This window comes from Akebia trifoliata, chromosome 10 (genome assembly GCF_017979445.1).
Source record: "Akebia trifoliata isolate Shusen 1 chromosome 10, ASM1797944v1, whole genome shotgun sequence".
NCBI classification, from domain to species: domain Eukaryota; kingdom Viridiplantae; phylum Streptophyta; class Magnoliopsida; order Ranunculales; family Lardizabalaceae; genus Akebia; species Akebia trifoliata.
The window spans coordinates 28,948,386-29,000,151 of record NC_141384.1 but is presented as its reverse complement, the minus strand read 5'-3'; the positions used below and the strand labels follow the sequence as shown (position 1 = coordinate 29,000,151).

Genomic DNA, 51,766 nt, shown 5'->3' with positions numbered 1-51,766 from the left:
CATCCTACGGTAAATTACCATTTAATGTGTTGAATATGATGAAATTTTGAGTCTGTTACATTGCTCATTTTAATTCTTAAAACTTATTTTCGAGCAAGTTCACTTGTAGGTATTCTAATTTAAAGTGACGATCTCGTTGATAAAAAGTGGTGAACTCATTGATAAATTACGAACGATCTCACTATTAAGAAATAAGGATAGTTATCTTTACATTTACTAGTGAGATCGTCACTTTAAAATCAAGGATACATGTTTTTTAAATTTGTCACTTTTTTATTAATTAGATCATCATTTTCAATCAGACTATGTTATTGCGAACTTGCTCAAAAATATGTTTTGAGAATTAAAATGAATAGTTTACTAGAATAAAATTTTTTGCAAAAGTTGCGCATGTTTTGGAAAAAATCTCAAGAAAATAAATGGATGATTGAGAAAAAGCAAAAATTGGGGGTGTCAATAAAAGCTCTCTCATTTTTTTGTTGTTGTTAGATTTCTATTTTTTGAGATTTAAGATTTTATATGAGCCTAATTGTAAAAAATATTACTGAAATTGTTAGAACGAGAGTTATAATATTTTGTGATGTTGAGATTATAATTTGAGCCAAACCTTTGAAATGTACAAAGAGTGTTTTAATCTTTCATTGGAGTGTGATAAATAATTTAATAAATTGGCATGTAATAAGTAATGTGAGAGTAATCTAATCTTTCAATGTGAGTTAAAGATAAACTTTTGGGCAAGTTTCAATAGTTTATAGATGATCCAATTGCTAGAAATCTAAGTCATAGTAAAATCCCCCAACTAAAAGTGCTCCCTTCATATTTTGGTGAATATTTAAGTGTGATTTTGACATATCCCCTATGTTTTGCTGAGTATTAGAGATATCACCTATGTTTCGAAAATGATGACATGCATCCCTCAACCTCAGTCTTTTAAATAGACTAAGAAAAAAAGACTTAAATGCCCTCATCATTAATCTCAAGTCAAAAACCCATTTTTTCTTCTCCAAAAATCAGTCATCTTCAATATCTTTAGATAAAAATTTAACCCTTATCATCTATTGTAAGATTGTATCTATTTTAAATCTTCAACATTCAAATCTCAAGGAAAAATACAATTTTTGAGGAAGTATAAATTGATGAAATTTTAGATAGAAACATCTAGGATGTTTTACAAAATGGAGGCAAGATAGATAATGACAAATGAAAATAAGATTGAATATATTAAAATTATCTTAAAGGTTGAAGATCTTAACGATGATTGGTTTTGGAGAGAAAAATCTTGGTTTTTTGTTATAGATTAAAGTTGAGGGTATTTGAATCTTTCCCCCTTAGTCTAGTTAAAAGACTGAGGTCAAGAGATGCATGTCATCAATCTCAAAACATAGGGGGGTATGTCTAAATCACCCAATATTTAAGGCATTTCTATGTTTTCAAATAGATGATATGTCCCTCACACTTGATTGATTTAAAAAGCCCTTGAATTTTCTTTTAAAAGCTAGTCATCTTCAACCTTTGGAATATGATATAACGACAAAAGATCATTTTTCATTTATTTATAGGAGACCAAAGTCAAGGAACACATCATCAATTTGAAAATATGAAAAGAATATCTCGAATATTTTCCAAATAGTAGACAAGAAAGTTATGTAAAGGAGAGGATTTGTTCACAATTTTAAAGTGGGCAGGCCCTCAAAAGTTGAAATCATCAAAAGCCAATTCATTTCATTTCACGGTCAAGTTGATTTATTTGTACATCTACCTCATCAACCCTGACTAAATTAGCTAGGAAAAATTCTAGTCTCAAACTATGTTATGTGGCTATATGCCAATACAGCCGCATAACATGTGTTCAATTAGGGTTGTTAATGGATTGGGTCTAGATCCGATTGATTTTAGATCTAAAATCAATTCGTGAGGTAGATCTAGATCGGGTTGTGGTGTTGGATTGCTGAGTTGGTAATCCATTTGAACAAAACAACCTTTTGTAAGTCTTAAATCTTTACTAAGTTAGTTAAGAAAATGTTACTCTTTTGGTATTTGAGTTATTGAAGTGGACCCAATTTCGTAATAGACCGCTATCCTAGCAAAAACGGTCCTCCATGATCCAAGGCCAAGTCCATGTCCAAGACCAAGTCCAAGCATGAAGATAGATGTTTTTGATATTGATGGGAGGGGGCGAATAGAGAAAGTTAGGCAGGTATACACATTCACTTTTGAAGAAAAAAATAAACGGAAACGGGATTGAACGACTTCGAAAATTACATGTTTTTAAAATATTTTTCAAAGAGTCCAGATGGTATACACCTATGTTTTACTTATTATGAATGTAGGTGGCCGGTTTGGCAAGTGCACAGAATCAGAGATCCTTTTCTTCGGGATACATAAGCAGAAAAAGATCTACAAGTATGTACACTTGCCACATCAGCCACCTACAGACCACATACATTTTATAATATTAAAATATAAAGAGATTGGATCGTATGCACCTAAGGTGGAGGATTGAAGCCCCCCTCCTCAGAGTGATAGAAGAGGTGATCCATCTGTAAAATCTAGACTTCAGAAGTTTTATTTTTATTTATTTTATTCTAGATTATAAAATTGAAATTCAGAAATTTTGAACTAACGATAGGAGATCCCGGATGAAACTTTTGAAGATTGATTTTTAGTTTTATGACTTCAAAAGTGTTACTAAACATAGTCTAAAAAATGAGTCTTAAGAAATCTTTATCAGTATTAAAGTTCGGATTTGGTAATTATTTGGTGGGGGTTTGAATTCCGTTTAGTTTAGAAAAGTCCCATAAAAATATCATAATTTTTTAGTAGAATATAAAAAATCCATAATTTTCTTCATTCCACAAATTACTATCTTGTCCATGGTAGTTGAAGGTTAAAACTATTATAATGTGATTAATGGATTAATTAGCTAGTCCCTTAATAAGAGAATTTTATGAATTTTGAAAAATTTTGTGAGTGTGATTTATATTAATAAGAAATATTTGTTTTTTTAAGGAGATTTAGGTATTATATACCTCTCCAATTGCTAAATATTTGAAATATGCCTGTTTTCACTTTTCAAACAGATCGATGACAAGCTCTTTGACTTTGTTCTTCCTTAAGAGATTAATGAAATATGAGTTTAAAAGCTGTAGGGTACAATATATTAAAAATAAGGTACCATAGAGTTTGAAGAGGGCCTTCAGCTTATTTTTCACTAGTCCAAAATAGTGGACTGTAGTCAAGAGGCATGTCATCACTTTGAAACTACTGGGGATATCAAATATAGCCCAAAATGTAGAGGGGTAACTCTAAATCACCCTTTTTTTTCCTCCCATCTCAGCCTCGGACTAGAAAACTCAACCCATGGTTGAGATATGAGCAAAAACACATATTTCCTAGAGATTAGTACTGGGTTGAGATATGAGCAAAAACACATATTTCCTAGAGATTAGCACTGATCAACAAGAAATTAGTATTGTTTTTTGCCTAGAGATACATTTTTCATGGTAATTGTTTGATGGAGATCCTCAACCGTTATAACATTTTCATGGCGAGTAAAGACTTAAACTTGGAAAGTAATTAATAGAAAATAAATAAAACAAATTCTGCAATTCGAACATTTATTTAATATTGCTTGTCGTACATATTTAAGCAAATAAATATAACAAACACTTATTTAATATTGCTTGGCGTACATATTTAAGTAAGTATAATTAATAGAAAATAAAAGTATAAAAGGTCTGTTCTACTTCTATGGGCAAAACACAACGCTATAGTTGGTACCAGTAGGACAAGTAAACAAACTAGTGGGATCATCTTGAGGGTAACTATAAGAAGTTGGGCACCTATCTTTAAAAAACCTTGAAAAGTTTGTGGGCCCACAACTCCCAGGCCCATTAGTGCAACAATACTCATTGGTTTGGAACACAGTACAAGGATTGTTACAACCGCCAGGTGCCCTTAACTCATTTGGACATTGCCCATTAATATCAGCACTGCACCGGATGCTTCGGCAACCGGTACCAGTGAAGTCCATTGGAATATTAAATCCATCAACAAGAGATATATCAACAAAATCTAAGTTACTAAATTGATCTAGAGCATATTCAGCTAAGGTGTTTGGTGGTCGACCATAGCCGGTACACTCGAGGACCTCGTTGCAGTCTCCGGTCTCACATCGTCCGCGCCCATTTGCGTCAAAGTTGCAATTGGTTCGACCCCAAATGCGAGCTCTTACGGTTCCCGGGTTTGTGTTTATGGTCCATGATTCGCCCGTATTGAGTCGTCGACCACCACCTGGGACCGCAGCGGCCCAGACTGTGTAGGGACATTGGTTTCGGATGGAAAAGGTGGCTGCATGGGTGATGGTGAAGAGAGAGAAGAAAACAAGGAGGTTACTTGAGAAACTCATCTTGGTAATTAAAAAGGATTTTTATGATTTTTTGAGTTTGAATGGTTAGTATAAGAGGCAAAAGGGGGGTATTTATAGTTGGTAGAGGGGCATTTTGTCCATGCTTACGTGTCAATATTGAAGGAAAATTTGAAAGATTTTGTTGACTTGATGACCGCAAAATGATAAGAGGAAATTAAGAAACGTGGCATTTTCCATCAAATACAATGTTTGGATCTTTCCATATATGATTAGGTAAGATTGATTTAGACTGCAAAAGTTTGAAACATTGATGTCATGAGTCGGGACTAATTTATCAAATTAATCTTTTGACTTGTTCAAATTGGTTGGACTATGTTTAGTTAATTTTTTTTTTAAAAGAGTCGTGATAATTTGACGTTCTTTTTTATTTTTATTCGTGATGCCCCTATACCTCCCTATCATAGAATCATAGATCCTTTGTGTCTTTTTAACTGCCAGGGCAAGGACCACATGAGGGATGCTCGAAGAAAGAACGTCAAATTATCATTAATCAAGTTAAAAATGAGGATTTCTAATGTTCAAGATCACATGAGAATATTAATGTCTCACAACTTTGACTTTGTATAATTATTTGTTATAATAATATTTAGTCTTGATCTATGTCCCGTTCCTGCACCAACATATGGTATCTATGTAACACGTTTTAGTTGGAGTTTAAAATACATCGAACTTCTATTCAAGTTTTTTTTTTTTCTTTCTACATTTGCATACATGCAACCTGGTGTATTTAATCTTCAACCAAAATATACAACATAGAGGCTGTTCCTATAAAATATATAAGAACGAGACGTCTTACCTGATCTTGATTCAAATATTTATAATACAATGGTTAAAACACTCTTATCTTTTGCCCTAAAACATAATAATAAATGCATAAAATCAAAATTGCTAATTATAGGATGTTAGCCACATAGAATTCTCTTTAAATGTATTGGAATTTATCAATTTATGGGCAAGAGACCTTGAACATTAAGGTAAATTACTATTTCATCCATTGAATATGGAAATATTCTCACTTTAGTACATTGTTCTTTTTAATTCTCGAAATATGTTTTTTTAGTGAGATTGTCACTTTTCGAATAAATATCAACAATGTCTCTACCTTTTTATTAACGAGATCTTCTACGGTCTTAATATGCTGTTTTCATAATTAAAATGAACATGAAGTAGAACACAAATTTTAACAAAAGTTGCACACCTATGTATTCCAAAATATTCATCAAATCACAATCTTACTGTTATGGTAAATAATTAATTTTTTAAATGTGCATTTATGATAGGGGAAAAATCAATATTTACTTACTTTAAATATAATTTTTTTCTTTAAAAAAAAAATCTTTTTTTATTTTTTATTTCATAATAAGAAATCACTAACAGTCAATCAATTTGATTACAATATTGGTCCGATTAGGATTGGTCTGGTTTTTGAAAGACTGAATTTTCAAACTTTGAATAATTTCTAGATGAATCGCTAGAAATCTTTGGTAAGATTAAGGACAAATGTAGGTAATAGAGCAATTAAGTCTGTTCACGCAATGTTGAATATTTTGGTATTTTGCTAGAATTGTACAAGTGAGATGCAATTTAGTATTATTAGACTTCTGTATATTCTTAAATGGACTTTTTAAGTTCAAAAGCCATCGATCCTGATTCGTTTTCCACAGTTATGATATCTAGGAGTTTTTGGTGTCCAACTAACAGTTCAGATGGAACTTTTCTATAATCAAAATAGATTTTTTGATTCATTATTTACGTGAAACGCGGAGAAGATACAAAATTTGTTACGCCACTTGGAGTCGTTTTTAGCACACAGAGCTCACTGAAATCTCTGGGTCCACCAATCACATGTACTCACTTGTATTATGGCATTCCTAATTTACAAAACTACCCACTGTGACAAAAAAAAAAAAACGACTCGTAATACCACGTGGAGTAATGATGGAGAAGAACGTCCTAGGATATCAATTGAATGTTAGAATATCAATTGTGTGTTGAGTTGCATCAAGATGCACCGTTTTATTATCTTATCATTAGAATATGTACTTCATATGTTATAAGGTTACTTAGGCCCTGTTCGTTTGGGCTTTGGAGTCGGGCTCTGTTGGCTTTTATTATTTTTATGTTAAAAAAACCCGTTGGATTGTGTTCGTTTGGGCTTCTAGAGCTGATGGGACTTCATATTTAAGTCAAAAATTGAAGCTGCCTTAGAGGTGTTCTGCAAATGTGCTTTTGCACGAAGCAAACACCGAAAACGGTTCCACCTAAAATGACCTAAATACCCTTCTTCTTTAAACAATATTCCACCAAATGATTTGTACCCTTTTTCTTTAAAAAAAAAAATTTGTGCTAGATGGGTTTGCCACATATAATGGAAAGAAAGAGAGAGTGATGATCTAAGAAAAAAAAAATAAAAATTTGTATTAGATGGGTCGCCACATATAATGGAAAGAGAGAGAGAGAGTGTGATAAAGATGAGAATAAATAAAGAATGTGTTATTACCGCACCATTAACTATGACTTCACCCCAAACAATTTGATTTTTTTTATTAAAGTTATGGAGAAATTCTATTGGCATCCCTACTTTTACTTATTACAACCAAGTACTTCAAATTATTTATCACCACTTCCCAACAAAAAAATTAACACAGGGCATATAAAATAGAAATTAATATTTTCACATTGCCACCATCGACTATAAAATTTAGATGGGGTGTTGTAGGTAAATGTTGGAGTGCCAATAAAAGTTTTCATTATATATAGTCCTATGTGTTTTGAAATTTAAAGTTTAAACTGATGACATAATCTTTCTTTGGTCTTCCATGAAATATTGACATAAAATGATGACAATACTCTTGTCTTTAATCTTAGCTAAAAAAGTCTTGATTTTTTCTTAAAAACATATCATCTCATGTTCTAAGATAAAATAAAATAAAATTAGGCTTATTGTTTTTAGCCTAAGGATTCAAAGACAAGCATAAGAGGTTTACTGCTCATCAAATGACGATTGAGATAAAAGGAAACTAACTAAAATTTATCATAGATAACTATATATTATTTGTTTAGGGACTAGTATAATTTATTTTCAGTGATTAATGAAAAATCACCAAATGAAATCCTAGATTTTTTTTATAAAAAAATATGAATTTTCTTTCGAAAATTAGTCATCTTCAATTTTTTATATAAATAATACAAATAATGATGATGAGACAATAATAACGATGACAATGATAATGATGGCAATGTGTTAATGTCATTTTTCATATGTCCATTTTTAAGAAGAGATGCTGTTAAAATTTCGATAAAATTATAAAATTTATATATTTATTTAAATTAAAAATAATTATTTTTATAATTTTTTAATATATATGACTAGAATATATATATATATATTCTAGTCATTTTTTGTGCATTCTAAGTACATTATCAACATTAAGGGTATTTTGGTCATTTTATCAGAATCTAATAATAAAAAGCTATCAAACGAACATCAATTTAGCTTACATGTTTCTGTAACGAACAAGCTTCTGTTGAATGTAACTTTTCAGGTTAGACTTCTGCTTCTTCCAAAAGTTGGCTTCTGGAACTGGAGCTGGCTTCTGGAAAGAATAGACCCTTAACTTCCATTACATGTAACCTTTATCTATTAATAGGATCTCATCATCTCAAACACGTCTATAATATTTCAGTTAGTTTGAGAGTCTTATCAGTAGGAGTGGTAAGTTTGTGATAATTAAGTCGGTCATGATTTATCTATAGGCCTATAAAACACATTTTTTATTTTAAAATTAGTTTCATTAAATACCATTATAACACCACACATACGAAGCAAATCAATATAAATCTGATAACTTTGGGGTCCAAATCAAAATTAATTGGCAATGAGTGGAGAGACCTAGAAACTTATAATGAGACTAAATTCAACATGCCTCCACGAGTGTTTAAAACGTAATTGAAAAAGACAAGTATTACCATTGTTTTAATTGTTGAAGTTTCAAAATGCATTTTAAATCAGACTTCTTAAAAAGAGCAGAGTTATTTGTTACTTTAATAGCAATCTTGAGCTACGGTCACAGAATTATGACCACCATAAGTTAGGGTACATAACTGGGATTATGAAATCTTTTTTTTTTTGAAAAAGTGATCATCAACTCTAAAACAACTCCTAAAATGAACTCTAGCATTTAGTTATCCACATGAATTTTGTGTGAGTTATCTAAAACTCAAACTCTTACCTTTGATTATCTCAAAGTCTATCCTGACGAACTAAGTAATATAGGATCACACACAATAATGATCAGGTAATTAAGTATCGAAATATTGGGCTCTTTGTAATATCGATTTTTTTAATTATTGGAACACTATATATATTTTTTCTTTCGTGGGCCGCACTTACCATCCCACCCGGCACATTTACAGTAGTTAAATAACTACTTTTTTGGTGGAGGAGCATATAGAAATTCGAAGTCATGACCTGGGAGCAAACCCAATCAGTCTTGCCATTGCAACTAACTCCTAGTTGGATCACTGTATGATAGTGCCCAAATCAAATAAAAATAATTACATCCAAATCATATTTGTTAGACAAAATAATAGATTTCATATGTTTAACCATATTATACAATACAAATTACACACTTTCTCACATTTTATTGTCCAAGTCCCTGATCCAAAACCGTTATTAGATCAGATTTCGAGTATGATATGGTCCATTATATTGATAGTCCTAGCTAGTGCCCATTAATCACTGAGTATGATGTTATCCATTAGTAATGCTGTTAATTTTTAGAACCCTCAAACCTAGCCTAGTTAGTAAGAGTGGCTGCATCAATTAGTCAATCAATAGTACTTAAATACACAAAATGTGTTTTGATTTTTAAGATACCACTTCAACATGAAAATAAAGAAACAAATCAAATAATACATATACGTGGTTAGACAACAATTTCTATGCCTATGGGCAGATCCAATGTTCTTCTTTGCAATATGAATCAAACGAGAACAACAATAATAAGCCCAAGTTCAATCCCTAACCCTTCGCCCTGAAATCCTTGTACATCCCTCCCCGTATACTGTTGTGTGCAACTTGGTCTGATGGTTCACCTCGTCCCCTGCCTCTCCCTCTTTTGCTCTGTCGGCCGATCTTGGCCGAGTTGGAAGAAGAAAAAGAAAGAAAAGAAGATCGTGGGAGGTTCAAAGATGGAGCTAAAGGTGCCTTCTTTGCCTCTGGATGAACCGTTCAGCGTTGAAAATGACTCTCTTGTCCCATCTCCTCAAGTATTCAAATCCTAATCCAACAACTAAAACATACATAAATAACACAAGACAATACCTACTGATCATTTTTTTTTCTGGCTTAGATCCATTTGTGAATATCTTTGTTTCATTATATTATAATGAACCATCTCAAAATTCTCTATTATAAGTAAAGTCGAGTCCATCTATCACATGTTAAAATTTGAAGCCTTCACAAATACATGTGCAATACTCTTCGAATACCGAGGATTGGATTCGAAAAACTTATTTAAGATTGATGGAGAGTACATATTGAATACAAGGGTAACAAAGTCTCTTATGGGCAGAATACAATCCTATAGTTAGTACCAAGAGGGCAAGTGAAGGTGCTAGTGCCACCATCATTATTAGGAAAACTGAAAGCATCAGGGCACCTATACTTGAAGAACCTAGAAAAGTTGGTAGGTCCACAGTTCCCAGAATAACAACAATATTCATTGGTGTTAAACACATTACATGGGCTATTACAACCTCCCGGTACCTGTAACTCATTGGGGCATTGGCCGTTGATGTCAGCTGTACATTTGATGCTGCGACAACCACTGAAGTCCATAGGAATGTTAAATCCATCGATGAGAGAAATGTCAAAAAGATCCAAGTTGTTTAATTGCACGTATTCCTCTAGGGTGTTTGGTCGTGCACCATGGCCTGTGGTGCACTCAAGCAGTCCATTGCAGTCTCCGGTTTGACAGTGCAATTGGTTCGACCCCAAAAGTGAGCTGTTGTGGTGCTAGAGTTGAGGTTGATGGTCCATGATTCACCATTATTGAGTCGTCAGCCACCACCTGGTACGGCTGTGGCCCAAACTGTGTAGGGACATTTGTTTTGGATCTCGAAGATTGTTGTATGGGTGAAGGTGAAGAGGGAGAAGTAGAAGAAGACTAGGAGGTTACTTAAGAAACTCACGTTTTGGTAAATAAGAAGAATCTTCATGAGCTTCTCTACGTATGATGCTGTGAGTAGAAGGATGTATAATTATAGATTTTTTTTTTTGAGGGGGTGGGGTGGGTGGGGGTGGGGGCTGGGGGTGGAATGTTTTTAGCTTAGGTATCAGTATTGTTGGAAAAGTCAAAATATTTTGTTGACTTGACTTGTTGACAGAAAAAGATGATCATTAAGGGGTTCTATACAAACAATATTGATCTTTGAATGTAAGGTAAGATGAGATTAGACGGCAAGTTTGAACAGTTTCTAGACATATGGACCAAATTTTAGAAATATAAGCTAAGGTTAATTCTACAGATGAAAATTGGAGACCACAACCTGAAAAAGTGTAGATGATGAAAGAATTTGCAAGCAATGTTGAAAATTTTCTTTTTGTAGAGTCGCGATAAAATGACTTGCCAGGTGGCAAACTCCATTGACTCACTGACATGGCAAGTTTGGAACCGTAGATTTGTATGCCTCGATATAGATGATTACACTTCCCCATTTGAAAAATGTGTAGCCCGAGGGAGACGTCTATCCCGAGGTGGAATGATCTACGGTTTTCAAACTTGTCTAAGTGAGTCGATTGAGTATGCCAACTGGTGAGTCATTTTGTCGGAAACTCATTTTTGTATTCAGCCAGAGTTATTAAAGTGAGCATATCTTGGTAAATGTTGTTTCCATTGGCCATACATCCTAGGGTAAATTACAATTTCGTGTGTTGAATATAATGAAATTTTGAGTCTGTTACATTGTTTATTTTTATTCTTAAAATATGTTTTCGAGCAAGTTCGCTGGTAGGTATTCTAATTTAAAGTGACGATCTCGCTGATAAAAAATAACGAACTCATTGATAAATTACCAACGATCTCACTATCTAGAAATAAAGATAGTTGTCTTTAAATTTATCGGTGAGATCCTCACTTTAAAATCAATGATACATGTTTTTTAAATTTATCTACAAATTTGTCACTTTTTTATTAGTGAGATCGCCATTTTAAATTAGAATATTCACCGGCGAACTCACTCAAAAACATGTTATGTGAATTTAAATGAATAGTTTACTGGAACCAGAATTTTTGCAAAAGTTGCGAATGTTTTAGAAAAAATCTCAAGAAAATAAGTCGATGATTGAGAAAAAGTAAAAGTTGGGGGTGCCAATAAAAGCCCTCTTATTTTTTGTGTGTTAGATTTATATTTTTTGGGATTTAAGATTATATATGAGCCTTATTGTAAAAAAATATTACTGAAATTGTTTGAATGAGAGTCATAATGTTTTGTGATGTTGAGATTATAATTTGAGCCCACCTTTAAAATGTACAAAGAGTATTTAGTCTTTCATTGGGGTGTGATAAGTAATGTGAGAGTAATCTGATCTTTCAATGTGAGTTAAAGATAAACTTTTCGGCAAGTTTCAATAGTTTATAGATGGTCCAATTGTTAGAAATCTAAGTCATAGTAAAATCCCTCCAAATAAAAGTGGTCCCTTCATATTTTGGTGAATATTTAAGGGTGATTTAGACATACCCCTTATATTTTGTTAAATATTAAAGATACCCCTATATTTTGAAAATGATGACATGCATCCCTTGACCTCAATCTTTTAAATAAATTAAGGCAAAAGGACTTAAATGCCCTCATTATTAATATCTAGCCAAAAACCCATATATTTTTTTCTACATAAATCAGTCATCTTCAATCTTTTTTAATACAAATTTAATCCTCATCATCTATCGTAAGATTGTATCTATTTTAAGTCTTCAACATTCAAATCTTAAGGAAAGATACAATTTTTGAGGAAGTATAAAATGATAAAATTTTGGATAGAAAAATCTATAATGTTTTACAGAAAGGAGGCAAGATAAGAAATGAAGGATGAAAATATGGTTGAATATATTAAAATTATCTTAGAGGTTGAAGAACTTAAAGATGATTGGTTTTGGAGGGGAAAACCTAGGTTTTTGGCTATAGATTAAAGTTGAGGGTATTTGAATCTTTCCCCCTTAGTCTAATTAGAAGACTGAGGTCAAGAGATGCATGTCATTAATCTCAAAACATAGGGGTGTATGTCTAAATCACCCAATATTTAAGGCACTCTTATGCTTTCAAATAAATGATATGTCCCTCACACTCGATCGATTTAAAAAGCCTTTGAATTTTCTTTTAAAAGTCATCTTCAACCTTTTGGATATGATATAACGACAAAAGATCATTTTTCATTTATTTATAGGAGATCAGGTGTTGGGACATATCATTAATTTAAAAATATGCAAGGAATATCTCGAATACTTATCAAATCGTCAATTCATTTCAGATCACGGTCAAGTTGATTTATTTGCACATCTACCTCATCAACCCTGACTAAATTAGTTAGGAAAAACTCTAGTCTAAAACTATGTTATGCAGTTATATGCCAATATAACCGCATAACATGTGTTCAATTAGAGTTGTTAATGGATTGGGTCCAGATCGGATTGAGGTAGATCTTAAATCAATTCGTGAATTATTGTATCAGTTAGAGAACACGCCCCGATAAAAAATAAAAATCTGACTAGACAATTGTTGGGTGAGATTTTTTATACGTCTCCAATAAGATTATAATTGGATCAAGCCTGAATAGGATTAAATAACATTTGAAATGCAAAATATATATGTAAACTACGTATATTTAAATATTTATGACATATTATGAGTTTTACCAGAGTCACCCAATGCGCCAAAGTCTTCCTATTTACGATTTTTACCCATTCAACCTATCTATTTTTCTTACATAAATCCATTTGTGAAAATCTTGGTTTTTTAGTGCTCAAATCCATATTGGATATGGAGTTGGGGGAATTTATAACTTGGGCTAATAATTACGTTGTTACTTGGGTTAAGGACTTTTGGGCTATTAATAACATAATGAAATAATACCATACCATCTCAACATTCTGAGTTATTTTAGTCAAGTCCATCTAATTTTGTCTTTCATGCAAGTGAAGATAACTTAAAATTTTCATAAAGCTAACACAACATCGTACGACTTTTTATTTCGATACTATTTGAATCCCAAGGGTCAGATTCGAAGGAGCTATTTTAGATAGCGGTCGTACATATTTAATATAATAAGGAAATTAAAAAAAGAGGCAATTATGGGCAAAATACAACCTTATAGTTAGTACCACCAGGGCAAGTGAAGAGACTAGTGGGATCATCTTGAGGGTAACTATAAGCATCAGGGCATCTCTGCTTGAAGAACCTTGAAAGATCAGTTGGCCCACATTTCCCCTTATTGCAACAGTACTGATCCGTCTTAAATACAGTACAAGGGTTGTTGCAACCACCGGGTGCCCGTAATTGACTCGGGCATTGCCCATTAATGTCGGCCGTACACTTGATGCTACGGCAACCACTGAAGTCCATTGGGATGTTAAATCCATCGACAAGAGAAATGTCGATGAAATCCTTGTTCATGAATTGGTTTAACGCGTATTCAGCTAGTGTGTTTGGTGGTTTTCCAAAGCCTTGGCAGTGGAGGAGACCATTGCAATCTCCGGTTTGACAACTTCCACGCCCATTTGCGTCGAAATTGCAATTGGTTCGACCCCAAATACGTGCTTGTTTAGTGCCAGGGCTGACATTGATGGTCCATACTTCGCCCCTATTCAGTCGTCGACCACCACCTGGTACGGCAGCGGCCCAAACTACATAGGGACAATTGTTTCGAATCTGGAAAGTGGCTGCATGGGTGAAGCTGAAGAAGAGAGATAAAGAGAGCGAGAAGATGACAAGGAGGTTACTTAAGAAGCTCATTTTGTTTGGGTAGAAGAAGGATATATATAAATATATTTTTTGTGTGTGGTGTGTATGGTGTTGTAAGGCAAAGGTGGTATTTATAGATGTTGGTTTGGTTTGTTTCCTTACTTATGCGTTATTAATATTATTGGAAAAATTAAAAGATTTGTTGACTTGACTTTGGTGATAGAAGCATATAAAAGGAGTAGGATATATAAGGAGGAAGAAATAAGGTTTTTTTTCTTGTGATTATTTTGATCTTTAAATGTAAGGTAACATCAAGCGAGACGAGAAGTTTGAATAATCCACAGATCGACCTATTATTCAAAATTTAAATCTCCGAAATAAATGTTGGGAGACCACAACTTGAAAGTAAGTGGATAAGATTTGTCGAACTCTCTCAAATAAATAAAAATAATTTTTTTTTAATGAATTCGGACGTTTTAAAGTGAAAATTTTCTTAAATAATCACCTAAAAAACCTTAAAATCCATTATGGTTCAAGTTTTGATAATGAAAATGAACAGTGAGTCAGAATTGTTAATTCGTCAAAAGTTGATTGCTTTTTCGTAAAAATCCCTTGTAAGATCTAGAGTGGGTTAGCTGACTTTATAATTTTCCAAGCCATGTTCGAAATTTTGGTAAATGGTGTTGAAGGTTACAACTGAGATGTGAGTACAAACACAGATTTTCATAGGGATTAGTAAAGATTTTGGGGATCCAATTCTTAGATAACAATGTATTAAAACTGTGATGTTTGGGTTTGTAGTATTATTTATGAAGACTTTCAGAAGGTGGTATCCGATCAAATGGATCACTACAGAAATCAACGGGTTTTATTAACGTGTGCCCTAGGGCACACGCTAGGTCAATCAATACACTTTTTAAATTGGAATCTGAGGCATTTTGGCAATAAATTGAATAATGATTTTCGGACTCCCCCTTTGAAAAACTCTTCCATACTCTCCTGACATGGTATGTGCTAGACTCATAGAATTTTTCTCGAGATACACAATTGCACATATTTATGGGGATGTAAAATTGTGTATCCCACAGAAAAAAAAAAAAAAAAAAATCTATGGTCCTTGCACATGTCACGTCAAGAGAGTATGGAGGAGTATGTTAGAAGGAGGAGTTAGAAAATCACAACTCTAAAATATAAATTTTTAAGGGCAATTTCGATACAAAATCTAATTTCCAAAGTGTATTTATTGCACTTTAAAGTGTCTTCAAGACACACGTTAACAAGATCCCTACTATTTTTCGCTATTCTCATTATTTATTATAAAACATTCAAAGCGCTCTTTCCCATGCTGCCACGTTGATTAGGCCCTCCATAACATTCAAAGAATAATGATAACTTGACTAAAAAAAGATCAAGTCGTCCTATAGTGATATTGATATTTATTGCGTTTTGACATATTTTGCATACATTGCCGTATGATGCCCATGAGACTAGAAAGCGAAGATTTGCATCCCGCTTGGGCGCAATGCATATGCATTAAGGTTTTCGGATCATTGGATCTAAATTCCAATATAACCTTATATTTTTCTCTTAGGCTTCCATGCATGCATGGGTCTCCACTTATTCTTTCTAATTTACGGCACAAGTAAATCAATATACTATAGAAGGACATAATAACTACTACTCATAGTCGATGTGTGACTAAAACTTTTAGAGAACAAATTTAAACACTAATCGCTTATGTGTTGGATATATAAAAAATGATTAAAAAGGTAAAAAGATATTTTTATGTTTGTTAACACCAAAGAGGATGAGACTCGCATCTTAGCTTGAGCTTTCTTTTCAACTAGCTCAATCGATGCCATATTCTCTGAGCTCTCATTGTAAACAACCAACTTTGCTTACTTCTTGGTGTCACCCGCTCGACAACAAATCTGGAATACGACACCTCCTGTCTTCCCCCTCCTTCAGAGCACTCAGGTTATTGCAAAAACGTCTCATAGCCAAGTTATCTGCTTGAATTGTCTTTTTGGTTGTGGCATACTACCTAGCACTTCAAAAGGTAAATAAAAAAGAAGGAAATAGACTATGAGGGTAGAAGGATGGAGATTAGGTGGATCTAGTTCTTTTGAATTAAAGGGGTTTGATTCCTCTTTATTCGTAGAAGATTAGTAACCCACCTGACCCACCCGATTGGGAGCCCCCCATAAGAGAATTTGTTGTCACACACTCTCAAGACATCAATTATCTCCTTCTCCTGCACAGTGAAAGCCTAAGCTCCCCAAGTCCGACCTCTCTTGCCACCATTCAAGAATAAAGTGAGGTGAATGCTGTATGTGCATTAAGTCCTTCCCTTTCTATTAGTTAGGTATTTGGCTATGGAGGTCTTTCCCTACAATAGTTAAAAGCGAGAGGTACTCACTTAATATTTAATTTACCAAAATAGTTATAACCACTTTATATTTTAAAATGTCTAAAATAGTTAAATTTTTTTTTTTTTTTTTTAAGTTAAAATTACAACATGTTTGAATCAGTCTCATATTCAAATCATCTACTGTTAGACCTTAAAATTTATAAAATTTATCAGTAACCAAATAAATTGATTAAGTTTTCTATTTGATTCTATAATTTTAAATCAAACTAATTTGTAAAATTGTTAAAAGGGTATTTCAGATATTTAAAAAAAAAAATCTTTAAAAGATCCTTAATATGTTAATAATGATTTTCTGAGTTTAAAATCAAACTTTTCAACAAAGTTTGGATCCGTCTAATATCGATCAATTGTTGATTGTTAGAAATACAAGCTATAGTTAACTCTTCAAGAGAAATAGTGCAACATTTAAGAGGCCGTAACTTCCAGAGATTTAAGAGGCTGAAACGTTTTCCACTCAATGTTGGAAAGTTAGGTATGAGGCCCACTAGTCTTACGAAGTTAGTAAGGATTTCACCGTCACTTAGGGTCCTCATGCTCAACTTGTGGCATATAAAAATATGATCCAATGGTTCAGGGTTGTAAAGGATAAAATTCTATGAAATTTATAAATAAAAAATCCCAGCAATAAATTATTTTTCATCGTTGAATTTAGTTTTAAATTTGAGAGTATGTGAAAGTTTAGTAGCCGTCCATTTTCAAAACATTGGGATCAAGTTTAAAACAGAAAAATCTATTTGTTCTTTATACGAGTTTTTCGAAGTAACTTAGTGGGTTGTGGTGTTGGATTGCTGAGTTAGTAATTCATTTGAACAAAACAACCCTTAGTAAGTCTCAAATCTTTACTTTGGTATTTGAGTTATTGAAGTGGGCCCAATTTCGTAATAGACCGCAATCTTAATAAACGGTCCTCCTGATCCAAAGCCAAGTCCAAGTCCAAGGATGAAGAAATTAGTCATAATAGATGTTTTTGATATTGATGGGAGGATTGAAATGACCCTCTTCCCACACCTTAGCACATGGACTTAAGTCACAATCCTTTAGGCGGATCAATCCTTTATGGATCATTTTTTTGCTCACTGACTCCTTAACAGGATAGTTTTGAAACTAACGAGGGTACTTATGTAAATTAGGAATGTCATTCAATACATGTGAGTACATGTGATTAGTGGATCCTAGATTTCTCTGAGCAAAAAAAATTTCATCTTGCAAACTTTGTGCATAGGATCTAGATAGGATTGACAATGGGTTGGATAATATCTGTTTATCTGACTCATCCTACCTAAGTTATTCGCGTGTGGGTAAATTTTTTTTATTCATTTAAGAAATTGGGTAAATTTATCCGTAAATATTTTTAGGATCAGATATGGACATGCATTCTATTCAATCTAAATATCCATTTATTCAATCTTAATACGATAAATTCACAATAAAATATACATATAATCCAAAATAAAAGTTTTTTCATCATCTTCACAAGGAGGTGTATATGTCCAACTTGGATAGCCACTTAAAATTTGGGTACAAGTCGGATATGGATATCTTTTTAAAAAGTGGATAAATAGCCGGATATGTATATCCTAAGCATAAATGGGTGAAAAATTGGATAAGGATAATCAGATATAGAGTTGGATAAGGATATGAAAATAGCTTTATTACTACGTGAAAATCGTCAATATTGGTAAAAAAAATTTGTTGGGCATGGTCCGACGAATTTTGAAGTCCAAAATCCGCGGCCATGGGCCCACGAATTTATAGTATTTAACTTCCATAAACACAAAGTTCAAAATTTTCACCTCTCTCTCTCTCTTCCTCTCGATCTCTCTATCTTTCCTGATCTGATCTCTCGCTCTCTATTTGATCACTCGATATCTCTCTCCGTTTCGAAGTGATTTTGATCTCTAAACATTGAAGATGATGGAGTGAAGTAGAAGCTATTAACCTAAGAATGGACATCACTCTCGAAATTTCTCAGGTTAATGGATCCATAATGTTGTTTAGGTTGTTAAAGATAAAATCGAGGGTTTTTTATTCTACAAGCTCTTCGATCTCAGAGCTAAGTCGAAGCTAGATCTATTGAACTAGTTGAAGGATCTAAAAGCCCCCACATGTTTTGTTCCGTGTTGCGAAGGTCACTGGTAAAGCCCCTAACAAACTTTCCAAGATGTATAAATCTATCTCTCTCTACACATACACACACACACATTTTCACTTTAGTGCAACAATACTCATTGGTTTGGAACACAGTACAAGGATTGTTACAACCGCCAGGTGCCCGCAACTCATTTGGACATTGCCCATTAATATCAGCACTGCACCGGATGCTTCGGCAACCGGTACCAGTGAAGTCCATTGGAATATTAAACCCATCAACAAGAGATATATCAACAAAATCTAAGTTACTAAATTGATCTAGAGCATATTCAGCTAAGGTGTTTGGTGGTCGACCGTAGCCGGTACACTCGAGGACCTCGTTGCAGTCTCCAGTCTCATATCGTCCGCGCCCATTTGCATCGAACTTGCAATTGGTTAGACCCCAAATGCGAGCTCTTACGGTTCCCGGGTTTGTGTTTATGGTCCATGATTCGCCCGTATTGAGTCGTCGACCACCGCCTGGGACCGCGGCAGCCCAGACTGTGTAGGGACATTGGTTTCGGATGGAAAAGGTGGCTGCATGGGTGATGGTGAAGAGAGAGAAGAAAACAAGGAGGTTACGTAAGAAACTTATCTTGGTAGCTTAAAAGGATTTTTATGATTTTTTGAGTTTGAATGGTTAGTATAAGAGGCATAGAGGGTATTTATAGATGGTAGAAGGGCATTTTGTCCATGCTTACGTGTTAATATTGAAGGAAATTTTGAAAAATTTTGTTGACTTGATGACCACAAAAGGATACGAGGAAATTAAGAAACGTGGCATATTCCATCAAATACCATGTTTGGATCTTTCCATATATGATTAGGTAAGAATGATTTAGACTGCAAAAGTTTGAAACATCGATGTCATGAGTCGGGACTAATGTATCAAATTAATCTATTGACCTGTTCAAATTGGTTGGATTATGTACATTTAGTAAAAAAAATTTTTAAAGAGTCGTGATAATCTGACGCTTTTTTTTTTTAGATGCCTTTATACAACCCCATCAAAGAATCTCAGAGCCTTTGCTTTGGGATACACAAGAAAAAGATTTATGATTCTATAACTACCAATGCAAGGATCACATTGGGGTGTTTGAAAAAAGAGCGTCTCATTATCATTAGTCAATGTATAAAATGGAGATTTCTAATGTTCAAAATCATATAGGGATGTTAATGTTCTTCACAACTTTGATTTTGTATAATTATATGTTACAATAATATTTAGTCTTGATCAGTGTCCTCTTCCTACACCAACATATGATATCTATGTGGTAAGTTTTGATTGGAGTTTAAAATACATCGAACTTCTAATCAAGTCTTTATCTACATTTGAATGCATGCAGCCTGGTGTATTTAATCTCCAATCAAAATATATCACGTAGAGACCGTTCTTATAAAATATATAGGAACGAGATGTCTTACCTGATCTTGATTCAAATATTTATAATACAATAGTTAAAATACTCATCTAAAACATAATAATAAATGCATAAAATCAAAATTGCTAATCATAGGAAGTTAGCAACTTAGGGTTCTCCTTTAAATGTATTGGAATTTGTTAATTTATGGGCAAGAGACCTTGAACATTAAGGGGGTAGTATGTACGGTAAATTACTATTTCGTGTGTTGAATATGGAAAAATTTTCACTTTCGTACATTGTTCCTTTTAATTCTTGAAATATGTTTTTTAGCGAGATTGTCATTTTTATAAATCAACGAGATATTTACTTTTCAAATAAATATCAACAATCTCTCTACCTTTTTATCAATGAGATCTTTTGCCATGTTTTCATAATTAAAATGAACACGATACTAAAAGGGAAATTTTAACAAAAGTTGCACGTGTATTTATGCCAAAATATTCATGAAATCACACTCTTACTGTTATGGTAAATAATTAATTTTTTAAATGTGCATTTATGATAGAGGAAAAATGGATAATTCTTCTTAAAAATAATTGATTTATTCCTCGAGAATTAATTTATTACTTACTTTTTAAATAATTTGATATGTTTGCCTGTAATTCATCCCATGAATTGGTGGTATATCCTTTAAATATTATTTTTTTTCTTAAAAAAAAAAAAATTATTTCAAAATAAGAAATCACTTAGCACTCTGGTTTTTGAAAGACTGAATTTTCAAACTTTGAATAATTTCTAGATGAATCTTTAGAAATCTTTGGTAAGATTAAGGACAAATGTTGGTAAAAGAGCAATTAAGTTTATTCTCGTAATGTTGAATACTCTGTTATTTTGCTAGAATTTAGTATTATTAGACTGCGTTATATGCTTAAATGGACTTTGAAGTTCAAAAGCCATCGATTCTGATTCGTTATCCACTACGTGAAAATCTCAAATTTGCATTAAAAAATTTGTTGGGCCTGGCCCGTCGAATTTTAAAATCCAAAATCCGCGGCCCGTGGACCACGTTTTAAAACCCAAATTATAATATGCGTCACTGTTTCTCTTCCTCTCTCACTGTTCCTCTGCCTCTCTCACAGTCTCTCATCGATCGATCGTCTCTCACGGTCTCTCTCTCTCTCTCTCTCTCTCTCTCTCTCTCTCTCTCAGTCTCTCATGGATCGACTCTCATCGATCGATCGTCTCTCACGGTCTCTCTCTCTCTCTCTCTCACAGTCTCTTATCGATCGATCGTCTCTGTCTCTCACAGTCATCGATCGATCGATCGCCTCTTACGGTCTCTCTCTCTCACAGTCATCGATCGATCGATCGATCGTCTCTCACGGTCTCTCTCTCTCATGGTCTCTCTATCACAGTCATCGATCGATCGATCGCCTCTCACGGTCTCTCGCTTTCTCACAGTGGCTCTCTCGATCGATCGACCTCGTTTTTTCATTCGCTCGATCGATCGACCACTCCATCGATCGATTGACCTCTCTATCTCTCTTTCACAGTCTCTTTCTCGATCGATCTCTCTTTCGATCTGTCTCCCTCGATAGATCTCATCTCCCACTCTATTTGATCGATCGATCTCCTAGATCAGAAACAGGTTTTGGTCCATTTGCAAGAAGTGAATAGGAAATTAGATCAACTGAATTTGATAGAAACAAGTCTTGGGAGTGGAAATGAGGATCAGAACGAATTTCGGTGTGCAATTCCTGAAATCCCTAATTTTTCTGTTGGAATGGAAGTGCGAATTGAAGAATTGAAGTTGGAGTTGTTTAGAGACAACGTGAGTATGATCGGATTGTGCGCAATTGGTGGATCAGGGAAGACTACATTGGCTGCTAAGCTTTGTCGAGACGAACAAGTGAAAGGTATATCTATCTATTCAAAACTCACATTGAACAATTTTTTTAACTTATGGTTATATGATTTTTCTTAGTAGATTAAAAAATTTAACATTGAATTTTATACACAATTGAATCGTGGTGAAAAGAAGAAGAAGATCACTTTATTCACCTTTGATAAAGAACTTTGAATCCACAAGGAAAACAAAGAGAATTATTCTAAGAAAGCTAACATTCTATTGATAGTCTAGATGTTGCAAAATGTATCTCTCACTATGGTTTGAAATATCAGAATGTATCTATCGATATGTATCGGTATCAGCCGAGCTGATATGAAACATTGAATGTTTTAGGTATGTATCAATTGACACCATATTGAAACTTTTATTAACCGAAAAATTCAATCAATACGATATTTTAAACATTGTCGCTCACCATCATTTAAATAGACTTTCAAACTTATAATTTGTTATTCATTTCAGCTTATTATATTTTTTTTGATCGTGTAATCTTCCCATTAAGTGTAAGACCCAACAATGGACTATGAATTGATGACATGTACAGATCTAATGAGTTAGAGAATCCACCATGAAGATAAGTTTAAAATTTTTATTTATTTTTTTAGATTGGAGTGAGACATTTGCTTACACTTGAACGGGGTTGGAATACGAGACCAGGATCTCCTTACAAACTCACTTTTATAGAATAATCATAAATTTTCTTTATTATTACTGCAAGTTGACTTACTTTTATAGAATAACCATAAAAAATAAAAATAAAAATTCCTTGAGATTAAAATAAATAAAATTAAATTTGAGGTTCTCTGTCCACTGCCACATCAGCACTGTGTAAGGAAGGAATAAAGCATTATAAAAAGGATGTTGGATTTAGTTAGATTTTCAATTTAAAATCAATCAAGCATTGTTTCTTATATATATCTTGGAGAGTAGGATAAGGCCTTATATGATGTTGTGTTTGTGGGTTTTGTGGGTAATATTATTGGTTAAGTTTGAGGGATTAGGGTGTTTGGGATGCTTAGAACAAGAGAGAATTGCTCTGTTACATATCAAATCTGCCTTGAATCACTCAGAAGAGTCTTTTCTTTCTTCTTGGGACCCTAAGATGGAGACTAATTGTTGTCTGTGGGAGGGAGTTTTATGTAACAACATCAATACCAGTAGGCGAGTCATCAAACTTTCTCTTAATAGTGATAGGGATCATGAGTTAAGAGATTGGTGGTATCTGAATGTCTCCTTGTTTCTTCCCTTTGAGCAACTAAGGACACTTGATTTATCCAAAAATTGGATATCTGGTTGGGTTGAAAATGAAGGTAGGCCTCTCTCTCTCTCTCTCTCACACACACACACACACACACAAGAGACTGATTCATATCTTCTCTCTCTCCTGTTTTTGTACTCACAGGTTTCAATAAATTATCCACACTCAACAAATTACAACACTTGGATTTGAGTGGGAACTTTTTTAAGAGTCTAACATCTTTGGGTGAACTTTCATTTCTTAAGACTCTCAATCTCAGTTATAATGGCTTAGAAGGACCAATTCCAATTGAAGGTAAGCATGTTTAGTCCTGAATCTCTAAGAAAATTTGCTTTTAGTTTTAGTTTTAGTTCATATTTTTATTTAATCTTTCCTTTTGTAGAGTTCACTTCTTTGATAAAATTGGAGGTGTTGGATTTAAGTCTCAACTACTTCAATGGGAGTATTCCTTCATCTTTGAGTGAACTTTCATCTCTTAAGGCTTTGTATCTCAATGATAATCGCTTAGAAGGACCAATTCCAATTGAAGGTAAGCATGTTTAGTCCTGAATCTCAAAGAAAATCTGCTTTTAGTTTTAGTTTTAGTTCATATTTTTATTTAATCTTTACTTTTGTAGAGTTCACTTCTTTGATAAAATTGGAGGTGTTGGATTTAAGTCTCAACTATTTCAATGGGAGTATTCCTTCATCTTTGAGTGAACTTTCATCTCTTAAGGCTTTGTATCTCAATGATGATCGCTTAGAAGGACCAATTCCAATTGAAGGTAAGCATGTTTAGTCTTGAATCTCAAAGAAAATCTGCTTTTAGTTTTAGTTCATATTTTTATTTAATCTTTACTTTTGTAGAGTTCACTTCTTTGATAAAATTGGAGGTGTTGGATCTAAGTTATAACAACTTCAATGGGAGTATTCCTTCATCTTTGGGTGAACTTACATCTCTTAAGGCTTTGTATCTCAAATCTAATTCATTAGAAGGACCAATTCCAATTGAAGGTAAGCATGTTTAGTCCTGAATCTCAAAGAAACTCTGCTTTAGTTTTAGTTTTAGTTCATATTTTTATTTAATCTTTACTTTTGTAGAGTTCACTTCTTTGATAAAATTGGAGGTGTTGGATCTAAGTTCTAACAACTTCAATGGGAGTATTCCTTCGTCTTTCTGATAATCAATTTGAGGGCCTATTGAAAATGAGCACATTTACTCTTGGTTTTTTGTCCACGCAACACAACTTGAGATACGTTGATCTGTCAAATAACAATTTCAAGGGAAAGCTCCCAACATGGATATTAGAGAATAACACAAGATTAGAATTCTTAAGTCTCAGGAATAACTCCTTCATTGGTCCCTTTCATCTGCCATCTCAATCCAAAAACACTCACATGCATTTTTTCGACATCTCTGTTAATCAAATCCATGGAGAACTTCCGTCGAAAATCGGTTCAATTCTTCCAAATTTATTTGTCCTAAACATATCTAAAAATTCTTTGCACGGTAGCATTCCTCGATCTCTTGGTAACATGAGAATCCTGCATTCATTGGACTTGTCCAAAAATAATTTATCAGGTGAGCTACCTGAATGGATTGGAAATCTTTCAAGGTTGGAATATCTCATCATGTCAAAAAATTATTTTCAAAGTGCTATACCAAACACTTTTTGCAAACTCAAGATGCTTGAATTTCTTGATATTTCTCAAAACAATCTTTATGGGACCATGCCTTCTTGCCTCAACTTAACAAATCTGATGTACATACATTTGCAAAAGAATGATTTTAGTGGACCAATACCAAAAGCTTTAGCCCGAAGTTCCTCCCTTGTGACATTAGATATGAGTGATAACAATTTGTCTGGCAACATTCCGAATTGGATCAATGCTTTCTCAAATATGACAGTTCTTCTCTTGAAAAGAAATCAACTTCAAGGTCCCATTTCAAATCAATTATGTCAACTACTCCACTTAAACCTTATGGATCTTTCTCACAATAATTTGTCTGGTTCAATACCTTCTTGCTTGAAAAATGTATCATTTGGTAAAGCATGGATTATTCCGTATGATAGTTTTTGGATTTCATCCTCATTCATAAGCAATACCCCTAGTGTAACCGTGAGCATCAAAGAACTAGAAGATGTGGAGTTTATGACAAAAAGAAGAAGATCCATAGAGACATCAATTATACCCAAACATCCTAATGTTGAACCCCAAGCAGAAAATTCCGCTGAAACTCAATCTCTAAACAGTAACATGGATAAAATTGCGGAGTATTATGCAGCCAGAAGAAGCTCGGAGCTGGGCAGAAGATGGTGGATTGGACCGACGGAAAATCCAGGTCCTTCTGTGAGAGAGAGGCTGATCCAAGCACTTAAATATATTAGAGATACCATAAAAAATGGAGATGTACTTATTCAGATATGGGTACCTGTACAGAAGGGAGACAAGCTTGTTCTTATTACTAATGACCAACCCTTCTCGCTTGATGATAACTGTCATCAGCTCACAAATTACTGAAATGTCTCTATCAAGTACCAGTTCCCGGCTTGAGGATTCTCACGAGCCATTTGGGTTGCCCGGTCGAGTTTACTTGGAGAAGGTACCAGAATGGACTCCCAATGTACAATTTTTCAGCAGTGATGAGTACCCACGGGTGAATGATGCTCAACGGTATAATGTTCATGGGACCCTTGCGCTTCCCATCTTTGAACGAGATACTCAGTCTTGCTTGGGTGTTTTGGAGGTTGTGATGACTACTCTGAAGATCAATTATCATCTCGAACTCGAAAATGTTTGCAAGGCACTTGAGGTTTGTCTCCTATTTCTTCCATAAGTATGTTTTTTTTTTTTTTCTGGCATAAGGTTGTGTTTAGCTTCTCTTTACTTTTCTCTTTATTAGAAACAATGTTCACTACAAAAAATATACAAATGGGTGTTGCACCTTTTTCATATTTTCTCCTAATACACTTCTCAACACCCAACCATGAAATCAGAATGATAATTTCATCCTCTTATTCTGATCCAAAGAAACTTATTTTCTTGTAGGCTGTTGATCTTAGAACTTCTGAAGTTTCAAGCACTCCTTATGTAAAGGTAAACAAACTATTATCCTACCAAATCAAAATTTAGTTATCTAAAATTTCAAAATTTTCTTCTTAAAATCATGGGTAGGATTCTTTTCGACCAGGCCGATTCAGGGCCCTTCCTTTGGGAATGATATATGTTCTTGCTAAACCCAATTACTGTAATTCCTCTTTATTTCAACTCTTTTGGGTGCATTGGATTTGAACACATCAATGTTTATTTGATCTCCTTATTTAAGCTTAAAACCCACTTCCAAGAGAAAAAAAATCTGAGGAAGTGTTTGAAAAATATGTCGTAGGACAAGTTGCTGCACTTGTTTTGTGCCATACAAGGGAATTAGCTTACCAGGTTTGTTTATTACGTGGATCTTCATTTGGTGCTTATCATTTCTAGGTGTTTTGTCAATAGATTTGTTGGAATTAAGTTGTAATTGGTTGGCTTTTGGGGTGTGAAGCACAGATAGTTCTCTCCATTAACTTTTGGTTCTGTTTTTCTATCTGTGTTTCAGCCAGGTAGTAATGTGCTTCTAGGAGATGGAGAATTTTTGTTAATATTTGTTGTATGAATATCAGAAGTAAATGAATGTGAGTTCGTGATGATCTCCTTGTCTTCTTCCTCTTCAATGTCTCCTGCAACTCGAACCCAACTTTATTCTGACCATGGCGTCTCCTCCATGGAAGAGCAGCTGCCACAGAGATGGTATTGGTACCACCACATTCAACTTGATTATTATGCTTTAAATATAGATTTTGCTTACTATTTTGAATCTATTTTTGGGGTTTCTGAGCTTTAGTAGAAATGATTCCTAGTCAAAACGTTGAAAAAAAAACCCTTGATTGATGATCTTTGGAGAGTTAGAATGTGCTTTGTTACGATCCATTTCCGTACAAAACCTCCAAAATATTTATGAATGGAACCAGAATCTCCCCCATAGATGAATTTATTGTCTTAGTATTTGGTTTTCAATACTCAATTTGCTTGCAGGGATATCAAATCGTTATCCATTGCATATGGTTTTGGTTATTGATTTGTAATCCATCTCTAATTGTTTAAAATGGTTGTGTAAGTGAGCTGGTTTATAGAAAATAGGTACTAAAAAGTTCATGATTAAAAATACATATACTTTTGGATATTCTCGGTATAAATGTGAAGTTTCTTGTTTGAAATGATGCACAACTTATTACTACGTAGCTTTTTTGATGTTTGTTCAAATAGTTGTATCTTTTCAATCCTTAATAGTCCTTTTATTTGTCCATCTCCTTATAATTTCAGTCTTGAATTTCTTTTCGAGCAACCATTATCTCTTTAATGAAACATGACTCAAATGTACCAACACCCGCTTTTCATTCATCCTTAATTAATTGGAAAACCTATGCTTAAGAAAGATAAGCACAACATGTAAGGGTTGCTGAAGCTGTTTCCTTCTCCTATCAATGATATCTAAAGTTGGCTGTTTGTTTGGACTAGCATTTCTTATGCCAATAGGCCTCTTATTGCTATCAATTAGATGAACTAAATGAACTAATCCTCTTCTCTCTGCTTTTCTTGACCCCCCGCCCCCCCCCAACTGCAGCCCTAAACCTAGGTCATAACTGAAACCCATCTCTCCCACAAACCTCGTTTAAATCCAGTCCCAACCGAACCGCTTGAAACTCATATACACATTGTTTCTGTTTTCCAGCTAACTGATAAAGCAATAGTAGGTATAAAATTCGTTTACTGGTGTTTACGTCATTGTTTTCCTATTCAAATGTTATTTACCATGTGTTAAAAGAACCTTTTTACTTAATTGATTCTACTTAATTGGATTCCTCATTTTTGTTAAAGTAGAACAATTACAAAGTTTTAAATAAATGTGTTGGATAGAATGCTCCTCATTTGGATTCCTCATTTTTTAAAGTAGGCTTCTCGTTTTTTGTATTCTACTTATTTTTTATGAGTTTAAATAAACCTTGTAATTGTTCTTTATGAGTTTTTTTTTATTACTATATTTGAATGTTAGTTTGCTTATTTGGAATACCAGTTTTTGTCATTTTGCAGATACAAAAATGATCCAGAGATCTTGGCCATGACCAATTTGATAACCGCATATCAACGGAACGAGATATGTTCTTCTATTATTTTGGGTTGATATCTCGATATACCAAATCTTTTTTGTGTAGGTACGAGAGCGCTATTAGGATTTTTCAGAACAGTAGCAATGTGGGGGAAATCCAAACCTTGAGGAAAATAAGAGGACGCGATAGAGCGGAGAGAGCCAGAAGAGATCAAGGACATCACAACTATTTGCTTCTAACTGTGTTTTATTTCTAAACAATTATGTGACATAATTTCATTTGTAACTGTCCAATTGCTTCAATTAGAGTTTGTTTAGTAATGAAATTTCAATATATAATATGAATTTTGAGTTGTTTAGTTTAATTTGGAGTTTGTTTTATAATTTTTGTCTTGTTTGTTATTTTTCTGATTTTTTATATTATTATTTCATTTATTGGGATTGGTGAATTAGAGACCGCCTTATTGTTTGTTAAATCTCCATATTCGACGGTCATATTGTATGGATTTTATTTTTTTTGAAGCACATTCTACAAGAAAATATTTGATAGTCCAGGGCCGTCAAAAAAAAAATTCTACAAGAGAATATTTGACGAGCATATTTGACAGGAAGGTCCGTCAAATTTCTCAAAATTTGACGGGCTAAGACCGTCAAATATGGGCTTTTTTCACATAGTGATCCACAGTTATGATATCTAGGATTTTTTTGGTGTCCCTAACATCAAATCACATTTGATGAAACATACATCGTTAGTAGGTATTAGAATATCAATTATAATGCAGTGTGTTAAATTGCATCAAGATTCACTGAATTATTATCTTATGATTAGAATATGATGCCATAAGATGATATAACTTCCATTACATGTAACCTTTATCTGTTAATAGAATCTCAAACACGACTATAATATTTTTATTATTTTGAGAGTCGTATAAGTAGGAAAGGTCGTTTAATTATAGATGGGGGGACGGGAGAAGCTGTTTCCTTGCTTACGTGTCAGTATTTTTTTTCGGAAAAGTCAAAATATTTTGTTGACTTGACTTACTGACTGAAAAAGATGATCATTAAGGGGTTGTATCCTGACAATATTGATGTTTCAATGTAAGGTAAGATGAGATTAGACGGCAAGTTTGAACAGTTTCTAGATATATCGACCAAATTTTAGAAATATAAGCTAAGGTTAAATCTCCTACATGGAAATTGGAGACCCCAACCTAAAAAGTGGGGATGATAAAAGAATTTCGAAGCAATGTTGAAATATTTTGTAGAGTCGTGATAAAATGACTTACCAAGTGGCATACTCAGTCGATAATTGGTGAACCCGAGACGGAAAGACCTATGGTTTCTAAACTTGTCCATGTCAGTGAGTTGACCAAGTATGCTAATTGGTGAGTCATTTTATCAAGACTCATTTTTGTATTTTGCTAGAGTTATTAAAGTGAGCCCATTTTGGTAAATGTTGTAGTCATTGGCCATACATCGTAGGGTAAATTATCATTTCGTAGGTTAAATATGACAAAATTTTGAGTCTATTACATTGTTTTCAAGCAAGTTCGCTTGTAAGTATTCTAACTTAAAGTTACGATCTTGTTGATAAAAGGTGGCAAACTTGTTGATAATTACCAATGATCTTGCCACCAAGAAACAAGGATATTTGTCTTTTAATTTATTAGCGAGATCGTCACTTTAAAGTTAAGGATACATGTTTTTTTAAATTTATCGACAAATTTGCCACTTTTTTTATCAGTGAGATCGTCATTTTAAATTAGAATAGCTACTGGCGAATTTGCTCAAAAACATGTTTTGAGAATTAAAATGAACAATTTACTGGAACGAGAGTTTTTGCAAAAGTAACTCACATTTTGAAAAAAATCGCAAGAAAATAAGTGAATGATTGAGAAAAAGTAAAAGTTGGGGGTGCCAATAGAAGCTCTCTCATTTTTTTTAATTTTTTTTTTATAACTAGATTTCTAGTTTTTGGGGTTTAAGAATTTATATATGCTTAATTGTAAAAAATATTGCTGAAATTGTTTGAACAAGGGTTATAATGTTTTGTGATGTTGAAATTATAATTTGAGCCAAGCCTTTGAAATGTGCAGAGTGTGTTTTAATCTTTCGCAGGGGTGTGCTAAATAACTTAACAAATTAGGGTGTGATAAGTAAAAATTGGGGTGCCAATAGAAGGCATTTACTTTTAAAGAAATTGCGAATCATTTAATGTGAGAGTAATCTGATATTTCAATGTGAGTTAGAGATAACAAGTTTCAACAACTTACAAATGGTCCAATTGAAAGAAATCTAAGTCATTGTAAAATCCGTCAACTAAAAGTGGTCCCTTCATATTTTGGTTTAATATTTATGGGTGTTTGTCTAAATCACCCAATATTTGAGGCACTCTTATGTTTTCAAAGAGATGATATGTCCCTCATACTCGATCAACTTAAAAAGCCCTCGAATTTTCTTTTAAAAGTTAGTCATCTTCAAGCCTTTGAATATGATATAATGATAAAAGATCAATTTTCATTTAATTATAGGAGACCGAGGTCAAGAGATATATCATTACTTTAAAAATATGAAAGGAATATCTCGAATATTCTTCAAATCGTAGACAGGAAAGTCATGTAAAGGAAAGGATTTCTTCAAAATTTTAAAAATCAGACCCCCTGAAAGTTGAAATCATCAAAAGTCAATTCATTTCAGTTCACGGTCAAGTTGATTTATTTGTATACCTACCTCATCAACCCTGACTAAATTAGCTAGGAAAAATTCTAATCTCAAACTATGTTATGGGGCTATGAGCCAATATAGCCACATAACGCAATGTTCAATTAGGATTGTTAATGGATTGGGTCCAGCTCGGATTAAGGTAGATCTAAAATCAATTCGAGAATTATTGTTTCAGTCAGATAACACACCCCGATAAAAAATAAAAATCAGATTAGATTATTGTCGGGTGAGATTTTTTTATGATACCGATAAGATTATAATTGGGTCTAGTCTGAATAGGGTTAAATCACATTTGATATGTAAAATATATATGTAAACTATGTATATTTAAATATTTATGACATATTATGATTTTTACAACATGCCAAATTCTTTCTATTTATGATTTTTACCCATTCAACCTATCTATTTTTCTTGCTTAGATCCATTTGTAAAAATCTTTGTTTCTTAGTGCTCAAATCCATATTCGATATGGAGTTGGGTCGATTTATAACTTAAGCTAATAATTAGGTTGTCATTTGGGTTAAGGACTTTGGGCTATTGATAACAAAATGAAATAGACCATCTCAACATTCTCAGTTATTCAAGTCAAGTCCATCTAATTATGTCCTTCATGCAACTAAAGGTAACCTAAAATTTTCATAAAGCTAACACAGCATTGTACGACTTTTATTTCACTACTATTCGAATCCCGAGAATCAGATTTGAAAGAGCTATTTTAGATCGCAGCCGTACATATTTAATATAATAAGGAAATTAGAAAAGAGGCCCTTATGGGCAAAATACAACCCTATAGTTAGTACCACCAGGGCAAGTGAAGGTACTAGTGGCATCATCCTTAGGGTAACTATAAGCATCAGGGCACCTATCCTTGAAGAACTTTGAAAAATCGGTAGGCCCACAATTCCCGGAATTGCAACAATACTCGTCGGTCTTAAATACGGTACACGGGTTATTACAACCGCCAGGTGCTTGTAATTCGTTTGGGCATTGTCCATTAATGTCAGCAGTACACTTGATGCTGCGACAACCGCTGAAGTCCATTGGGATGTTAAATCCATCGACAAGTGAGATATCGAAAAAATCCATGTTATTGAATTGGTTTAGTGCATATTCAGCAAGTGTGTTTGGTGGTTGTCCATAGCCTTGGCATTCGAGGAGACCATTGCAATCTCCGGTTTGACAACTTCCGTGCCCACTTCCGTCAAAATTGCAGTTGGTTCGACCCCAAATTCGGGCTTGTGTAGTACCTGCATTGACGTTGATGGTCCATGATTCGCCATTATTTAGACGTTGGCCACCACCGGGTGTGGCGGCGGCCCAGACTGTGTAGGGACATTGGTTTCGGATCTCAAAGGTAGCTGCATGGTTGAAGGTGAAGAGGAGAGAAGAAAAGAGGGAGAAGGAAACAAGGAGATTACTTAAGAAGCTCATGTTTTTGCTACACTAAGAAGGATCGTCTAATGAGTTTTTGTGTGTAATGGTGTTACGAGGCAGTGGTGGTATTTATAGATGTTGTGGTTGGCCTTGTTTCCTTGCTTTGTGTTATTTTGTTGGGAAAATTTAAAGATTTTGTTGACTTGGCTTGATGACGTCCAATAAAATAGACTTTAGTCCCTATTCTATAAAATATTGCCTTTTAAATCAAATATAAGGAAAGATCTATCTGCCCTTTAAATTAGATTAAAGGAAAGATCAAACTAAAGCAAGTTTGAATAGTTTCTAGCAATTTAGTCTCCAAGGGAAAATTTGGATCACAACCTTCAAATAGTGTGGAATTTCCATGCAATGTCGGAAATTTTAGTAGTCTGCAAGACTTAATTATTATAGTGGGCCTAATTTTATATATAAATGGTCTTCTAGCACAATGCCAAAAAGTCCAAATTTGATGGCCTCGGGCCGTCAAATTTCATAAAATTCGATGATCAAGAGATTGAATTTTTCATTGTCAATTTTTTTTTCAGCGAATCAAAACTGTCAAATTAATGAAGGATGAGAGAAATTTGACAGATCTAAGCTATCAAATCTGGGAACATCAGGAATTTCGACGGTCCTAGACCATCAAAATTCAATTTCTAAAATTCGTGGGTCTTGACCCGTCAATTTTTTCTATCGAATTTTCCAATTTTCATGTAGTGTAAGTTCATTCCAAAGCCATTGATCTTGCATTTAAGGTGTTGAAGTATAGTAAAAGGACTAATCCATTAATAGTAGAGCTAAGATGGGAGGAGAAAACACATTTTCCTAATGATAAGTACAAGTCTTTTAGGGATCCATATTTATGTCAATGTGGAAAATTGTGGTGTTTGGGTGTGCAATGTTTCAAAATTGCAGGAACATGGCATATGATAAAATGTTCTCAAAATTAATCAATTTCGATGAGAACATTAAGTCGTTGATAGATTGAGTAGGGGGAGTGACACTAAAATATGCTAAACAAGATCATGAATAGGCTTGGCCCAACAAGAATGGTTACGTGTAACCTACAATTACATGACTCAAATGTAATATGTGTGTGGACATTAGCAATCTCCATCACATTCGCTTTCTAAAAATACCTCTGCTCATTTTATCTTTTAGTGAAAAAATAAAAATATGCTGGATGATTTTGACACCCCTCTATATTTTTAATAATATTTGAGATACCCTATCAAACTTATAATATGCCCCACTTTGAGTTTCTTCCAAATGGACCCGTGTGACCACCATGAGCAAGATCTAAATTAGATGCCTCAAACAAGCTCTCCGTTTTTTGGACCCCTTGTTCTTTCATTCAAGAATTGCCCCTATTCTAAAAAACCATATCGATTCTCTTCAGAACTGGAATTAGATCAAACCTAATCAATGCCATGCTATAGTTCTTGAAGTATGGCTTGACTTTCGCCCTTTGTCCTTGTCCCTCTTCTCTAAACTGACAAAAGATAAATTAATTTTAATATATTTAATTATATTTATAATCTATCATTTTTTACCTTGCCTTAATGCCTTATAAAAAATCCTATAATTTTTCATAAAAATATATCATTGTCAAGGGTTTCAAAAATACTATCTTGTTCTTTAGGTTTTAATGTTAAGATTGTTACTTTTGTGATGAAAGATTAGAGAAAATAAAAAGAAAATGATGTGAAATAAAATAAGAAAATAAATTATAAATATTGTAAAATACTAACTTAATATTTAAATGAGCGAGACTTGTATTTGACATAATTGCCTTAAGACAAATTTCACCCTTGCGTGCACATCGCATGCATATATACGCACTACGGTTTTTCGGACCAATGGGTCCAAATTCCTTTTAGAACCCATAGTCCTCACGTGCGTGTGGGCTTGACTCATATTTTTCTCACACTTATTATACTACGTGAGAACTTTTATATAAAAGTTACACTCTTTAGTTGTTTCTATCCGATGCAGGACTAAAATTTTACAAAACTTACAGACAAACCACTTAACTTTTACTTTAATTTATTTTTTATTTTTTATTTTTTACTTTTACTTTCACTTACATTCAAATATTAGGATAAATCCCACATTAACCCAACAATGATTAGCCTAAAAGATATTACCTTTAGAGTTTGAAGATTTTTTGTTTTAAGAAGAGAAATATTTTTGGTTTCGAGTTAAAGAAGAGGGTAATCAAACTAAACAGCAAGTTTGGATGGCTTCTAGGTAGATCCTGATCTAGATAAAAGTATAAGATTAGTCAAATCTCCAACGGAAAATGTGGATCTGATGCAGCAACAACATAATAATAAAAAAATTTTGCAACCAATAGCAGTCCAAAGAATTATAGACAAAGATGTCCACGTTTGTGGATCACGATTCACGCCCAAACAAGTTTAGAAGGATTTTGTAGGACAACAATTAGTTATTTATTCTTTAATATTAAATAATAAAAAAAAACTCCTCTAACAATGACTTATAATTAAAATAGAATAATCTATCAAAACGGTAGAGTTTTTGAAATTAATTCTAAAAACGGTACACTGTAGCAATTAATTCTAAAAACGGTAAATTTACCGTTTTCGGAATTAATATTTTTTACCAAAACGGTAAAAACAGTAAAATATTTTTTTATATACCGAAAATACCCTTTTTTTGTTTTACATATATATTTACAATTTTAACTTTAAAAAAATGAAAATCCAACTAAAAAGATTCACTCTCTTTCGGTAATCCAACAATCATATGTATTTTTATTTTTTTTTTATCGAAATCAATTTTATTTTTGTAATTTCAGTCAAAAAATAAAAAAGGGCATTTTCGGTATTAAAAAATACATTTTACTGTTTTTACCGTTTTTGGTAAAAAAAATTAATTCCGAAAACGGTAAATTTACCGTTTTCGAAATTAAATGCTACAGTGTACTGTTTTGGTAAATAAACGAAAAATTGTGCATGTTTTGGTAAATCTGCCATTAAAATAAGCGTCCTAGATGGACTAGACTACTTGTTGGTGAAGAGAGCAACATTCTAATTAAATAAAAAATAATGAATTCTAAAACAAATATACTTCTTACCTTAATACAATCTTAAACTTAATTATTAGAGTGGGCCTAATTTCATGTATAAATGGTCTTCTAGGTTCATTCCTTAGCCATTGATCTTGAATTCTAAGGTGTTGAAGTATAGTAAAAGGACTAATCATTAAAAGTAGATCTAAGATGGGAAGAGAAAACACATTTTTCTAGTGATTAGTACAAGTCTATTAAGGATCCATATTTATGTCAATATGGAAAATTGTGGTGTTTGGGTGTGCAATGTTTGTCAAAATTGCAGGAGCGTGACATGTGAAAAAATGGACCACTTGTGTGAAACCAAAAGGACATTGAAATTAATCAGTTTTAATGTTGTTGATAGATTGAGTAGGGGGAGTGACAATAAAATATGCTCTACAAGATCATGAATAGGCTTGGTCCAACAAGAATGGTTACGCAGAGCCTAAAATTACACGACTCAAATGTAATATGTCTATAGACATTAGCAATCTCCGTCACATTCATTTTCTAATAATACCCCTACTCATTTAATCATTTAGTGAAAAAATAAAGGTGTGTTGGATGATTTTGACACCCCTCTACATTTTGATGAACATTGAGATACTCTAATATTTCAAACTTATAATATACTCCAGTTTGAGTTTCTTCCAAATGGACCCGTGTGACCACCATGAGTGAGATCCAAGTCAGATGCGTCAAGCAAACTCTCCGTTTTCGGACCCTTGTGTTCTTTCATTCAAGAATTGCCCCTATTCTAAAAACCATATCCATTCTCTTTGAAACTGGAATTAGATCAAACTTAATCAATGCCATGCTATAGTTCCTGAACTATGGCTTGACTTTCACCCTTTATGCTCGTTCCTCTTCTCTAAACTGACAACAAGATAAATTAATTTAATTAGTCTATCGTTTTTAACCTTGCCTTAATGCCTTATAAAAGATCCTAGAATTTTTCATAAAGATATATAACCGTGAAGGGTTTCAAAAAGGCTATCTTTTTCTTTTGGTTTGTATGTTAAGATTGTTACTTCTGTAATAAAATATTAGAGAAAATAAAAAGAAAATGATGTGAAATGATATAAGAAAATAAATTATAAATATTATAAAATACTATCTTAACATTTAAATGTCTGAAAAATAGAATTCACTCCTACGCGTGCATTGCATGCGCACACACATATTAAGATTTTTCGGATCAATAGATTCAAATTCCTTTTAGAACTCATGGGCCCTCATGTGCGTGTGAACTTGACCCGTATCTTTATCGCACTTACTGCATTATGTGAGAGCTTCTATATAAGAGTTACATTATTTAGTTCTTTCTAATCGGTGTGAGACTAAAATTTTACACCACAACTTACAAACAAACCACATAACTCTTATTTCAACTTTTATTTTTTATTTTTGCTTTTGCTTTTAATGTTACTTTCACTTTCCATTCAAACATTAGGATAAATCCCACATTAGTCCAACAATGATTAGCCTAAAAGATATTACCCTTAGAGTTTGAAGATTTTTTGCTTTAAGAAGAGAATGATTTTTGGTTTCAAGTTAAAGAAGAGGGTATTCAAGTTCTTTTGCATTAGTCTACTAGAGAAAATCTAGGTCAAGGGGGTATGTAGGCATTTTGGTGAATCTTTGAGATACACTGTTTTTTTAAACTATAATGTTGTCCTCTTGAATGAGGTCTTCTCTCATATGCTATCGAGATGACCTAAATGTCCTTTTCTTCAATCTCTAATTTAAGAAATAAAAAAACACTTTCGAATTTTTCTCCCCAAAATCCGAGCTCCGCCTGTATTTAAGGGACAATGGCCATATATGCCTAGTTTTTGGAATATTGGACCAAACCGTCACAATGTGAAAAAAGCCCAAATTTGACGGTCTTGGACTGTCAAATTACATAAAATTCGACAGACCAAGAGGTCAAATTGGTGTTGAATTTTTCATTGTCAATTTTTTTTTTTCGACAGGTCAAAACTGTCAAATTAATGAAGGATGAGAGAAATTCGACATATCTAAGCCGTCAAATCTGGGAACATCAAGCTTTTCGACGGTCCTAGACTGTCAAAATTCAGTTTCTAAAATTCGTGGGCCTTGGCCCGTCAAATTTTTATGTCGAATTTTCTAATTTTCACGTAGTGCGTTCTCCAAATGAGAATATATCTACTAAAAGACATTTAAAAAAAAAAATTGGATACTATGAGGATCTTTAGAAATAGCTTTTAATTAAAAGCATAACTACCCTTTTGAACAACATTCCAACATTTTAATTAAATTGCCTCACCCTACCCTTTCCAATTATGATGATGAACATTAGAGATACCCTTGTGCATTTCAAAAATGATGACAAGCTCCTTTACATCATTCTTTTCTTATAGGTCAATGGAAAATGACTAAAGACCTTTGATTTTTTTTTTTTTTCTCAAAAATCTGTTAGATGATGGTGATAAGTTGATTTTTTTTCCCAAATACATCTTTAATCTCTTGGCAAAAAAATTGAATAATGATTTTCTGATTCTCACTTCAAAATATCCTCCCATACTCTCCTCACATGGCATGTGTTAGAACCATAGATTTTCCTTGGGATACACAACTGCACATATTTATGGGGATGTAAAGTGTTGTATCCCACGGAAAAAAAATCTATAGTTCTAGCACATGCCACGTCAGGAGAGTATGTTAGAGGAGGAGTAAGAAAATCACGACTCTAAAAATATAATTATTTTAAGGATAATTTCGGTACAAAATCTTGATTTTACTAAACAAGTGTTGTTCAACCTCTAGGATGATGATGATGGATATTGTGATCATCATTCCAATAATAATGATTATTATCACATCACCACCACCATGATCATTAGGGGTGGATCCAGAATTTTACCCACGTGGGGGATACTAATAATATTAGTGGAGAATTTTTTGTCGGGGTAACGAGAAATGAAAATTTTTGTGTGGGGGCACACTACATGACAGCTGGAAAATTCTACAGAAAAAATTGACAGGCCAAGGCCCACAAATTTTAGAATTTGAATTTGGACGGTCTAGGGCCGTCGAAATTCTTGATGTTCCCAGATTTGATGGTTTAGAGCTGTCGAATTTCTCTCATCCTTCATTAATTTGATAGATTTGGCCCGTTGAAAAAAAAAAATTTGACAATGAAAAATTCGACGCCAATTCGACCTCTTGTTCTATCGAATTTTATGAAATTTGATGGCTCACGACCGTCAAATTTGAGCTTTTTTCACATTGTGGCACTAGCAGCAGTTTCTTTTTATTAGCATTTGTTAACTGTCTCAACAGTTCATTAAACCCCAGATTTTGAAAATTCCTGTGAGGGCAAGTGCCCCCACTGTAAATCCACCCCTGATCATCATCATCTCACATTAGTCTTCGTCATCGTCATTGTCTAAGAGGTTGAAGAAGTTTAATTTTAGAGAAATGCCAAGGGTTTTTAGGTCATTTTTTATTAATAATAAGAACAGACCATGTCAACAGGCTTGTCATTAGTTTTTAAATTCATAGGGGTATATCTAATATTCATCAAAAAGTGGAGGGTCAGGTTGGGGCAATTTTTTTAACGTTTTGAAATGTCGTTGAATATGGGAAAATTCTCACTTTAGTACATTATTCTTTTTAATTCTCGAATTATGTTTTTTAGGTCATTTTTATATATCAACAAGATGTTCACTTTTTGAATAAATATCAACAATCTCTCTACCTTTTAATCAATGAGATCTTTCGCAATGTTTTCGTAATTAAAATGAACATAATACTAGAACGGAAATTATAACAAAAGTTGCACAGTATGTATTCCAAAATATTCATCAAATCACAATCTTACTGTTATGGTAAATAATTAATTTTTTAAATGTGCATTTACGATAGAGGCAAAATCAATATTTCTTCTTAAAAATAATTGATTATTCCCGAGAATTAATTTATTACTTTCTTTTTAAATAATTTGGTATGTTTGCCTGTAATTCATCCCATGAATTGGTAGTATATCCTTTAAATATTATGTTTTTCTTAAAAAAAAATATTTTATCATAAGAAACCACTAACATTCAATCTATCGATTTTATTACAATATTGGTCGGATTAGGGTTGGTCTGGTTTTTGAAAGACTGAATTTTCAAATTTTGAATCATTTCTAAATGAATAGTTAGAAATCTTTGGTAAAAGAGCAATTAAATGTTGAATATTCTGGTATTTTGCTAGAATTTAGTATTATTAGACTGCGTTACATGCTTAAATGGACTTTTAAGTTCAAAAGCCATCGATCCTGATTCGTTATCCACAGTTATGATATCTAGGATTTTTTGGTGTCCAAATGAATGGTTAAGATGGAACTTTTCTGTAATCGAAATAGATTTTTTTGATCTATTATTTACGTGAAACGCGGAGAAGATAGAAAGTTTGTTACGCCACTTGGAGTCGTTTTTCGCTCACGAAGCTCAGTGAAATCTCTGGGTCCAACAATCACATGTACCCACGTGTATTGATGCCATTCTTAATTTACGAAACTACCCATTGTAAGCAAAAACAAAAAACGACTCATAATACCACGTGGAGTAGAGTTGGAGAAGAACGTCGCAGGAGGCTTGGGATGAGAGAATATTACCTAGAGATTCTCATATGAATTAGATGTGTCCCTAACATCAAATCATGTTTGATGAAACATAAGTCGTTAGTACGTATTAGAATATCAATTATAATGTAGTGTGTTAAGTTGCATCAAGATAAATCGAATTATTATCTTATTATTAGAATGTGTAATTGTTACGTTATAAAGTCATGTAACTTTCATTACACATAACCTTTATCTATTAATAAAATCTCATGGGAGAAGTAAGCATCCAGGAAGTTCATCATCTCAAACACGTCTATAATATTTCAGTTATTTTGAAAGTTTTATTAGTAGAAGAGGTAAGTTTGCGATATATAAGTCAGTCATGATTTATCTATAGGCCTATAAACCACATTTTTTATTTTAAAAAATAATTTCATGATGAAATACCCATATAAACCACACATACCAAGTAGATCAATATAAACTTGATAAATTTGGGGGCCCTTTGTAATATCATTTTTTTTTATTTGAGCATTGCATTTTTCCTTTTTTTGGTGGGTCGCACTTACCATCTCATCTGGTACGTGTACAATAGTTAAATAACTACCTTTTTGGTGGAGGAGTATATAGACATTCGAAGTCATGACCTAAGAAGTAAACCCAGTCAGTCGTGTCATCACAGTTACCTCCTGATTAGATCAATGTATGATAGTACCCAAATCGAATAAAAATAATTACGCCCAAATCATGTTTGTTTGTTAGACAAAATAATAGACTTTATATATTTAACCAAATTATACAATACAAATTACACACTTTCTCACATTTTATTGGCCTAGTCCTCGATTCAAAACCAAATTTATTATATTGGATTTCGAGTCTGATATGGTCCATTATATTGAGAGTCCTAGCTAGTGCCCATTAACCACTAAATATGATGCTAACCATTAGTGATGCCGTTAATTTTTAGCACCCTCAAACCAAGCCTAGTCAGAAAGAGTGGCTGCATCAATTAGTCAATCAATAGTACTTAAATACACAAAATTTGTATTGATTTTGGAGATACCTCTTCAACATGAAAATAAAGAAACAAATCAAATAAGACATTTAGGTGGTTCGACAACAATTCCTATGTCCATGGGCAGATCCAATCTTTTTCTTTGCTATAAGATCAAATAATACATTTACGTGGTGCGACAACAACAGCAATGATAAACTCAAGTTCAATCCCTAACCTAAACCCCGAAATTCTTGTACATCCCTCTCCATGTCTCTTATATAAAACTATTCAAATCCTAATCCAACGACTAAAAGATGCATAAATAACACAAAACAATACCCACTGATCAATTTTTTTTTTCTGGCTTAGATTCATTTGTGAATATCTTTATTTCATTATATTATGATGAACCATCTCAAAATTTTCTATAATGCATGAAGTAAAGTCGAGTCCATCTATCAAATTTTAAAATTTGAAGCTTTCACAAATACATGTGCCATACTCTTCGAATCCCGAGGATTGGACTCGAAAAACTTATTTAAGATTGATGGAGAGTACATAGTGATTACAAGGGTAACAAAGCCTCTTATGGGCAGAATACAATCCTATAGTTAGTACCAAGAGGGCAAGTGAAGGTGCTAGTGCCACCATCATTATTAGGAAAACTGAAAGCATCAGGGCACCTTTCCTTGAAGAACCTAGAAAAGTTGGTAGGTCCACAGTTCCCCGTATTACAGCAATACTCATTGGTCTGAAACACATTACATGGGCTATTACAACCTCCCGGTACACGTAACTCATTGGGGGCATTGGCCGTTGATGTCAGCCGTACATTTGATGCTGCGACAAGCACTGAAGTCCATAGGAATGTTAAATCCATCGACGAGAGAAATGTCAAAAAGATCCAAGTTGTTTAATTGAGCATATTCCGCTAGGGTGTTTGGTGGTGCACTATGGCCTGAGGTGCACTCGAGGAGTCCGTTGCAGTCTCCGGTTTGACAGTTTCCGCGCCCATTTACATCAAAAGTGCAATTGGTTCGACCCCAAAAGTGAGCTGTTGTGGTGCTAGAGTTGAGGTTGATGGTCCATGATTCGCCATTATTGAGTTGTCGGCCACCACCTGGTACGGCTGCGGCCCAAACTGTGTAAGGACATTTGTTTTGGATCTCGAAGATTGTTGCATGGGTGAAGGTGAAGAGGGAGAAGTAGAAGAAGACTAGGAGGTTACTTAAGAAACTCATGTTTTGGTAACTAAGAAGAATCTTCATGAGCTTCTCTATGTATGATTTTGTGAGTAGAAGTTCGTATAACTATAGATTTAAGAGAGATGGGGGGGGGGGGGGGGGGGGAGACGGTTTCTTGCTTACGTGTTAGTATTGTTGGAAAAGTCAAAATATTTTGTTGACCTGACTTGTTGACTGAAAAAGATGATCATTAAAGGGTTCTATCCGAACAATATTGATCTTTGAATGTAAGGTAAGATGAGATTAGACGGCAAGTTTGAACAGTTATATCTACAGATGAAAATTGGAGACCGACCTGAAAAAGTGTGGATGACAAGAATTTCCAAGCAATGTTGAAAATTTTTGTAGAGTCATGACAAAATGACTCGTCAGGTGGCAAATTCAATCTACTCACTGACGTGATAAGTTTGAAATCGTAGATTTGTACATCTTGATGTACACGATTACACTTCCCTATTTATTTTTTTAAATGTATCCCGAGGCAGAAAGATCTACGATTTCCAAACTTGTCCACTTGTTGATTGAGTATGCCAACTGGTGAGTCATTTTATCATAACTCATTTTTGTAAATGTTGTAGCCAGAGTTACTAAAGTGAGCATATTTTGGTAAATATTGTAGCCATTGGCTATACATCCTAAGGTAAATTACCATTTCGTTGTTGAATATGATGAAATTCTGAGTTTGTTACATTGTTCATTTTAATTCTTAAAACGTGTTTTCGAGCAAGTTCGCTTGTAGGTATTCTAATTTAAAGTGACAATCTTGCTGATCAAAAGTGGCAAACTCGTTGATAAATTACTAATGATCTCGCCATCAAGAAATAAGGATAGTTGTTTTTTTGAATTTACCAGTGAGATCGTCACTTTAAAATCAACGATACATGATTTTTAAATTTATGGACAAATTTATCACTTTTTTTTCAATGAGATCGTCATTTTAAGTTAAAATATTTATTGCCGAACTTACTAAAAAATATTGGGAATTAAAATGAACAGTTTACTGGAACCAGAGTTTTTGCAAAAGTTGCGCATGTTTTGAGAAAAATCTCAAAAAATTAAGTGGATGATTGAGAAAAAGTAAAGGTTGGAGGTGCCAATAAAATCTCTCTCATTTTTTTATTTTATTTTATTTTGTTATTGCTAGATTTTTATTTTTTGAGATTTAAGATTTTATATGAGCCTAATTGTAAAAAATATTAGTGAAATTGTTTGAACCATAGTTATGATGTTTGTGATGTTTTGATTATAATTTGAGCCAAACCTTTGAAATGTACAAAGAGTGTTTTAATTGGAGTGTGATAAATAATTTAATAAATTGGAGTGTGATAAGTAATGTGAGAGTAATCTGATCTTTCAATGTCAGTTAAAGATACTTTTTGGCAAGTTTCAATGGTTTACATATGGTGAATATTTAAGGGTGATTTAGACATACGCCCCATGTTTTGCTGAATATTAGACATACCAGCCATGTTTTGAAAATGATGACATGCATCTCTTGACCTCAGTCTTTTAGATAGATTAAGGGCAAAGGACTTAAATACCCTCATCATTAATCTCTAGCCAAAAACTCATATTTTTTTCTCCAAAAATCAATCATCTTCAATGTCTTTGAATAAAAATTTAACCCTCATTATCTATTGTAAGATTGTATCTATTTCAAGTCTTCAACATTCAAATCTCAAGAAAAGATACAATTTTTGAGGAAGTATAAAATGATGAAATTTTAGATAGAAAAATCTAAGATATTTTACAAAAAGGAAGCAAAATAGAAAATGACGGATGAAAATAAGGTTGAATTTATTAAAATCAACTTAGAGGTTGAAGAGAAAAATCTGGGTTTTTGACTATAGATTAAAGTTGAGATTATTTGAATCTTTCCCCCTTAGTCTAGTTAGAAGACTGAGGTCTAGAGATGCATGTCATCAATCTCAAAACATAAGGGTGTATGTCTAAATCACCCAATATTTAAAGTACTCTTATATTTTCAAACAGATGATATGTCCCTCACACTTGATCGATTTAAAAAGTCCTTGAATTTTCTTTTAAAAGTTAGTCATCTTCAACCTTTTGAATATGATACAACGACAAAAGATCATTTTTCATTTATTTATAAGAGACCAAAGTCAAGGGACATATCATCAATTTGAAAATATGAAAGGAACATCACGAATATTAATATTCTCCAAATCATAGATAGGAACGTTATGTAAAGGAAAGGATTTCTTCAAAATTTTAAAGTGACCAGGCCTCAAAAGTAGAAATCATCAAAAGTCAATTCATTTCATTTCATTTCACGGTCAAGTTGATTTATTTGCACATCTACCTCATCAACCCTGACTAAATTAGCTAGAAAAAATTCTAATCTCAAACCATGTTATGCGGCTATAATCAATTGGAGAATTATTGTATCAATCAGAGAACACACCCCGATAAAAAATAAAAATCAGACTAGACTATTGTCGGGTAAGATTTTTTATACGACTTCAATAAGATTATAATTGGATCAAGCCTGAATAGGATTAAATCACATTTGATATGCAAAAAATATATGTAAACGACATATATTTAAATATTTATGACATATTATGATTTTTACCGAGGTTAACCAATGTGCCAAAGTCTTCCTGTTTATGACTTTTACCCATTCAACCTATTTATTTTTCTTGCTTAGATCCATTTGTGAAAATCTTGGTTTCTTAGTGCTCAAATCCATATTGGATATGGAGTTGGGTCGATTTATAACCAGGGCTAATAATTGGGTTGAGGACTTTGGGCTATTAGTAACACCATCTCAACATTGTTTGTTATTCAAGTCAAGTCCATCTAATAATGTCTTTCATGAAAGTAAAGATAACTTAAAATTTTCATAAAGCTAACACAACATCGTACGACTTTTTATTTCACTACTATTTGAATCCCGAGGATCAGATTCGAAGGAGTTATTTAAGATCGCTGTCGTACATATTTAATAAAATAAGGAAAATAAAAAAGAGGCCCTTATGGGCAAAATATAACCTTATAGTTAGTACCACCAGGGCAAGTGAAGGTACTAGTGGGATCATCTTTAGGGTAACTATAAGCATCAGGGCATCTCTGCTTGAAGAACCTTGAAAATTCAGTGGGCCCACAATTCCCCGAATTGCAACAGTACTGATCCGTCTTAAATACAGTACAAGGGTTGTTACAACCACCGGGTGCCCGTAATTGACTCGGGCATTGGCCATTAATGTCAGCGGTACACTTGATGCTACGGCAACCACTGAAGTCCATCGGGATGTTAAATCCATCGACAAGAGAAATGTCGATGAAATCCAAGTTATTGAATTGGTTTAACGCGTATTCAGCTAATGTGTTTGGTGGTTGTCCATAGCCTTGGCATTGGAGGAGACCATTGCAATCTCCGGTTTGACAACGTCCACGCCCATTTGCGTCGAAATTGCAATTGGTTCGACCCCAAATACGGGCTTGTTTAGTGCCAGGGCTGACATTGATGGACCATACTTCGCCCCTATTCAGTCGTCGACCACCACCTGGTACGGCAGCGGCCCAGACTACATAGGGACAATTGTTCCGAATCTCGAAAGTGGCTGCATGGGTGAAGGTGAAGAAGAGAGTAAAAAAGAGAGAGAAGAAGACAAGGAGGCTACTTAAGAAGCTCATTTTGTTGGGTAACTAAGAAGGATTTGTTTTTTTGGTGTGTATGGTGTTGTAAGGCAAAGGTGGTATTTATAGATGTTGGATTGATTTGTTTCCTTGCTTATGAGTTATTAATATTATTGGAAAAATTAAAAAGATTTGTTGACTTGACTAGGTGATAGAAGGATAAGGAGGAAGAAATAAGGGAAATGAGGTCATCCATTATTGGATTAAATGGACTTTTGCGTAGTTTGCCTAGGCTAGATTATTTAAATGTAAGGTAAAGATCAAGCGAGACGACAAGTTTGAATAATCCACAGATCGAGCTATTATTCAAATTTTAAATCTCCAAAATAAATGTTGGGGGGCCACAACTTGAAAGTAAGTGGATAAGATTTGTTTAACTCTCTTAAATAAATAATTCGAAGGCTTTAAAGTGACAATTTCGCAAATCTGTGAAATTATCACTTTAAATTTGTTAAATACTCACTTTAAAAATCTTTGAATCCGCTGTCGATCTCGTTGTGGTAATTAAAATGAATAGGAAGCCAGAATTGTAAATTCGGCAAAAGTTGGTAACTTTTTCGTAAAGATCTAGAGTGGGTTGGCCGCCTTTATAAATTTCCATGTTGGAAATTTTGTTAAATGGTGTTCAAGATTACAACTGAGAAGTCAGGAAAAAACACAGATTTTCATAGGGATTAGTAAAGATTTTGCGGAAAACTGTAATGTTTGAAATTCTTGATTGTAAAGACTTTCAGAAGGTGATATCTGATCAAATGGATCACTACAGACATGGCATGTTCTAGGACCATAGATTGTCCTCAGGATACATAACTACACATATTTATGAATCTGAGGGTTTGATACCTCTTTATTCTTAGAAGGTTATCAACCTAGCTGACCGGACTAGGAGCCCCTTTAAGAGAGTTTGTTGTCACACAATATCTCCTTCTCCTGCACAGTGAAAGCCTAAACTCCCCAAGTCCTATCTCTCCTGCCACCAATCAAGAATAGAGTGAGATGAATCTTGTATGTGTGCTAAGCCCTTCCCTTTCTATTAACTAGGTATAGACGTCTTTTCCTACAATGGTTAAAAGTAAGAGGTACTCACTTTATATTTAATATACCATAATAGCTATAACCACTTTATATTTTAAATTGTCTAAAATAGTTAATTTAGTACCGATTAGTGTTGCATAGGCGGTATTAGAAATTATCTCAAAATATGATTAAATATAAATTATGAAAAATTATCAAGGTTGTTAGACTAAATCTTATGATCCGAAGTATAAATCAAGCAAGAACACAAGAATCTCACACGACACAAAATATATGTAGTTCGATCAAAGAATCGACCTACGTCCACGGGCAAAAATAATGATTTCACTATGTTAACCAAAGAATAACACGGTTACAATTTCTCTCTGTTTCTTGTATATTTCTTTCCCCCCATTAAGATTTCATCTCTTACCCTTTATATACTTAGGGTTATAAAGAGATTAAACGGGTCGAATCCAAAATCAAACCAAATGAGTCCAATATTTTGCCCAGGGACTTTGCCTCCCGGTTAAACGGGTCATGCGAGTCGTTAACGGATCTCAAAAGATCCGGGTTGAATCCACGACAACCCTCCACATATAAGAATAAAAGATATAACCAACAAAGGTTAATAATTCTAAGTCACCAATAAAAATAAAATTGAGTGTGTCATTAGGGCATAAAATAAGTTGTATTTGATCTGAAATTCGAGTCATCCAAACAAACCATTTAGCGGGTTTGGATCCTTGATGGAGACCTCTGAACAAAAAATGGGTTGAGTATGGTTTGATGTATCTAGACCCGACTCGGATTTGAGTTGGATACAAAACCATCCACATCAAAATAAATATTTCTTTTAAAATTGATTTTTTTTAAAAATACAGAGACAGTGACCTTAAAGACCTATATTTTTAAAAATATGTACCAAAAGGTCTTTTCTAAAAAATTATAGACTATTTAGTACACTTCTTATCAAATATTAATCTAAAAAAGATTTTTGAAGCGAAAATACCGTAATTATCCTTTTAACAATTTTTTAAGTTTAAATAAATATGTTTATCTGAGGTATTCCTATGTTTTAAAATTAATTACAAGTCCCTTGACTATGGTCATATCTTATATAACAATGGAAAAAGAAATCCTTATTTTCTCTTTTCAAAACTTTTATCTTTATAACTCACATAAATGATGATGAAGATGAGTGTGGTCATTAACATAATCATCGTCAAATGATTTGATTTATGTATGATAGATTTATTAAAATATATAAATAATTTTTAATAATTAAAATATAATTTTAAGACTCGACTTGAATGTTTATCGAATTAATTCAACTAAAAAATTAGTAAGTCGACTTAAATGAGTCGAATAAAATTATATTGAATTTATGAATAATTTTTAATAAATAAAAATATTTATTTTTTTTATTTTTTCATTGAAATATCAATAACCAAATAAATTGATTTCATTTTTTATTTGACCCTATATTTTTAGATCAAACAAATTTGTAAAATTGTTAAAATCAAACTTGTCGGCAAGTTTGGATCGGTCTAAATAAATCCATTGTTGATTGTTAGAAAAATGAGCTAAAGTTAGATTTTCAAGAGAAATGGTAGACCGCAACATTTAAGAGGCGACTTCCAAAAAGAAGATTTAAGAGGCTGAAACGTTTTCCACGTAATGTTGGAAAGTTTGGTTTGAGTCCATCTAGTCTTACTCAGTAAGGATTTCACCCTCACTAAGGGTGGTCTTTAGACTCAAACTTGTGGCATACAAATATATGATCCAATGCTTCTGGGTTGTAGTAAAATTCTATGAAATTTAAAATTAAAAAAAAAAAAATCCTAACAAAAAAATATCTTTCACGGTTGAATTTTAATTTTAAATTTAGGAGTAATGTGGAAGTTCAATAGCCATTCATTTTTAAAACATTGGATCAAGTTTTCTAAAAAAAATCAATTTTCTTGGATATGAGTTTTTCGAAGTAACTTAGATGGTTGTGGTGTTGAATTGCTAAGTTGGTAATCCATTTGAACAAAACGACCCTTAGTAAGGTTGAAGAAATTCGTGTACTAGAATGACTATTAATCATGATAGATGTTTTTTATATCGATGGGTGACTCCAAAAATTACATGTTTTTAAAATATTTTTGAAAGAGTAGGCACCTAAGGTGGAGGATTGAAATGACTCTCCTCCCACACCTCAACACATTCGACGTAAGCCACAATCAAAGGAAATGTTAAAAAAGAGATATCTTAGGAATCAATTGCTTGGATTGTAGCCAATGTGGTATGTGTTGAGGTTTGGGAGGATCAATCCTTTATGAGTTGTTTTTTTTTCCTCACAGACTCCGTAGTGCTTGCCACGTTAAGTATATAAGAGTAGTTTTGCAATTAACGAGGGTACTTTTGTAAATTAGGAATGCCATTCAAAACATGTACCTGTGATTGGTGGATCCCAGATTTTTGTGAGAAAAAAAAAAATTCATCTTCCACCCTGTTTTCATAGGATTCATATAGGATTGACAATGGGTCAGATAATATTTATTTACCCGACTCATCCTACCCAAGTTATATGGGTATGGGTACAAAAAAAATTTCCGTTTAAGAAATTGAGCAAATTTATCTGCATTTATTTTTATTCGAATATTTTTAAGGTCGGATCATATACATCATGTTTAATCTAAATATTCGTTTATCCGATCTTAATATGATAAATTCACAATAAAATATATGTATAACTCAAATTTTTTTAATTTTTTTTCATCATCTTCACAATGACGTTTATATATCTGACTTGGATATCTGCTTAAAATTTGGGTACAAGTCAGATACAGATATCTTTAAAAAAAAAAAAGTGGATAAATAGTCGGATATGAATAACTGGTATAGAGTTGGATAAGGATATAGAAATAGTTTCATGCGACCCAGACCCTACCCATTGCTAGCCCTAGATTCAGATTCTTTTTCAAAAGTGGATGTATATGAGTTTAATTTTGATTGCTTTTTTTAGAGAAGTTTTCACGCATCACCTATAATCAAATTTACCATGTCACTTAAAACAACTCTATTGTACTATAAAAGGAAAAAAAAAGTGTATTTTTTTAAGTATATATGTATATGGTCAGGTTTAAGGGTTAACTATTTGGCCAACTTGTTTTGTCCTATATGGATTAGAAGTTTCAAAATGGGCCAATTTTTTGTGAGGATGATCTAGATGGTAATGAGATCATCATCACCAAAAATCAGTCCATTCTAAAACTTCAACCACATGTTTACATGTTGAAAAATTATAGATTGTCCATTTTTTGTAAACCACTTTTGATGGGCTTAGAACTTTTAAATTTGACCGATTTTTTTGTGAGGATGATCTCCTCACCAAAGATATCATCTTGTGAGGAGATTATTCTCACCAAAAATCAGTTCCTTTTGAAACTTCTAATCCATGTAGGACAACATATTGGCCAAGAAGTAGGCTAAATAGTTGGCCGTTGAACATAGCTCAAATATATAATACTATATTTTTACTGAATTTATTTTCATATCCTTCTTTTGAATGGTATTTTATTTGAGGATCACAAGCTAGTAATAAATGTAAATCACAAAGTGTCATACTACCTAGCACTTCAAAAGGTAAAGATCAAAAAAAGGAAATAGACTATGGGGGTAGAAGGATGGAGATTAATCTAGCTCTTTTGAACTAAAGGGATTCGATTCCTCTTTATCCTTTGAAGGTTAGCAACCTACCTGACCGAACCATGAGCCCCCTCAAGAGAGTTTGTCTTCACACACTCTCAAGGCATCAATTATATCCTTCTCTTGCATAGTAGAAGCCTGAACTCCTCAATTCCTCCCTCTACTGCCGCCAATCAGGAATAGAGTAAGGCGAATCCTGTATGTGTGCTAAGTCCTTCCCTTTCTATTAGCTAGGCATCTTGTTATGAAGGTCTTTCCCTACAATAGTTAAAAGTGAGAGGTACTCACTTTATATTATATTTAATAAACCAAAATAGTCATATCCACTTTATATTTTAAAATGTCTAAAATAGTTAATTTTTTTATAATTAAAACTACAACATGTTTGAATATATATATATATGGTCACGTTCAAGGGCCAACTTTTTGGCAAAACATTTTTCAAAACATGACTTAGAAGTTTTGGAATGGGCTGATTTTTGGTGAGGATGATCTCCTCACCGTCCTCACCAAAAATCAGCCCATTCCAAAACTTCTAACCCATGTTTACAAGTTGAAAAATCGTGGACTGTCCATTTTTTGTAAACTATTTTTGATGAGGTTCGAAGTTTTGGAATGAACTGATTTTTGGTGATGATGATCTCCTCACCGTAGAGATCATCCTCACCAAAAATCAGCCCATTCCAAAACTTCTAATTCATGTTTTGAAAAATGTTTTGTCAAAAAGTTGGCCATTGAATGC

General features: G+C 33.3%; 5 protein-coding genes and 3 pseudogenes across 10 annotated transcripts; 1 reads left to right on the top strand and 7 right to left on the bottom strand.

The window, feature by feature from the left end:
* Positions 1–3,600: 3,600 nt before the first annotated feature.
* LOC147393660 (thaumatin-like protein) lies at positions 3,601–4,433 on the bottom strand. Its single transcript, XM_086456646.1, has one exon. It carries the CDS (start codon positions 4,406–4,408, stop codon positions 3,749–3,751), a length of 660 nt encoding a protein of 219 aa, XP_086312772.1. The 5' UTR covers positions 4,409–4,433; the 3' UTR covers positions 3,601–3,748.
* Positions 4,434–9,964: 5,531 nt separating this feature from the next.
* LOC147393659 (thaumatin-like protein) lies at positions 9,965–10,654 on the bottom strand (annotated as a pseudogene).
* A 2,989-nt stretch (positions 10,655–13,643) lies between these two features.
* On the bottom strand, positions 13,644–14,479 carry LOC147393658 (thaumatin-like protein). The gene has a single exon (XM_086457140.1). The coding sequence runs from the start codon at positions 14,441–14,443 to the stop codon at positions 13,781–13,783; it is 663 nt and encodes a 220-aa protein (XP_086313266.1). The 5' UTR covers positions 14,444–14,479; the 3' UTR covers positions 13,644–13,780.
* A 4,397-nt stretch (positions 14,480–18,876) lies between these two features.
* Positions 18,877–21,812, bottom strand: LOC147393657 (thaumatin-like protein). Its single transcript, XM_086455136.1, has 2 exons — positions 21,701–21,812; positions 18,877–19,556 (listed from the first exon to the last, which is right to left on the bottom strand). Exons 1-2 carry the CDS (start codon positions 21,810–21,812, stop codon positions 18,877–18,879), a joined length of 792 nt encoding a protein of 263 aa, XP_086311262.1.
* On the top strand, positions 21,320–28,974 carry LOC147393656 (receptor like protein 21-like). Of its 6 annotated transcripts, none has more exons than XM_086455707.1 (9): positions 21,320–22,233; positions 23,629–23,778; positions 23,867–24,013; positions 24,102–24,248; positions 24,331–24,477; positions 25,751–26,278; positions 26,515–26,562; positions 27,062–27,252; positions 28,594–28,974. In XM_086455707.1, exons 1-6 carry the CDS (start codon positions 22,101–22,103, stop codon positions 25,984–25,986), a joined length of 960 nt encoding a protein of 319 aa, XP_086311833.1. In that variant the 5' UTR covers positions 21,320–22,100; the 3' UTR covers positions 25,987–26,278; positions 26,515–26,562; positions 27,062–27,252; positions 28,594–28,974. The 6 variants fall into 6 exon arrangements, with proteins under 6 accessions (XP_086311833.1, XP_086311830.1, XP_086311832.1 ...); XM_086455702.1 differs by lacking the exon at positions 21,320–22,233 and adding an exon at positions 22,243–23,536; XM_086455704.1 differs by lacking the exons at positions 21,320–22,233; positions 25,751–26,278; positions 26,515–26,562 and adding an exon at positions 22,240–23,536 and having other exon boundaries at positions 27,066–27,252.
* Positions 28,975–31,972: 2,998 nt separating this feature from the next.
* Positions 31,973–32,825, bottom strand: LOC147393655 (thaumatin-like protein pseudogene; annotated as a pseudogene).
* A 9,059-nt stretch (positions 32,826–41,884) lies between these two features.
* LOC147393654 (thaumatin-like protein) lies at positions 41,885–42,663 on the bottom strand (annotated as a pseudogene).
* Positions 42,664–45,524: 2,861 nt separating this feature from the next.
* On the bottom strand, positions 45,525–46,364 carry LOC147393653 (thaumatin-like protein). The gene has a single exon (XM_086456713.1). It carries the CDS (start codon positions 46,309–46,311, stop codon positions 45,649–45,651), a length of 663 nt encoding a protein of 220 aa, XP_086312839.1. The 5' UTR covers positions 46,312–46,364; the 3' UTR covers positions 45,525–45,648.
* Between the last annotated feature and the right edge of the window lie 5,402 nt (positions 46,365–51,766).

Coding starts and splice junctions, on each gene's coding strand:
- LOC147393660 (XM_086456646.1), bottom strand. CDS start 4,408: ATGAGTTTCTCAAGTAACCTCCTTGTTTTCTTCTCTCTCTTCACCATC.
- LOC147393658 (XM_086457140.1), bottom strand. CDS start 14,443: ATGAGCTTCTTAAGTAACCTCCTTGTCATCTTCTCGCTCTCTTTATCT.
- LOC147393657 (XM_086455136.1), bottom strand. CDS start 21,812: ATGAAAAAACGAGGTCGATCGATCGAGAGAGCCACTGTGAGAAAGCGA. Junction 19,557..21,700: donor GACCATGAGAGAGAGAGACC/GTGAGAGACGAT, acceptor AATCCTTTTAAG/CTACCAAGATAAGTTTCTTA.
- LOC147393656 (XM_086455702.1), top strand. CDS start 23,170: ATGATGTTGTGTTTGTGGGTTTTGTGGGTAATATTATTGGTTAAGTTT. Junction 23,779..23,866: donor AGGACCAATTCCAATTGAAG/GTAAGCATGTTT, acceptor TTCCTTTTGTAG/AGTTCACTTCTTTGATAAAA. Junction 24,249..24,330: donor AGGACCAATTCCAATTGAAG/GTAAGCATGTTT, acceptor TTACTTTTGTAG/AGTTCACTTCTTTGATAAAA.
- LOC147393653 (XM_086456713.1), bottom strand. CDS start 46,311: ATGAGCTTCTTAAGTAGCCTCCTTGTCTTCTTCTCTCTCTTTTTTACT.